We start from the raw sequence: 72089 nt of genomic DNA on the forward strand, positions 1-72089 counted from the left end.
TGCACAGAGGTCACATCTTTACAACCTACTCAAACTGGCTGTTCCTGTCTGAGCTTCCCCCCATCCAGATTTTAGTTCTCTATTTTATCTACATGTCTAGTCAATGGGATGCGGAGCTCCAGGAGCACAGGCAGAGAGACATTAAGGCAGAAAAGCACATGCCTTGCAAGTAGCCAACCCCAGTTTGATCCTTAGCACCATATGTGGTTCCAGAAGTACCCTCAGGCATGACCCCTGAGCACCAGCAATGTGGCTCTAACTGCCCTCACAAAGAAAATTAACAAACAGAAACAGGAGTGCAGGGTCTGGATGGGCTCACCATTGGGTTGAGTTCTTTTGTCCTCAGAGCTCAAAGAGTCTGTGCAGGTATCAGCTGAAGGCATAGCAGTGATGGAGAGGGTGCAGCTGAGCCTGACTGGAGGGGGCAGACCACAGGGAGGGGCAGCAGTGTCAGTCACATTCCTACACAGACTGAAGCAAGCAGAATGTGGAATTCGTGTGCCATAAGGAAAGAGATGACCATGTTTTATAACAAGGAAACAATGATAACATTGTCTGGGGGAAAAATTGACCACCAAAAAAAAAAAAAAAAAAAAGAAAGACAAAATAGGAAAAAATATTTGTGATTCATATCACAAAGAGTTAATTGTCTCAATATACAAAGAACTCTTACACATAAGCAAGAAAAGGTCATTATTCAACTGGTGAAAGTGCAAGAGGACATAAAAAAGGCCTTCACAGAGGGATGACTAACTGGCAGCGAAGATGTTTGACTGGATCATGACTAAAGAAATGCCACAGACACTCCAGACTCACCATTCAAGTTGGCACCAATTTCATGGCCAGTGAGGCCTGGTCCTGAGGCAGAATTTCATGACAAACATGGTGGACATGAAAATGCCCAGTGATCAGATGGAAGGATGTAGTGAGGAGCTTGACACTGAGGACTCTGTCTTTAGCTCACTGACCTGGAGGCATCTAATTGTGGAGTGTCAGGCCTCTGACCCTGAGGTGTCTATCCCTGAAATCTCTAACCCCGAGGATTCAAACTCTTAGGTGTTTGATTTTGAGATGTCTAACGCTAAGGTGTCTAACTCTGAGGTCCTTTGTCTGAGGGGAACTGTTCAGAACCAAAGAACACCTCTACTCTCAGGTTAAAAATGCAATGAGCCACAGCAAGCCAGACCACACTCAGGTGCCTTGCAGTGAAACTTCCGTGTATCAAGGGTACACATTAAAGGCTGGGGCATACCCACAGCCGGGAAACCCAACCATTAGAGAGACACCAAAGGATACCTATCAGGAGACACTGGAACCACACCTTCCTGCATGGCCAGGTGGGGTGATGCCAATTGCTTAGATCCTGTGGCTTGCTGCATCACTCTTTGAAGAGGAGCTACCTAAACAAAATTTCAGACAAAGATCAAGTGGGCCCAGCACCTACCAATTATCACCAAGAGAACTGCTAAGGATGCAGTTCAAGCAGAGGAAAAGAAAACAGGAGGGGAGCAGGAGCAATAGCACAGCGGTAGGGCATTTGCCTTGCATGCAGCAGACCCAGAAGGATCAGGTTCGATCCCCAGCATCTGTGTCATCACTGTGGGAGGGGGAGAGCGCAGGAGCAGGAGGGGGTGGAGGCAGCGCTTGCATCTGGACACCTAGGAGCACCTGCCCATTTCCCTCAACTGTTACTGGTTGCTAATTTGAAAAACAACAGCCCAGAACACAGACTTTGAGCTTGCAGCTCTGGGGTGTGATTCTAATTGTAGCTACAAAGACAGTTCCCGAAGGATGTGAGGCACAGGGTTCTTTGGGGAGCTCATCTGCGCCTGGGATCTGAAAGACACCAGGGGAGAGCCCCCTTCCTGTGCCCCACCTCCCCCTGCGTCTCCCCTGAGTTTAGCTCCATTCCGGACTCCCTCTCCTCTCCTGCCAGCCCTCCCACCTCCAATATTCAGGGTCTGCTCAGAGCCCCACAGCAGTCTCTGCTTCTAGGTCCTTCTGCTCCTCCCTTTCCTCTCCTGCTGACCCCCTAGGGATAAAAGGGATGTCTGCTTCTGCCTCCCCAGAACTTCCCTCTGGGAAATCCTCATCATCAGTGCTCCTGGGACTCTGTTTTGTTTCTCCTCATCAGCAAATGCAATTATCAAATCCCCAGTCTAGAGATACAAGACACAGGACAAAGGTTTGCAGAGGTTCCTAAAATAGGATAGTTGAGCAGACACAGGCAGGGGCTCACACTCTACAGGCTTTACACACCCACACCTACATCCACACCCACAGCCACACTCTCACGGAATCTACACCACACCCACAGCAATACACACCACCGGCTCCTACACACTCAAGTCCACACCTACCTACATTCACACCCCCTCATGCCCACATCGACACCCACACCCACAGCAACAGCCACATACACAAAGTCACAGCCACATACCCTTCCCTATAGCTGCATGCACCCACACTTGCAGCCACACCCTTCAAACTACATCTATACCCACACCGACAGCCACACCCTCACACCACATCTACACCCACACCCACACCTACAGAAGCACACACACACACACACACACACACACACACACCACATACCCACATCCACACCCACACCCTTCACGTTCCCAGTACCCACATTTTACACTCTTGCACACACCTGCACACCTCCTTCCCACTCTCACTCCCACCCCTTCATGCTCTGTGCTTGGCTTTGACCCTTCTCCCCACTTTCCCACAGAGGGTGGGAAATCCTCTGTGAAGTGCTGGAGGGAGAGGCCAGGTTCTCAGACTAGCAGAAGGCTAGCTGTGGTGAGGGGACAGAGGCAGCGTGGACCTTCTTGTCCCACATAGGTACAGTAGCCCCAGGACGCCTGAGGAAGAACCCACTTTGCTCAGAGCTGACTGGAGTCAAGGCCTGTACTCACCATTCTCCGAGTCCCAGCACTTTGCTGACTCCAGCGGGACACATCTCCTGGAATCTTCACCATGTCCTGCCATGATTCCTACTGGGCCTTTGCTGTGGTTTTCTGTGTCCTTTCAGAGAGACACTCCATGCTGTCTGTTGGCTTTATTAAAAGTTCGCCTGTTCAAGAGGTTTTCCCTGCTCCACTTAGGATTTCTTGCTCCTTTGTCAAAAATTAGGTGATTGTATGTCTGGGGAACATTGTCTGAGAACTCAAGCCTATTCCACTGATCTGAGGGTCTGTCTTTATTCCAATATCATGCTGTTTTGATAACTATTGCTTTGTAGTACAGTTTAAAGTTGGGAAAGTAATGCCTCCCATTTTCCTTTCCCTAGGAGTGCTTTAGCTATTCGAGGGTGTTTATTGTTCCAGATGAACTTCATAAGTGTTTGATCCACTTCTTTGAAGAATGTCATGGGTATCTTTGGAGGGATAATATTAAATTTGTACAATGCTTTGGGGAATATTGCCATTTTAATGATGTTAATCCTGCCAATCCATGAACGGGGTATGTGTTTCCATTTCCGTGTGTCCTCTCTTATTTCTTGGAGTAGGGCTTTATAGTTTTCTTTGTATAGGTCCTTCAAGTCTTTGGTCAAGTTGACTCCAAGATATTTGAGTTTGTGTGGCACTAATGTGAATGGGATTGCCTTCTTGCCATCCATCTCTTCCCTATCATTATTGGTTCAACAAGTGGTGCTGGCAGAACTGGTTAGCCACTCGCAAAAAAGTGAACATAGACCCCCAGTTAACATCATGTATGAAGGTAAAATCCAAATGGATTAAAGACCTTGATATCAGACCTGAGACCATAAGGTATATAGAACAACACATCAGTAAAACACTCCATGACATTGAGACTAAAAGCATCTTCAAGGAGGAAACTGCACTCTCCAAACAAGTGGAAGCAGAGACAAACAAATGGGAATACATTAAGCTGAGAAGCTTCTGCACCTCAAAAGAAATAGTGCCCAGGATACAAGAGCCACCCACCATGTGGGAGAAACTATTCTCCCAATACCCATCAAATAAGGGGCTAATATCCAAAATATACAGGGCACTGACAGAACTTTACAAGAAAAAACATCTAATCCCATCAAAAAATGGGGAGAAGAAATGAACAGACACTGTGATGAAAAAGAAATACAAATGGCCAAAAGGCACATGAAAAAAAGTTCCTCATCACTGATCATCAGGGAGATGCAAATCAAAACAACGATGAGATACCATCTCACACCACAGAGATTGGCACACATCACAAAGAATGAGAACAATCAGTGCTGGCGGGGATGTGGAGAGAAAGAAACTCTTATCCACTGCTGGTGGGAATGCCATCTAGTCCAACCTCTATGGAAAGCGATATGGAGATTCCTCCAAAAACTGGAAATTAAGCTCCCATTTGTCCTAGATATTTCACTCCTAGGAATATACCCTAGGAACACAAGAATACAATACAAAAACCCCTTCCTCACACCTATATTTATTGCAGCATTATCCACAATAGCCAGGCTCTGGAAACAACCAAGATGCCCTCAACAGACGAATGGCTAAAAAAAAAACTGTGGTACATATACACACTGGAATATTATGCAGCCGTCAGGAGAGATGAAGTCATGAAATTTTTCTATACATGGATGTACATGAAGTCTTTCATGCTGAGTGAAATAAGTCAGAGGGAGAGAGAGACACACAAAATAGTCTCACTCATCTATAGGTTTTAAGAAAAATAAAAGTTATTTTTGCAACAATCCTCAGAGACAATTAGAGGAGGGCTGAAACTTCCAGCTCACTTTATGAAGCTCACCACAAGAGTGGTGAGTGCAGTTATAGATATAACTACACAGAGAACTACCATAATCATGTGAATGAATGAGGGAACTGGAAAGCCTGTCTAGAGTACAGGTGGGGGTGGGGTGTGATGGAGGGAGATTTGGGACATTGGTGGTGGGAATGTTGCACTGGTGAAGGGGGTGTTCTTTACATGACTGAAACCTAATCATAATCATATTTGTAATCAAGATGTTTAAATAAAGAAAAAAAGAATAAAAGTTTGCCTGGGGCCGGAGTGGTGGTGCAAGCAGTACAGCATTTGCCTTGTAAACATTTCATATGGTCCCCCAAGCCAGGAGCAATTTCTGAGCACATAGCCAGGAACCCCCGAGTGTCACCAGGTGTGGCCCAAAACTAATAAATAAATACATAAATAAATAAATACATAAATACATAAATAAAAATAAAGTTCGCCTGGTATGCTCAGTCCTGCTTTCCTTGCAGGCCCATTTTTCACACTAGGAGACTATAGCAAACCTGCATGATGGTTTGAAAACCCACATCAAGGATGTGCCATGAAAGAGCAGGCAAGTCAGACGGCCGGGCCCGTGGTTCCTTCCCCAGAGTTACCAGTTTGCGCTGCATCACCTGCGATTTCTGCATCACCTGTGCCCACTAGCTAACGGGGAAAACTGCTCTGTGCTGGCTCCTCTGTACCTACCCCTATCCCCCTCCCAGCTCTTCCTTTTCCACGACTGTTCATCTGACCCATCCATGTCCATTTACGTCCTTTAACTACATAAGTGGACACACCTCCCTGTGCTCTCGCCTCCTGTTCGGCCATCTGTGTTTGGTCACCTCTGGAGGTAAATGGGTCCTAGGACAAGAGCCTGTGTCCTTCCTGCTGACTCCTGGCTTCTTTTGGGTGCTGCTTGGAGACTGGGGATGGAACCTGGTTGACCGCATGCAAGGCAACCTCCCTCCCCTTCTCTATTACTCCAGCTCTGAGCCTTGGTTTTTAAGAAGGTCCAGCCCTATTGTATATGTTATTGCAAAGGAAGGGGATGCAGGTTACCCTGTGACAGGGGTCAGCATGTCAGCCAATCCCCTAATGGAGCAGGGCAGGAACTGCCATAGCTTCAGTCTCTGGACAAGAATGCCCTGCAGCTCCCTGGGCCAGGGATAGCCCAGCCCCTCACAGCTTAGCTGCAAGGCCATTGGTAGTCTGTCCCCCTCATAGGTCCAGCCACAGGGCCAGGAATAGCTCAGCCTGTCACCCTCACAGGCTCAGCTGCAGGTCCCTAGCATGACACTGTTCCTCAGGCTGGGATCACCTGTGGAACAGCCTGTCCTCCGACTGCCTGAACCAGGCTGGGTACAGGAAAACTCTAATCTGGCCCAGATTGTCTCACCATGTCCCTCAGTTTTAGGATTCTAGAACTGGTTGAGCCTCAGACCAACAATCTCTCTCAAGCTCTCTCTCCTTGATCTCTCAAAGCATGTCTGCCATGTTGTGGCAGGTGAAAATGGAAGTCAACAACTAGTTACACCAGCCCCCACTGCTGTAGCTCATGGAACTTAAAGGTCAGGTTTTGTAACCAGAATTCTGTAATTTTCTATGCTTATACCTGCTTTTTGTATCTAACCCTTTTTGTCCTAAAAAGGAAGTTTATACCAACCCTAAGCTCATGTGATACCTTGTACCACCTCAGAATGTCTTAGCGGATGTTATGCCCTTATAAGGAAATCATCCCTACCCCATCTCCCCTTCTTATGGTATATAAGGATAAACAAAGAAAGCCACGCGGTCTTTTGCTTCTGTTCGGTTCTGGATGGGCACTGGATCCTGGCCGGCCAGAATAAAGAACTCACTTGAGCTTTTGCCTGAGTGACTGTCTCTTCATTTTTCTGCTTCGGAGCAGCATCTGGACTAACGAGCCTTACATTTGGTGAGCCAGCCAGGAGTCCTTGATCTGCCCAGAGCAGAGTGGTGATCCGACGACTCGATGGTTTTTTTTTCTGTTTTTGTTTTTTTTCCTTTTTTTTTTTTTTTTGTCTTTTTTTAACCACACTCGGCTATGCTCAGGGGCTATTCCTAGCTTTGCTCAGGACGCCTTCCTGGCATGCACAGGGGGCCATGTGGGATGCCGGTGACCGAACTCAGGTCAAGCTCGTGCAAGGCAAGCGCCCTACCCGCTGTTCTATCGCTCCGGCCCCAACTCGGTGGGTTCTAAGCAGTGTGTCTTGTGTTGTTGGTCATGATTTGATGTGTGTTGGAAATAGCAGTGTGTCTTGTATTGTTGGTTGTAATTTGATGTGTGTTGAAAATAGAAATAGGGAAATGGTAGTGTGACTGAGGACTTGAGAGTCCCCACTCGACATGGATTCCAGGTGGTAGTGAACTGACGGGTTCAAAAACTATAGGTCACGACCCTGGAGGCGCCCCAAAAGTTCGATTTTGCCGCAGCGGGAAGACATTCCTGGGCTGTCTTGGTGAACCCTATTTCTTTTAATTGGAGATCTTTGTTTTGAGGTTTTTGTTTTTCCTTTTGTGTAAGTGTGTAGGTGTGTGTTGGCTTTATTTCCTTGAACTCTTCTTTCTTCACTTCCTTTGTCCCCTCCCGTCTTTCCCTCATCTATTCCTTTGATTTTCTATTTCTCCCATTATGGATCAGCAGTAAACCACCCCTTTGTCTCTTACTCTGGGCCACTGGTCAGAAGTAAGGACTCGTGCACGAAATCGTTCCCTGGTCATCAAAAAGGGCAAGTGGCAGACCTGTTGTGCTGCTGAGTGGCCTACCTTTCAGGTTGGATGGCTGCAGGGAGGGTCTTTCCATGTTTCCCTAGTTCGCAGAGTGAAGGACATCGTGTATTGACCAGGGCTGCACAAACATCCTGATCAAGAACCCTATATTCTCATGTGTGAAGACCTTTGTACCAGCCCCCCTGACTGAGTGTGGCCATTCCTGCCCCCTCCTAAACCTTCTTCCTTATAGCCACCCTTGGAGCCTACGATCCTACCCATAAAGGCGAAGGGGGTGTCAGAATTAAAATCTTATGAAGAGCAAGCTGTGCCCCGCATTTACCCTGACACCACAGACCTGCTTTTCTTTGACCCCCCTCCTTACTGCCCATCTGCTCGCGCCCCCTCCACTCCTGTAGATGAGGTGGTGGCAGAACCCCGTTCCCCATCAGAATCCTCCTCCTCCTCCTTGCCTTCCCCCAAGCCGCAGGGAGAGGGAGATGGAGTAACCCTCCTGCCCCCATCATCCCCTGAGTCCATGCCGGATGAGAGCCGAACAGGGCTAGCCATGGGGACCCACAGCAAACAAAGAGATCCGGCATCTGGAGCTTTGCCAATCATGCTGCTGTGGCTAGTAGGGTCTATTGTGGACTATGGGGGGGGGGGGAAATGCCTACCCTCCTGTATTGGCCCTTCTCCTCTTCTGACCTATATAATTGGAAGCTTAACCATCCCTCTTTTTCTGAAGACCCCACTAGGTTAATTAATCTTTTAAATTCTTTGATGAACACCCACCAACCTACTTGGGACGACTGCCAGCAGTTGCTTCGTACCCTGTTCACTACTGAAGAACAGGACCGCATATTGGCAGCAGCCCGGAGAAATGTGATAGGATTAGAAGGCTTGGTGACAACCAGACCTGATGTTATTGATGACACTTTCCCCTTGCGGAGACTGGATTGGGATTCTAACACGTACGAAGGTAGGGGGAGCCTGTCCACCTATCACCAGACTCTCATGAAAGGTCTCTGGAAGTGGCTAGGAAGCCCACCAATCTGGCCAAGGTAAAAGAGGTGATACAGGGACCCGATGAGCCTCCTGCAGTTTTCCTAGAAAGGCTGATGGAAGCCTATAGGAGGTATACCCCTTTCTTTTTTCTTTTTTCTTTTTTTTTCTTTTTTTGGTTTTTGGCCCACACCTGGTGGTGCTCAGGGGTTATTCCTGGCTATCTGCTCAGAAATAGCTCCTGGCAGGCACGGGGGACCATATGGGACACCAGGATTCGAACCAACCACCTTTGGTCCTGGATCGGCTGCTTGCAAGGCACACGCTGCTGTGCTATCGCTCCGGGCCCGGTATACCCCTTTCGATTCAACCTCCGAAACTCATCAGGCTTTGGTCATTATGGCTTTTGTAGGGTAGTTAGCAGCAGATATTAGAGAGAAACTTCAGAGGCTGGAGAATATCCAGGGAAAGACATTACAGGACCTAGTAAAGGAGGCTGAGAAAGTGTTCAGTAAGAGAGAAACAAAGAAGGAAAGAGGAGCAACTAGAAAAGGAGAGAAGGGAGTGGCAGGAGAAGCGAGACAGGGAAAGAAAGGAAGTAGAGGAAAAAGAGAGGAAAGATAGAGAGGAGGGAAGAACAAAAGGACAGAAGAAGGAATAAGGAGCTGGCAAGGGTCTTGGCAGTAGTGGTAGACAGATCTAGCGCAGGTCAGAAAGGTAGGGACCTGGGCCCACAAAGACGCCGACCCCTAGACAAGGATCAGTGTGCTTGCTGCCGCCAGAGAGGACACTGGGCTCGGGAATGCACCCAACCCCCACGACCCCCCCGACCTTCAAGGACCTTGGCCCTTGAATCTGAATAGGGGGATCGGGGCTCCAACCCCCTCTGGGAGCTCAGGGCTAAATTTAAGGTGGAGGGGACTCCCATAGACTTTGAACTTGACACAGGGGCAGTATACTCAGTCCCAAAGAAGCCCTTGGGACCCCTCTCTAGTAAACAATCCTTAGTACAAGGGGCTAATGGAAGTAGCTACTGTTCTTGGACTACTTCCCGGACTATGGACTTGAGGAAAGGAGAAATCAAGTATTCTTTCCTGGTCATACCGAACTGCCCCTCACCTCTAATGGGACAAGACTTGCTGACCAAACTCAGAGCCCAAATAACTTTTGAAGAAACTGGTCCAGAGATTGCTTTTCTAAATCCCAATGTCCAACCACTTACCACCTCTGTCCTGACCATTAGGGCCGAGGATGAATACAGACTGTTCACAAATGATCCCTTGCCATATGAAAACCAAGACACTAATTTTTGGTTGAGACTAGTTCTGGGAGCTTGGGCCGAAACTGTGGGACTGGGGTTGTCTACCTTGCTCCAGTAGTGGTAGAGCTGAAAGGTACTGCTGTCCCTGTGCGAGTCAGACAGTACCCCATGATTCAGGAAGTGAAGAAAGGTATAACTTCTCATATTCGGAAACTTCTCCAACTAGGGGGTCCTAGTACAGTGTCAGTCGGCCTGGAATACTCCACTACTCCCGGTCAAAAAGCCTGGGACCAGGGACTATTGGCCAGTGCAGGACCCAAGGGTGGTTAACAGCCGAGTGGAAGATATCCATCTCAGTGTGCCTAACCCATACAATCTCCCCAGCACCTTAAGCCCTGAAAGAATATGGTGCACTGTACTGTACTTAAAGGATGCTTTCTTCTGCCTGTCCCTACATCCGGCCAGTCAAACTTTATTTGCTTTTGAGTGGAGTGATCCTGAGGCAGGGATTTCAGGCCAACTAACCTGGACCAGACTGCCCCAGGGGTTTAAAAACTCCCCTACCGTCTTTGATGAGGCCCTGCACCAAGACTTAAGTCTCTTCCGCAGCCAGCATCCCCAGGTTACCTTGATGCAGTATGTGGACGATCTTTTAATTGCAGGAAAACCTGAAGAGGACTGTAAGCAGGCCACCCATAACCTGCTAAAGGAACTTGCCCGGCTAGGGTATAGAGCATCAGCAAAGAAGGTGCAGCTGTATAGTATTGGAATAAGGACAGGCCCTCAGGTCAGTGGAATAGGCTTGAATACTCAGAAAATGTTCCCCAGACATACAATCACCTAATGTTTGATAAAGGAGCAAGAAATCCTAAATGGAGCAAAGTAAGCCTCTTCAACAAGTAGTGTTGGCAGAACTGGCTGGCCACCTGCAAAAAATTGAACTTAGACCCCCAGCTAACATCATGTACGAAGGTAAAATCCAAGTGGATTAAAGATCTCGATATCAGACCCCAAACCATAAGATATATAGAACAACACATAGGCAAAACACTCCAGGACATTGAGACTACAGGCATCTTCAAGGAGGAAACTGCACTCTCCAAGCAAGTGAAAGCAGAGATTAACAGATGGGAATATATTAAGCTGAGAAGCTTCTGCACCTTACAGGAAATAGCACCCAGGATACAAGAGCCCCCCACTGAGTGGGAGAAACTATTCACCCAATACCCATCAGATAAGGGGCTAATCTCCAAAATATACAAGGCACTGACAGAAATTTACAAGAAAAAAACATCTAATCCCATAAAAAATGGGGAGAATAAATGGACAGACACTTTGACAAAGAAGAAATACAAATGGCCAAAAGACACATGAAGAAATGCTCCACATCACTAATCATCAGGGAGATGCAAATCAAAATAACTATGAGGTACCACCTCATACCACAGAGAATGGCACACATCACAAAGAATGAGAATAAACAGTGTTGGCGAGGATGTGGAGAGAAAGGAACTCTTATCCACTGCTGGTGGGAATGCCGTTTTGTTCAACCTTTATGGAAAATGATATGGAGATTCCTCCAAAAACTGGAAATCGAGCTCCCATACGATCCAGCTTTACCACTCTTAGGAATATACCCTAGGAACACAAAAATACAATACAAAAACCCCTTCCTTACACCTATATTAATTGCAGCACTATTTACCATAGCAAGACTCTGGAAACAACCAAGATGCCCTTCAACAGACGAATGGCTAAAGAAACTGTGGTACATATACACAATGGAATATTATGCAGCTGTCAGGAGAGATAAAGTCATCAAATTTTCCTATACATGGATGAACATGGAATCTATTATGCTGAGTAAAATAAGTCAGAGAGAGAGAGAAAAACACAGAATGGTCTCACTCATCTATGGGTTGTAAGAAAAATGAAAGACATTCTTGCAATAATAATTTTCAGACACAAAAGAGAAAAGAGCTGAAAGTTACAGCTCACCTCAGGAAGCTCACCACAAAGATTAATGAGTTTAGTTAGAGAAATAACTACATTTTGAACTGTCCTAATAATGAGAATGTATGAGGGAAATGGAAAGCCTGTCTAGAGTACAGGCGGGGGTTGCGTGGGGAGGAGGGAGATTTGGGACATTGGTGATGGGAACGTTGCACTGGTGATGGGTGGTGTTCTTTACATGACTGAAACCCAAACACAATCATGTATGTAATCAAGGTGTTTAAATAAAATATATAAAAAAGAAAAAATAGAAAAAGAGAGAGTGAGAGAAAGGAAGGAAAGAGGGAGGGGAAAGAAAGAAAGAAAGAAAGAAAGAAAGAAAGAAAGAAAGAAAGAAAGAAAGAAAGAAAGAAAGAAAGAAAGAGAGAGAGAGAGAGAGAGAAAGAAAGAAAGAAAGAAAGAAGGAAGGAAGGAAGGAAGGAAGGAAGGAAGGAAGGAAGGAAGAAAGGAAGGAAGGAAGGAAGAAAAGGAGGAAGGAAGAAGAAGAAAAGAAAGAAGAAAGAAAGAAAGAAAGAAAGAAAGAAAGAAGAAAGAAAGAAAGAAAGAAAGAAGAAAGAAAAAGAAAGAGAAAGAGAAAGGAAGGAAAGAGGTAGGAAAGGAAGGAAGAAAGAAAGAAAGAAAGAAAAGAAAGAAAGAAAGAGAAAAAGAGAAATGAAGAGAGAAAGGAAGGAAGGATGAAAAGAAGGAAGGAATCTAAGTACCATATACCCTTTTAAAATACAGATGTATGTATTTAAACTGTTACTTTATTCTATACTCAAATGTAAATTAAAAAGATTAAAGAACCAAATGGAATTTAAAAAAAAGAAGGTGCAGCTGTGCCAGAGAGAGGTGACGTTTCTGGGGTACACCCTATGAGAGGGAAAGCGATGGCTGACAGAAGCCCGGAAGAAGGTCGTGGCACAAATCCCAATACCTACCACTCACCGGCAGTTACGTGAGTTTCTGGGGACGGCAGGTTTTTGCCGCCTCTGGATCCCTGGTTTTGCCAGTCTGGCAGCCCCACTATACCCCCTCACAAAAGGGGATGCCAAGTTTGAGTGGACCCATGAATCCCAGAAGGCGTTTGACTCTATCAAAACAGCTCTGTTCACAGCCCTGGCCCTGGCCCTCCCTGATGCTAGCAAACCCTTTACCTTATATCTAGAAGAGAAAGGGGGGATGGCACAGGGAGTGCTGACGCAGACGCTGGGTCTGTGGAAAAGGCCGGTTGCCTACCTATGAAAGAAACTAGACTCAGTGGCCAGCGGGTGGCCTAAATGTTTGAGGGCAATAGCTGCGGCTGCACTGCTGGTAAAGGATGCGGATAAAATTTCCTTGGGACAGAAGTTAACTATAATAGCCCCTCATGCTCTGGAAAGTATAATTTGGCAGCCCCCCGACCATTGGCTCTCAAATGCCTGTATCATCTACTATCAGAATATCCTTCTAGACAAAGGCAGAATAACTATCAGACTACCTCTGACTCTCAATCCGGCCACCCTGCTCCCTGAAGAGTCTGAGGCATCAGTGTTGCATAACTGCCAGGATTTACTGGCTGAAGAGAGTGGGCTTCGGAAGGACCTACAGGATCAACCATTAAAGAACTCTGATGTCATATGGGGCACAGATGGAAGTAGCTTCCTCCAGGATGGGGAGAGGCGAGCCAGAGTTGTGGTGGTGAGTGACTATGATGTTATCTGGTCCCAGCGCCTAAAAGAGGGAACCTCTGCTCAGTGAGCTGAGTTGATAGCCTTTACCAGGGCATTGGAAATGGCAGCGGAAAAAGAGCAACCGTCTACACTGATAGCAAGTATGCTTTCGGGACTGCCCATGTCCATGGCGTTATCTACCAAAGGAGGGGACTCCTGACCTCCGAGGGCAAAGAAATTAAAAACAAAGAAGAGATAGTGCATCTTTTATCGGCTCTACTCCTACCCAAAGAACTGACCATAGTCCACTGTCCTGGTCATCAAACGGGCAAAGGGACAGTTGTGTCTGGGAACCAAAGAGCTGATGAAGCGGCAAAGGCAGCGGCATCCTGCATGAAGGAGACCCCTGTGCTTGCTGTTACTGAAACCGACAACCTCCCTCCAGTGTCAACTGTAGACTTCCTTCTTTCTGACAAAGTACAAGAAGTCAATCAGTATCTGCAAACTCTTCACCAACTCACCCACCCAGGGGCCAGAAAAATGATGGAGCTAATTAGAGAATGGCCCTGGGTACCCAAACCAGAGAGGCTAAAGGAAATGGCTGAAAAAATTGTAAAATCCTGCCGACCTGTCAACTGGTAAATGCCTATCCTACCAAGATGGGGACCAGGAAGAGACTGAGAGGGGAGAGACAGGGCCAACATTGGGAGATTGATTTCACTGAAATCAAGCCTGCCAAATATGGACTAAAGTATTTGCTAGTCTTTGTAGATACATTTTCAGGATGGGTGGAAGCTTACCCATGCAAGAAGGAAACAGCCCAGCTGGTGACTAAGAAGATATTAGATAACATCTTCCCCTGGTTTGGACTTCCTCAGGTAATTGGGTCAGACAACGGACCTGCTTTTGTGGCCCAGGTAAGTCAGGGATTAGCCAGGACCTTGGGGATCAATTGGAAACTGCATTGTGCATATCCCCCAAAGTTCAGGCAGGTAGAAAGGATGAATAGAACAATTAAGGAGACTCTAACCAAATTATCTCTAGAGACTGGCATTGGGGACTGGACCACCCTCCTACCTTCAGTCCTCTTCAGGGCAAGAAATACCCCCTTGCCTTCTTTGTGTGAATTAACCCCCTTTGAAGTGTTGTATGGCACCCCCCCCACAGTGCGAATGCTTTCTGAGCCTTATGTTTTTTTCTCCCCTTCCACTTCCCTAGCAACTCGGCTGCCTGCCATCGCTGCCCTACAAAGCCAAGTCTGGAAGGGACTCAGACAGGCATATGAACCCGGAGAACTGATGGTGCCTCACCCCTTCAAGCCGGGAGACCAGGTCCTGGTGTGATGGCACCGCTCGCAGACACTAGAGCCTAGGTGGAAAGGGCCTTATGTCGTCCTTCTGATCACCCCTACTGCTGTTAAGGTGAACCGCATTGCTTCCTGGGTTCATGCCTCCCATCTAAAATCTGCCCCTGCTGATCTCAACCATGATGAGTGGAAAGTGGAGTGCACTGAGAATCCCCTCAAGATTCAGGTCCGGCAGGCACACCCCAGCCCTGCTGTGCTCACTGACTCTGACAATGCTCCTCCTGGCACTTGCTGAGGGAGGACTCGATCAGGCCGTACACCTGGATGAACTGGTTAAAAGACTATATGGAAACGTCTGTGACAGCAGGGTTGGGGGTGGGGCTATCAACTCAACAGTAGGCTTCTGTACACTCGGCAAGTAGACTGTAGAACTAGAACTGCTTACCTCCAGTCCCCTACTTCTTCCCATGTGGTGGGGGGAAGCTGGAATGGGTGTGTAAAGCAAAACCTCAGTCTTTGCCTCCCTCTTGGGGGGGGGGAATGCCCTGCTGGATGTGTGGAGCTTGATCAAGTTCACTCCCAGTGCTATAGGGAGTATCAAGAGTGTACCAAAACAAACAAACAAACAAACAAACAAACAAACAAAAAAACCCCAAGGCATATCTGGTGGCCAAGCTCATTGAGACTTACAAGGGGAGTGTGGGAGGGGAATGGACAGTTGATAGCCATAAGTCCCCCTATGGAGCCTCGAGTTGCATGGCCCAAGTGGGAGACTTGGTCTGCTGGCCCCTAAAGGCGCCCATTCACATCTCGAATGGGGGAGGGCGACAAACCAGGAAAGAAAGAGGGAGGCCATAGACTGGGCTACAAAGGAGGTGGAGACCCTAATGCCTAAGTGGCCCTGGCATCCCTCCCTCTGACCCCGGATGCCTGCTGAGAAGTTAGATCTGAATACTCAGAACATCCTAGAAGAAATTCACAAACTTCTTAATTTTTCTAACCCTTCTTTAGCTGCTGATTGTTGGTTTTGTATGAGGATGGGGAAAAATTGGCCTCTGGCTGTTCCTGTCCGACTAGGTAATCTAACCTTTGCTTCTTTTAGTTGTACTTATGTCAAACCCTTTAAGGTAGTCCCTTTTAACTTTGAATCTTCTGTTTGCTATTTGCATAATGGCACGGAATCTGTAGACCTGGGTCAGGTAGGAGCCGCTCAGTGCTTGGAAATCCTACCTGCTCCCCCCCCCCCCCCGAGCCCAGGGTGCTTACCTCCAGGATGGGTATGAATATGTGGGGGAAATTTGGCTTACTCTCTTTTACTCCAAAACTGGACTGGAATTTGTGCCCCAGCATTAGTACTACCCAACATTGACACCATCCGAGAAACAGAACCCATCCCTCTGCCTAGCATAGATCTCTTAGGCGGCACTCATCAGTCTCGTAGGGGTGTTCCTACCCCTACTGGTAGGGCTCGGAGTAGCAGGTGGATTGGCGACTGGGGGAGCAGGGCTAGCAATATCAATAGAAAAGTATAACAGGCTCTCGCAACAGTTAATTTCAGATGTGGAGATGGTATATAAATCTATTAGTGATCTGCAGGATCAGCTCAACTCCTTGGCTGAAGTGGTATTACAAAACAGGCGAGGGTTAAATTTAATCTTGGCAAAGAAAGGAGGGCTTTGCATGGCCTTGGAAGAAGAGTGTTTTTCTATACTAACAAATTGGGAGTAGTGTGAGACAGAATCAGACATCATCAAGAGGAGCTGGCCAAAAGAAAAACGGAGCTATTAGACAGTCCCTTATGGTCTTTATGGGGTGGGATTCTCCCCTATCTGATACCCCTTCTGGGGCCCCTTTTGGGCCTCCTACTCCTGGTAGCTATTGGGCCATGCATAATCAATCGCCTCACTACATTTATTCGGGCTCAGGTTGGGGAAGTCAAGCTCATGGTATTATGCCAACAGTACCAAGAATTAGCTTACGCAGGCAATTCTGACCAGGAATATCAGGAGATGGAGGCCTCCTATCACAATGGCTTCTAGGATTAGAAGCCTTACTACAAGAAGTGGGGATTGAAAAGGGAAGTCAACAACTCATTACACCAGCCACCACTGCTGTAGCTCATGGAACTTAAAGGTCAGGTTTTGTAACCAGAATTCCGTAATTTTCTATGCTTATACCTGTTTTTTGTACCTAACACTTTTTGTCCTAAAAAGGAAGTTTATACCAACCCTAAGCTCATGTGATACCTTGTACTACCTCAGAATGTCTTAGCGGATGTTATGTCCTTATAAGGAAATCATCCCTACCCCACCCCTTCTTATGATATATATAAAGATGAACAAAGAAAGCCACGTGGTCCTTTGCCTCTGTTTGGTTCTGGACGGGCACTGGACCCTGGCCGGCCAGAATAAAGAACTCACTTGAGCTTTTGCCTGAGCGACTGTCTCTTCATTTCTCTGCGTTGGAGCAGCATCTGGACTAATGAGCCTTACACAGGTAAAGGCCTCAGTCTCCAGGAAGCCCAGTACCATGAGCGGGAACAAGTTGCAGTGATGGAGAAGCTGCTGTCTCCTGGATTTTGCCTCTGCTCTGAGCACTCTTTATGGAAACCTCCAGTCTGCTAGATGTGTGTCATTGTTACAGCGGACGATGAGCCCTTGATGGTATTAGGTCTCCCGTCGACTCTGCTCACCTCTAGCCTGCTGCCCCTCGCTCCTGCCTGAGCAGTGGAGCACTGTCCAGCGCCCATCCTATCTTTGGCATCCTATCTCCAGCTCCCTCAGAGCTGGAGTCCCCAGAACTGAGGCACATGCTAAGAACCAGATTCTGCAGCAATGGCTACTCTGTTCATCTCAAGCTTGGCCCATGTCTCCCCAGAGGGTCCCTGGCCCCTGGCTGTATGCAGAGCCCTATACCTGCTACAACTCAGGAGCTGAGGACAGCTGGTTTCCTTCTTTACATGTGTTTATTTAGTTGTTAGGGAAGTTGTTGTGTATGTAAATATTTTAGGGGATTATTATGTTACTGACCTTACCCTGATTGGTGATTGTGCCCTACCCTAGGGTGTGACCTGGCATTCTGCCCCCACCCTAGAGTGGTACCTGATTCTGCTTCCACCATGGGTGGTATCTGATCCCATCATTGGGAGGTACCTGATTCTGGGGAATAAAAACAAGGGTCTGTGGAAAGCGAGAGGCGTTTGGCTGGAACTTATGCTGAGTGTTTGGACTTCAGTCTTGTCCACCGAATAAAGCTAATATTTCCACAAGCCTGACTGTCTGTGAGCTGTTTTCCCACTGTTTCACCTCAGAACTGTCGGCTAGACAGGGTGGCAGACGTGTGCTCTGAGCTGGAGAGATGAGGTCTGCCACCCTGTCTAGCCTACGGTTCTGAGGTAAAACAGTGGGTAAACAGCTCACAGTCAGGCTTGTGGAAATATTAGTTTTATTCGGTGGACAAGACTGAAGTCCAAACACTCAGCATAAGTTCCAGCCAAAAGCCTCTCGCCTTCCACAGACCCTTGTTTTTATCCCCCAGAATCAGGTACCATCCAATGGTGGAAGCAGAATCAGGTACCGCCCTAGGGTGGGGGCAGAATGCCAGGTCACACCCTAGGGTAGGGCAAATCACCGATCAGGGTAGGGTCAGTAACATAATAATCCCCTAAAATATTTACATACACAACAGGAAGTGACACATATTTCTTATGATTTGTGTTCTCTACTCCATCTTGTGTTAAATTCACTCTGTAGTTAAGTCTTTTTAGAGGACCAAATGCAGTTTGCCATTCGCTCAGCCGTCTTTCCTCAAACGTATGGAGACTATGGTACTTAAACATACTGGCTCTGGGAGTAAGACTCAGAGTATTAATTACATGTACTGGCTCTGGGTATTAATACCTAGACATCTTCGCTCTGAGTATTTCTGCTAATGCTTTAGTTCCCACCATGAGCACCAAATCTGGGAATATTGGTGGAGCCACCTTCTGGTACTTGTGGATGAATTTATTTCTTCCCGTTTCAAGCTTCAGTGCTTGTTTCTCCCTTTGGTTCTCTGCCTGGAAAGCTATGCCTCTGAGAAGCTCAGAGTGTGGGACCAGCTGGGAGGTGAACGGGAAATGTCACAGAGACCTCCTGATGCCCACAGATGCCAATTCTTCATTGTGTCTGGGTCTTCCAAGAACATGCCACTCTGCAGTTGGACTGCTGGTGCAGAGCTGGCATCTCTGTGTTGTGGCTCATCCTCAAATGCAGGCTCAGATCAGCTCTGCTGTTTTTCCTGCAGCAGTAATAGCCAGCAGAGATCTGGTCCTGTGCATGCCCTGAACCATGCTCTAAACACACAGGAGCAGACAGGGCTCTGAGGACCAGATCTAGGGCCTCACCATGCAGCCTGAGTCAGAGGAACAGGAAACGGCCACGAGGGCCTCAGCCTCCACAGGGGCAGCCACTCCTTCTAGACCTCCTTACTAAAAGCTGTGTTAATGGGTGAGGAAGGGGGCTCAGTGCTTGAGTCCGAGACCCTGGGAAGTGCTTTCCCATAGCTGCTTTTGGTTAGCTGGAAGCTCCGCTGTCCTTGAAGAGGGGCCTTCAGGTCCAGATCAGGGTTCGGAGCTGCATGGATCATGCCTGAAGGAAAGGAGTTCCCATGGGCTTGGGCGGGGTTTCCTATGGCAGAAACTCTGGAAACACCCGGATATGGCATTTTTCCTGCATGGAACATGAACCGTGTCTGTGGCCTGTGGGCAATGGTCGAACCCTGGGCCATGACTCACCATGCTCCCCTATGTCCTCACTGGCCTCACGCTCAGCTCAAGGAGACCTCAGTGGTTATATGGTGCTCAGAGTCCCTTGATAGTGTGTATTTTCCTGTCCAGACTGAGACATGGCTGGGGCAAAGGCAGCAGGAAGAGAAAGGGGCTGACAGTGACTGTTCTGAGTGTCCCAACTCTTCCAACACTTCCAAGATGTGGGTGAACCTGTCCCCCAGTCTGTCTTTGGCAAAATCCAGGATTGTCTGGGGTTTAATGTGCCAGCCAAGGGGAAATGTTCAGAAGCACCCACAAACTATATCTTCACCAGAAGCTCCCAGCCTGCTGCCCAGCAGGCTAGGGCAGGACCCTGCTGATGGCCCCCACCCCTTGCTGCCTGTACCCCAGCCCACATGATCCCCATGTACTCTTTGATGACCTCAGCACCCTCACTGCTGGTCCAGTCTCCTGTGTCATGTCCATGAGCTCTGTGGTGCCTGAGCATCCATAGGCACTACCTCATCTTAGCTGCTGGCTGCCCCCTCACACTCACCTCCTCTAGACCCTAGCTTAGCTGCTCCCATCACTAGGATTCTCAATTTCCAAAGCTCTAAGTGAAGGACCCAGGGTGAGCCATAACCAGGGCTTCAGGGTAGCGAGACACAACCATGACCAGGTCAGAGTTAGTGCCTCGAACACTCAAACTTCACTCGAACACACACAGAAATTCTGAGTACTTCCTGCTTGGCCCTGAGTGTTTCTATGGACAGCTTGAATTTTTTTGGTGTGTGTGGTTTTTGGGTCACACCCGGCAGTGCTCAGGGGTTATTTCTGGCTCCAGGCTCAGAAATTGCTCCTGGCAGGCACAGGGGACCATATGGGGCGCCGGGATTCGAACCGATGACCTCCTGCATGAAAGGCAAACGCCTTACCTCCATGCTATCTCTCCGGCCCCAAGGACAGTTTGAATTTTGTTGTTGTTGTTGTTGTTGTTTTTGGGTTACACCCAGCAGCACTCAGGGATTACTACTGGCTCTATGCTCAGAAATCGCCCCTGGAAGGCATGGGGGACCACCTGGGATGCCGGGATTCAAACCACTGTCCTTCTGCATGCTTACCTCCATTGCTATCTCTTCGGCCCTGACAGCTTGAATTTTTTATCCCAAGTTTAAATAAGTTTATTTCTCTTAAACGTGATCAGAAAGGCTAAACGCTTTCCTGCTGAAGACTGATGTGACAGGGCCTGATTTGAATGAAAATTTAATAGTTCTGTTGCATAAAACACATCTGTGGCTCTCTTGAATCAAGCTTACCATTTCAGAGAGAACAGTGAAGTCTCTGCGTGTATGAGCTCTGGTGCTGGAAAATCCATGGTTCCATTTTTACAGGATCCAGTGGGTTTAAAGGGCCAGTGTCCCAAGCCAAGGCACCCAATGTTCTGTGTTGACCCCAAGAGCTGACAAACGAGTCTCTGTGAATGTTGGACCTTGACAGATTCCTACTAGGTTTATCCTGGTGTTAGGATGATAAAGTCACCCCAGTCTCCCCTGTGAATGGGGTCCTGAGATCCTGCTGGCATAGCCAAGGGAGAAGAGCCTACTAGGAGGCACTGGACAGCACTTTCATGGACACCAAGAGAGCAGGTCACTCTCTGTGCTGAACGGGCCCCTGCTGTGTCAAGTTGGTGCCATGGAGGATTTCGTCAGGTGTGTCTGTCCTTCACTTAGCATGGCCATCTGCATCACATGCCTCAGGAGCTGAGGGTTAGGGCTTCCCTGTCTGCTGTTCCATGACCTTCACAGGCCATTGGGCCTCACCTGGGCACTGACTCCTGAGTCTCTCCTCAACAATGACTTAGGGCCGAAGAGATAGCATAGTGGTAGGGCATTTGCCTTGCGTGCGGCAGACCCAGGAGGGGCCCAGGTTTGATTCTTTTCTTTTCTTTTTTTGGTTTTTGGCTCACACCTGGCAGCACTCAGGAATTACTCCTGAGCTCAGAAATTGCTCCTGGCAGGCTCGGGGGACCATATGGGATGCCAGGATTGGAACCAATGACTTTCTGCATGCAAGGCAAATGCCTTACCTTCATGCTATCTCTTCGGCTCTCAGGTTTGATTCTTTTTTTTTTTTTTTTTTTTTTTTTTTTGGGCCACACCCGGCGGTGCTCAGGGGTTACTCCTGGTTGTCTGCTCAGAAATAGCTCCTGGCAGGCACGGGGGGACCATATGGGACACCGGGATTCGAACCAACCTCCTTTGGTCCTGGATCGGCTGCTTGCAAGGCAAACACCGCTGTGCTATCTCTCCGGGCCCCAGGTTTGATTCTTGACATCCCATATGGTTCTCTGAACCTGCCAGGAGTGATTTCTGAGCGCAGAACCAGGAGTATACCCTGAGCATTGCTGTGTATGTAAACATTTCCATGGGATTATTATGTTACTGATCCTACCCTGATCCGTGATTGTGCCCTACCCTAGGGTGTGACATGGCATTCTGCTCCCACCCTAGGGCAGTACCTTATTCTGTTCCCACCCTAGAGTGGTACCTGATTCTGATGTATAAAAGCAAGGGTCTGTGGAAGGCAAGGGTTTTTTTGGGAGGACTGATTCTGGGGCTTTTGGCTTCAGCCTTGTCCACTGAATAAAGCTGATATCTTCTGAAGCCTGACTACCTGTTAGCTTTATGCCCACCACATTCACCTCAGAACTGCCGGCTGAACAGAGTGGCAGACGCATGCTCCAAGCTGAGGAGAAAGACCTCATCCTCCATCCCTCCATCAGTCAGCCTTATAAAGGACTGACTTGCAACAAGCATCACTAGGCATGGCCCCAAACCAAAACAAAACAAACACAAAAAAGCAAAGGCCACAGTGATTGTGCACGTTTAAATGTCCCACTTGAGGGTATTAGGCCAATCTCCCTATTTAAGGTTGGGAGGTCCCAACACTTCTATTGATGAGTGTCTGTGGGTTAACCTCCTCCATGTAATGTGGGGCTATGCTTAGGGCTGACTACTGGCTCCGTGCTTGGGGCTCACTCCTAGCTCTGTGCTCGGGGTTCAATCCTAGTTCTGTGCTCAGAGAACCATATATAGTGCAGGGTAATATATCTGGGTAGGTTGTGTTCTAGCCAAGTACCACCCCCACTGTACAATCTGTCTGGCCTGATGGTTCAATATTAGGTCTGAAATTTTTATCTATTACACTTGGTCAATATAATTGATATAGGGCAGTGTGTCCTATGGTATCACCAAGGACTTTATTCCTAGTTTCTCTACAGTGGAAATTTTTCGCTTGGTTCTGAGCTTTCTTTGTCTTTGTTCTCACTTTGCAACTTGGCACAAACTCAAATTACAGCCACCAGGTGTGGCTGGAATCTGAGGTGGTGGCCTTGGCCAGCTGGGGGATGTGCTGTTCTGAAGTCTGCAGAAGGTGAACTTACAGCTGACAGCCCAGGTCACATCTGTGCTTGGGTCAGGAGCTGTCTGAATCACTGGCACTTGGTACTTCTTCCCAAATGAGCATGGTTCTGGGTCATCTCAGGAATGGAAAACTTAAATCTTTATACTCGGAGGGAAACAGAGACTCCAAATAGTGCAGCAGTGATTTCAAGTTATACCAAATACTACTCTGGTTTATTGTAAGTTCAGTCATACCTGAAAGTATTTATAGAAAATAATGTTCCTAATATTTTACTAGTCCTATGCTAGTCATGTCTATCAGATTCAACAGAGACTCAAATACAAGCTTGTTTTTTTCTTTAATTATCCCCAATGAACTTCAAAGGACTGACCTCTGGGGCCAGAGCGGTAATACAGAAGATAGGGCTTTTACCTGCATGTGATCAATGCAGGTTCGACCCGCAGTTACCCATATGGTCTCCTGAACGTTGCCAAGAGTGATGCCTGAGTAAGCCCTGAGCACTGTCATGTGTGGCCCAGCCTCAAGTAAACAAATGTATTAAGAAGGGCCCTTAGATCTCCCTCTGCCCCTTGCTCTAACACAGCTACTTAATTCTCCTTTCTTTCTCCCTGCTCACTGAGAGCCATGTGAATTTTGACGAATCCACATCTTGTGATGGTCTCCGGTCTGTGACAGAGAGATAATGATCGCAGCATATTTCTCAGGGCTATTAAAAGCATCAAGTTAAATTACACATGCAAGTAAAGTGGAAAGAAGTTTACAAATGTTAATTATTATGAGTCTGTACTGAACATTACATATGCTGCTTGAATTGCATTCACTGCCACTTCTGTATATGTTGACTTGCTGTTTCCTATTTGTTTTTGTGTATATACTTATACTTATATAACCTAAAGCTGGATTCACTTAAAACTAGGGAGGGTGGAAGAGAAACAACATATCTACTTTGTATTGCTTATTTTTTCCATTTCCAAACACAATGTGAGAGGCCGAGTCATTGTGTGAAGAGAAGCACTGTTCATTTTGTTGGAATTCATGTTAACATTGTCTGGTCCCTCCCCCACTCCCTGCCACACCTAAAAAGATGTAGAGTAAATACTTTTGCACAAAGTTAGGGGATGTGTAACATGTGTCCATGGAATCAGTCCCAGGCATAACTATTTGTTCATTTGTCTTACATATTCCAGCAGACACATACTTATTTATATTTTTTTGCATCTGTTCCCAGAATAGTTGTTCAACAGAGAAGCATTATCGATAAGCACTACTGTATCAGTAAGCTTATCAGTCGGCATAAGCTGGTCTATGAGCCACACATGACCAAAATGACATTTTGTTATGCTTTCATTTTGGTGGCCTCATGCAGCAGTGCTCAGGCTTTTACTCCTGGCTTTATGCTCAGGGATCACCCCTGGCAGGCACAGGGGACTATATGAGATGCTGGATATCAAACCCAGGTCTTCCTTGTGCAAGGCAAATGCCCTATCTGCTCTATTATCACTCTAGCTGACCCGACTTTTTGGCATTAAATATACCCCGTCGAAGCTAGTTTATAATCTTTATGAAATTATATTAGGAACTTCAAATTTTTTTTGAAGTTTTCCATAAACTTATGACTTATAGAACAGAATCTTCCAGGGAGCACATCCAATGGTGTTCAGGGCTTACCTGTGTTCAGAGATCACTCCTGGTGATGTTCAAGGAACACCATGTGTTGTGACAGGAATTGAAACTGGGTTGGCCACAGGCAGGGCAATCACACTACCTGCTGTCAAAACTCTGGTCCCCAGAACATAGAATTTTTTTTTAATTTAGTCAGGGTGAATTAAAGAGTTTTTAATGATTGGGTTTCAGGTATACTTCATCACTGCCCTATTTCCCTCCCATACAACAGCTTAGTCCTATGATAAGTACCTATCATTTTTTATTTTTTGGCTTTTGGGCCACACTAGGTGGCACTCAGGGGTTACTCCTGGTTCTGCACTCAGAAATTGCCCCTGGCAGGCTCGGGGGACCGCATTGGATGATGGAGATCAAATCCGGATTCATCTCGGGTTGGCCACTTGCAAGGCAAATGCCCTACCGCTGTGCTGTCTCTCCAGCCCTGACAAGTACTTTGTGTGTGTGTGTGTGTGTGTGTGTGTGTGTGTGTGTGTGTGTGTGTGTGGTTTTCTTGGGTCACATCCGGCAGTGCTCAGGGGTTACTCCTGGCTCCATGCTCAGAAATTACTCCTGGCAGGCACGGGGGGGGGGGGGCAGGAGAGGGGGGACACCATATGGGACGTCGGGATTCGAACCGATGACCTTCTGTATGAAAGGCAAATGCCTTACTTCCATGCTATCTCTCCGGCCCCGACAAGTACTTTTTAAATAACTTTTTGTGCTATGATTTACAGTACTGTTACTGATGGAGTTTTATGCAGAACAAACTCATTTTCACCTTTTAGCATCCCTCTTGCCAGTCAGTCACTTCCCTCCATTCCTCTGGTAGTATTCTTATTCTGCCCCATCCCCTTTGCATTTTAGGAGACCAATTCTTCTGTTGAACCTTTTTTTTTTTTTTTTTTTTTTTGGGTTTTGGGCCACACCCAGCAATGCTCAGGGGTGACTCCTGGCTGTCTGCTCAGAAATAGCTCCTGGCAGGCACGGGGGACCATATGGGACACCGGGATTCGAACCAACCACCTTTGGTCCTGGATCGGCTGCTTACCAGGCAAACGCCACTGTGCTATCTCTGAACCTTTGTTTTTAAGCTGTGCTTGGAGAGTCCCTGAGCCTTTCTGTCCTTACTCCTCCTTTAGCTCAACAGTAGCTGTTGAGTGGCTCTCCTTCAGACTCTTAGAGAAAGAACAATTGATATTCAAAACTTCTGAGAAAGTTTCCCTTTTACAGCCCTTGAAAATGTGTTAACCATCTGTACTGTGAGCCACTTCTATACCTGTTATCCTAGTGTCCTGAGAGGAGGGAAGCAGGGGTGAATTTGTCCTCTGTCCATTCTACTGCCTGAGAACATCAGACACACTCTGGAAGCAAACTGGTCATCACAACCGGGGTGCAATCCATGCCGATGGAGTGTTGAATGGAGCAGGAGGTGTTGCTGAGGGCCTGACTATCAGGGGTATCAGGGCCAAGAAACCCTCAGTTCCTCTGCATGTTCTGTGGACATTTCAGGTTCTGTGAGGCTGGGCCCTCACCGGAATTCTCCTAGCTCTGAGTGGTCCCAATCCTTTGTCACACAGCTAGGACCTTGGCTTTGGCCCTTTTGGCCTAGAGCTGCAGAACCACTGCTACTGGTACTGGTTGTGGGGGCTGTGCTGTGTATTGTGAGGTGGTGTTGACAGGAACACCCCTAACCTCGTCTCCTGACAGCAGGAGCTCCTGCTGGACCCCACCACACTTCCTGGGAGCAGCACTGCCTGGATGAGAACCACAGGCCTGGATCAAGCCCTCTGGGAACATTGCATGACTGGTTGTGATCACCCTACATAGAGTTTAGAAGAAATGGCTTCTCTGTACCCTCAGTGCTTCCTCTAAGGACAGTGTCATTTTAGATTACTTGCTTTTGCTGTGTGTACATCATTGCTTTTCTCTGCTTTCCTTTCTCTTCTCAGCAGTATTTTATTTCTATAAAACCATGGTTAATTTGTTTTAAAATTGACCCCAAGCTGTGCTATCATTTTGACTACTGCTATAAATAGAATATTTTCTTCCACTGGACTTTCTAACTGGCTTCTATTTGGTGTGAAAACTATTGATCTTGCTTCCTAACTGGGTAACTCCATCATACTGATCCTTTTGCTAATTTTTCCTTAATTACTTTAAAATGAACTCTTGTAGGTTTTCTTATTAGAAATCATAAATCTCTTCATGATGGCTTTGCTTGCTGTTTTCCAATTATGAAGCCACTTCTCTCTCGTGGGGCAGCTTTATTGGAGACACTCCTGAGGCTGACCAGGTGGAAGTCCATGTCACTCTGTCAAGAAATGACCAGTAGGTGTCAGATCTAGAGTCTTACCTGGCCCAGCTTGAATGGCACCTCACGTCTGTACTGGGTGGTCAGTGCAGAGCTGTGCAGACTTTCTCAGTGAGTGGCACTTGACTGTGTAGACCTGCCCAGGAGTCAGGAGCATAGTTCCCTGAGCACTTTCGTAGAGTTCCTTGTTTCACTTTGATTCTGAACTTTGCAGGTTGACCCTGTTTATACAGCAGGGGGTACCATCATATAGTGAAACTTTCTGAGGACTCAGTGTGGCCATGACATCAGTCCCCCTTACTGGACCTTTCAAGGAAGAACTTAGGTCAATCAGACCCCCCAAGTCCTGCAGCTGTTTGAAAGCTGTTGTAGTTAGTCATGGGTATCTTATTCTCAGAGCATCACCTGGGGGTGAGACTCCTGTGTGTTTCTGTTAGTCAAGAGAAGCAAAGTGAGCCATGATGCCAGGGACTGTGAGCTTCCAAGGGCTAGGCCACTAAACTTTGTGTTCTCTATTCCCTTTCCCATGAGAGCTCCCATACTCTGCACTGAGAAGTCCAGTGCCAAAGAGGAGTGCTTTGGGGTACTTGTCCCCAACAATGGACACCTCATCCTCCCTCTGGGAGCTAGCCCAACTCCTGCTGCAGGCCAGGCCAAGACTTGGCTTCTCACTGCATGTGTAGGAACCAGTCGATTCATAAAGGCGCAATTCTATCCACTGTGTTGGAAGCACATCTTTTTTTTTTTTTTTTTTTTTTGGTTTTTGGGTCACACCTGGCAGTACTCAGGGCTTACTCCTGGCTCTATGCGCAGAAATCCTCCTGGCAAGCTCAGGGGACCATATGGGATGCCAAGATTCGAACCAGCGACCTTCTACATGCAAGGCAAACTCCTTACCTCCATGCTATCTCTCCAGCCCCGGAAGCACATCTTAACATTAATGGTTGAGCCACTCCTCTGTGGCCAGTGCTAATCCAGTTTCTAACCCCCACCCCCACCCCACATTGCCCTCTCCTTTCTTCCTGTGCCTGTCTTGCTCTGTGCTTCCTGCCTCCTCTTTGCTCACTCCAGATGTGTCTTTACAGCTTCATTCTTTGCAGCATCTCGGTTCTACAGGGGCCAATGCACTCCAAACTCCGCAGAGTGTCTGACTTGCCCTTTGACAGAGGTCAGTGTACTCTCCCTAGTATGGTTCCTACTGGGTTCTATTGTGGGCCTGTGCTCAGCTGGACACTGGCATGGAGAAAACTGTGACCCACAGCCTGAGGACCCAAAGGACTCTCTCATCTGCCAGCAGCATCCTTCTTTCTGCTTGCTTTGCTGGCCTGTGCACTAGCATCTCCCAGGCCAGGCTCCCACTCATCTTTCTGCCTGAATCTCCCTACTCAGAGTCCACAGCTGCCTCATTCTTCCAGCCACCCTTCAGTACCTGGCCATACGATGCCAAGAAGGCAAGGTGGACATCACACATCAGTTCAGAGATGGCAACAGAGTACTGGGGAACGTTCTGGAAGGTGTGGCTGTCTATCATGGCCCTGACTTGTGCCGGGCCTGTGCTTCAGGGTATGAGTCCATTCGTGCCTTACACGCTTTTCATATGGCTGCTTGAAAGGGTGCTTCCCTCTTTTTTTCTCAGGCTGCATCTGCTAAGTTTTATGATTTTCCTGTGAGCCTTATCTTCTGCCCAGGAAAAGCCTTGTTTTTGTTGATTTCTCTGACAAGAGGCTGTTGGGCACTTGGTCAATGGGCCTCCCTCTCCTCAGACCTCTGCAGAACCCTCACAGAACAAGTCCTCTGAGATGCTCATTGGTGCTTCCCGAAGTTGTGCGGTGTGTCCTGCATAGCCCTCCCTGTGGCCTCCTTTCTCCTGTTCTTGGGCTCAGCTGCCCCTCAAATGACCTTAGTTCCTCTGAACTCCCAACTTGACCCTCATGACAATGTGACAATGTCTGCAGCAGTACAGACATTCCCAGGGCTGTTGCACCCTTAGCCACTGCCCACCAGTGTCCTGGTCCTTCAGACATGTGTGCAGAGTCTAGCGACACTCCACAATCAGCAATAGGAGCTTGACAGACAGGGCCCCAGAGCCACCTGGCACAGGGAGGAAGCTGCCTGGGGCGTGGGCCTCACCAGCTCCTGTCCTAGGGAGTATCTGTCCCAGCCTCCTCAGCAAGGGCAAAGCCCAGCTCCAAATCCTTCTCTTTCCTGCAGTCTTCGGCCATGTACACCTTTGTGGGTCTCACGTTTCCTAATACTGGGATGGGAACTAGGCCTCACCCAGGATTCTGAGAATTAATGCCCCTCCCCAAAGTTTTCCCTGAGCCCACCCTGCAGTTCTGGCTCACTAACAAACAGTTCTGGGTTGTGAACTGTTGGATTTGGGGTGAAAGCAACTGTAGGCAACCCACTAGACGTGGGGATATCAGTGCCAGCAGAAGTCTGGCCAAGATAGTTACCCTAAAGATGGGTTCTTGACCAAGTGTGTACAGTCGGTTAATTCTCTCTGTGACTGGGCCAGAGTGGGACCAGACCCCCATCAGAACTGGGGTTCAGAAAGTGTTTTGTGGAGATGGGCAGGGGTCCCTGAGGGAGCTGGTTGGGACCACTGGCCTTCCCTGTTACACTTTGACCTTGTCAGCTGACTCACATGGCATTTCTCATTATATCTTGCAGCTCTGGCTATGTGGTGTCTGCAGGGAGCAAAGAGGCCCATTCACTGCCATGCTTGAAGGACCCCATGCCCACATGTGTGTGTGCAGCAGCTTGGTCGCTTCCCCTTGTCATGCCCAGTCAGTGTCGATGCTGCTCCAACTCGTGGTGGCGAGTACAAGAACTGGCTGCTCTGTCCTCACTACAGGCTCCCACACGGACTCCCTGCAGACATCCTGTCCCTCCTGGAATCTTGGTCTGGGGGCTCAGGGGGTTCTTGCAGTGAGGTTACAGGGTGATGCTACAGCGCTCACTGCTCAATGTCCTTTTCTGGGGCTGAGAGGGGCATCAGGTGGGGTTTGCCCTTTGTGCCTTCTTTAAGCACCTGAGCAGCCCTAACATTTCCAGATTCCAGCTCAGTCAGGATTTTGTTTGTTCTTTTATTTTGAGGCCATCTTTTGTTTCAGGGGTTACTCCTGGCTCTGCACTCAAGCCTCACTCCTTGGGGGACCATATGGAATATCAGATATTAAACCCAGCTGGTCGTGTGCAAGGCAAGCACCTTCCCCACTGTACTATTACTCTAGCCCCTGACAAAGACAGCCAGAAAGAACTAAGATGTGATTTTTCATTCAAACCGGAGCCTATTAATTCTTCCAAAACATTTTGTCCTCTGTCCCAGCAATGTCTTGTCACATATCATTAGTCGTGGCCTACAGGAATCACATGCCAAGTCTCAATTGACCATTACTGTCAACTAACAGACCTTTAATAGACTTCGATTAATTGGCCATGTGCTGGTTGGCCACACTGCCACTGAAGATGGAAAAATCATTGTCTTGGTTGGGAGCCAGACCTCTGATGAATCACTGGGCTGGCCAGTCAACTCATCTTTGGAGCAAATGTCCCTGTATTACTTATTCATTCACTCAATAGCAGTATTGGGGGTGGGAGGGCTCATCCCTCAGTGCTCAGGGGTTCTTCTTGGCTCTGTACTCAGGGATCACTCCTGAACAGGCTTGAGGTACTGAGACAAACACCCTGCCTGCTGGCCTATTGCTCTGGCCCTAATAGCAGTATCTAAGGAGAAAAAAAGCCTCTCCTGTATTCAAAGTTTTAATACTGGTATATTCACATATTTGGGCTACTTGACTAAGTCAAAATAAGATTTATTTTCTTTTTTTTTTTTTTTTTTTTTTTTTTTTTGTGGTTTTTGGGTCACACCCGGCAGTGCTCAGGGGTTATTCCTGGCTCCAGGCTCAGAAGTTGCTCCTGGCAGGCACGGGAGGACCATATATGGGACGCCGGGATTCGAACCGATGACCTCCTGCATGAGAGGCAAACGCCTTACCTCCATGCTATCTCTCCGGCCCCAAAATAAGATTTATTTTCAAGGAGCAAGAATGAAAGGTGTGCGCACAGGTGGACTATGGTTATTGGTCAAAGGGAATGTGCTTGATGTGCTAGCACGTAGGAGAGTAGGTGCCACTGCTCACAGTGCTGCTCTCGCAGTAAAACCGGCAGTGGCAGCCACCCCAGACATGCATGGTAGAAAGTTCTGATCTGTCTGGGACAAAAGTCACCCTGGTGCTCCGTGTCTGAGCCCCAACTACTGGTGCTCCCTTTCTGGGCAGTCCCAAATACTGGTGCTCCCTTTCTGAACCTCCTTACTAGTGGTAATCCTTATCTGAGCTCCCAACTACTAGTGCTCCTTTTTGGGGCACTCCCAACTATCAGTGCTCCTTTTCTGAGTCCTCCTAAGTACTGGTGCTCCTTTTATGAGCCTCCCAGCACTTGGCTTTTGGTCCACACATCCATGTGAGGTGAGTGAAGTCTGGGAGCACCATGGGTCCCACACACGCTCACTTCTGCCAGTTTGACCCATAAGCTCAGTTCAAGAAATGCCTGATCTCACTTCAACAACCCTCTGGCACATACTCTTGATTCATGCACAAGCCCCTCTCAGCTCTGCCGTGACTCTGGAGAGATGCTTCTTGACAAACTGCGCTATTGGCTATAAGGAATTAAGAGAAGAGTATGACCATCGAACCATGTGAGCTAATAGGTGAGCTGGGGAGGAAAAGAGTCTATGTAAGCAGACACCCTCCCTTTGGTTTTCAATCCATTCTGTCAGCCACATCTGAATCTGGATTAAACACTTTAGCGACCCTGGCCCTAAAGGAAAGTGTTGGGTTAACTAGGTACCACCCCACACAGTCTGCGCCTTGTTACTCATTGGTTGGAAACATCTTTGAATGTAGTAACTTGGATCGGTGTTTAGACTACTTGTTCTCCACTCCAGAGTGTGTCTGGTTCTTCCTAATAAAAATCCTGGGACTCAAAAAAAAAAAAAAAATCCTGGGACTCAGGAAAACACTCTCTTGTGTTTCTGACTTTCCTCCACTGAGCTATCTGCTTCTAAGCCTTAGAAGGAGTAAAAATCTTGTGTATTGGAATTCCTGAATCTGTTTAACCCCCTTCAGTGTGTGTGGATTATTTCCTGCATTGATGTTTGCTTCCAGAGCCATGTCTCTCCACTGTTCTGTCTTGGAGCATGAGGCTACCAACACAGAAAGTCCCCTTGGGTTGCCTCCTACAGGAGGTGATGACAACAGTCGTCCTGCTACAGATTCTTTCTAAGAAGCCCCAGAGTGAGCTCCCTTGGCTCACAGGAGCCAGCCTAGGTGGAAATTATAAGGCTTTGAGCATGGAGAGGATCAGATTTCAGGACAGGTTCAGCCCCCCCACCCCCCCTTTGGGAGTGAACCCTCAGTGTCCCAGGGCAATTCCAGCAGGCTGGATGCACATGTGATTGATTGCTTGTGGGAATTACCTTCCCCCCAGTATCACGCCATGCTGGAGAACAAACCAGAACAGTGATGGAGCCTGCCAGGTCCACCCCACACTCCCCCAAGCTCTGCCCTTTGGTTTGCTGGAGCACCCAAGGCCTAGTTGCATTCTTCACCATCAGTCCCATATACAGAGTTGCTCTTCCTCAGAAAGCTCTGTCACGTCTCCCTACGAGAAAGGCACCTGACCTTAGAAGCTGCCACTTTCTGTAAATTTTTAATTTCTTGCTTAATCAGAAAAATTCTGAACTCAGAAAATAAGAATGGATTTTATTCTCCTAATTATGGGGGTGTCTCATATAGTACTGCTAGATGCAGTACTAGTGTATTGAGCCCAGACAAGACAAATCCCTGATACAAAGCTCAAAGTCAGCCAGGAAATTTCTTTTCAATGAAATGTGAGTGAAGTAATTTTCCATTGTTCTGGAATCTCTGCCACCATCAGAATTAGCATCTCACCTGAAATGGCGATTGATTGCACCTGAAAGGGTGATTTATTATAAACTTGCTGTTAGATGGACTTGGCCCAGGCACAGGCCATACCTAGGTTCCCTGCCACCTTCTCCTGTGCTAGCAGCTGAGGGCTAGGTCCCTCCTTTGGGTTGGGGTGTGAGGTAGATGCTGCTGCCATAGGATATCAAAACAGTCTCATACAGACTAGGGGCATTTGGCTTGGACTCTGGGCACCATGTCTTACTCTTTTATTTTTTGGGGGCAAAGGGGACTACGCTAGTGATTCTCAGGGGTTACTCCTGACTCTTCACTCAGAAATCACTCCTGGCTGACTCAGGGGTCATATGGGGACTTAATGTGGGTCAGCTGTGTGTAAGGCAAATATCCTCTCCATTGATGGATTGCTCTGTCTCCAATCACACACTCTTTTCTGGTCATCCACAAAGCCCCATGGAAGGAAGTTCCTTTTACAGATGTGAAAACTGAGGCCATGGTTGGCAAATGAGGCTCAAAGGGCATAGGGTCACAGCCTCCACCCCTCTGGGCATCCCCAACTGCTCTGCTGGAAACAAGGGCTTTGGAACTTCAGATTATCCCTTTGCCTACCTCATGTCATTCTGTCTTCTTACTCCACTGGATTTTTCTAGACTCTATCAGGGGCACTCTGACTTTGCATCCAAACAATTCTAGGTCATTAAGAAGCATCAGCAATGGACTCCCTCCCTGCTTTGGGGGAGATGGATTCTTTCCAGAAGATCTCATGTCTGAGGATTTCAGGCCACGTTGAAGAGAAGTTTAAAGTTCCCTTTCCCTCAGGGCTGTTTTGAGGTTTTCCCCAGCAGTCAGAGTGGCAGGAATTCTGGGTAGAAGTGGGTAGGTACCCAGAGCCAGGAGGTAGGTTAGGGGTAAGGCAAAGGCAGCTAATTCTGAGCCAATCTCCAGGAACATAGGGTCCCCCAGCATGTCTGGGCATGGCCCTGGATGTACTATGTATCAGCAAAGTGACTGACCCAAGTCAGCCCCATCACTGCAGCTCACACACGACAACAAAAGAGCACTTCAGACCCTCAAACTGAGCCACCAGCTCAATATCCTGATTGTCTCTGATGAGGTTCCTGATGAAGTTATTAGTTTAAAAATAAATGTTCCTTCAGTAGAAAATATTGTGGTGTGCATGAGCTGTATCATTATGTTCTGGGACATAGCAGCGACATGGGACCCTCTGGATTCTCTCAGCAGAGACTCTCTCAGGACTTTCACTGAGCTGGTTCTCCAAGTTACATGAATCTGTTCTCTACTCACTTGGGGCCATGCTGCATTCAGAGCACTGTACGCTCTCCTGCTCATAGGTGAATATTGCTGCTCCAACAGCTGTGAGGTAAATAGAGGCCTTTGAAACAGTTCCTCTCTGTATCTGTGTTCCCACTGCCTTTCTTCTGGCTTCCCACCCCCTCCCATAGAAGAGGGGTTTTGGGTTTGGAGGCAGAAAAGCTGAGGAACTGAGCTGCCATCTAGGCTTGTGGTTCCATGTGGTAGAAAGATTGGCTTGTGGGTGAACAGCTTGTGGTATGCGTTTTCTTGCATGCTATAACCTTTATAAGCCCTACTGCTTACACCATCACACTGGCCCCAACTTTTTTTTTTAAATAAAGTTAAACATAGGCCTAATATATGATCCAGCCATCCAGCTCCCAGATAATTTTTTTGGGGGGGGTCACACCAGGCAGTTCTCAGGGGTTGTTACTCCTGGCTCTATGCTCAGAAATCACTCCTGGCACGCTCTGGGGACCATATGGGATGCTGGGATTCAAACCACCATCCTTATGCATGCAAGGCAAATGCCCTACCTCCATGCTATCTCTCCGGCCCAACTCCCAGATATTTTGCCACCTCCAAGGAATAAAAACTCCCATTCACACAGTTTATAGCATATCACTTCAGGATGGTCCAACCTGGAAAGAGGACAAATACCCTTCAGTAAACAATAAATAGGCCAACCATCCAGACACTGGAATGTTCCCAGAAAGAAAAAGGAATGAGTCTCTATGTCATGACATGCAATGCTTGGCCACATCTCACAAGCCTTATGGCAAGTGAAGCTGAAATATGCTCTGACTATTGTACAACACTCAAAGGACAAGATTATGGAACAGAGCTCAGGACCATAGTTGCCAGCAGGTGAGACCAGTAGAATCAGTGACTACAAAATTTTTTTCAGTCTTTACAATATTAAAAAAGATGTTTTGGAGTCACGGATTTAATTCTGTACTCCTATTAAAGGGATGGCTACTGAACTTAAATCTTCTTTTTTTTCTTACCACTCAGACTGCATCCTCTCCCTCTAATCCAGGAGTCTCAAACTCGTGGCGCAAGGGCCCTTTGCGGCCCTCTCTACAACATTTTGTGGCCCGTGGCTGGCCTTCAAATATCGCAGTATTCGCGATTATTCGCTTACCAAACAATCGCAATAAAAATCGCATTAGTAAGAAAAAAAATCGCATTAAGCATTCGCATACCCCGAACGGTCGCTTAATGCGATTTTTTTCTTACTAATGCGATTTTTATTGCGAATATTTGGTAAACGAATAGTCGCAAATACTTTGCGCCTAGCACAGACGTCATTTCCGCTGCTCCTGCCTGCTGTCCCTTGCATTATCGGAGGCCTAAGGGAGAGAAGGAGAAGTTTATTACAGAATTAGATTTTGTCATACCTTCATCATGACTTCATCAAAGCCTGCAGTGAAGAGAAAGATTGATGACGAGCACAGACAATTTCAGGAAAAGTGGGAGACGCAGTATTTCTTTGTTGAGCACAGGGGCATCCCCACATGTCTTATTTGCTCAGAGAAAGTTGCAGTGCACAAGGAATACAACTTGAAATGCCATTATTCAACTAAACATGCTAAGAAATGTGCAAAATATCAAGGAAATGAGAGAGCCAAGCAGGTTGCCAGTCTTAAAGCATGTCTAATGAGGCACCAGAAATATAATGTAGCACCATTTCCCTCTGCAAAGACACAGTAAAAAAAGGGGAAATCATACGTATAAAAATGAGCTCTTATTTACTCATACTTGCTTACAATACAGGGACATCTCCCACCTTGAAAGTATGTCACATGGACCCAACTTAGACCCCAGCTGATTAGACACCATCTGTCCAGCCTTGAACCCTGGATCCCAGACATAGGAATGACACAGTTCTTCAGACAGCTACAGGAAACAAATCCCATCCGGGACATCCTTAATACTGCTCGGACACCAACAAGTGCCAGCTCTAATATGATATCCTGACAACGAGGAAAATGGGAACATCTTGACCTAAGAGTAGGTTATCCTACCTCTTCAGCTGACAATAAGACAAAATCAGAAGACTTGTCACCCTTTGGTCTGTCCAAAAGCCAAGATCGCATTTTACAGATGACTGGCTGATAGAAACACGACTGGACTGTATGTATCCTGTGACCAATAAAAAAGCTCTAGTCTAGGGTTTGAGCTACGACCTGCACAACAACCATGATCTCCAGTTCCAAAGGTCCATCTGAGACCATTGCAACGAATTGAATCTTCTGGAAACATAACGAAAGACGCTAGCCTAGGCTCCATCCTAGGATCAGCGCAAAGACCAAGACCACCAAACACAGAAGACACATTAAAATGACACTGAGGGAACAGAACTTCTAGAAACACAAAGAAAGGCTTCATCATAAGTTCCACCCCTTGACCTGGGCAGATACCGAGATCTCTAGATACAGAGGTCTGATTTTATCACCTAGGACAGAGCAGAAGTCTTCCAAACATCACAAAAGCACAGAGGGGAGAGTAAATGAACCTGAACGGAGTCTATAGTTAATCACATGACAATATACTCCAATGGTGGAGAAACTCTGTATCTCTTAGGCCAAGGGAATTCCTTTTCAAATGTCCCTAATATTTACTGTGCCTGTGAAGGAGGGAAAAAAAAGAGATAAAAAGCACAAAACAGGTTTTTTAAATTTATCTATCTACTTTTGTCAATTTCTTTGTTTTGGTGTGGTTATTGAAGTGATTGACTCCATTTATGTTTATGTATTTATTTTTCTTCTTTTTCTTTCTTTATGTGCTCTGCCATGTTTTTTATCTCAAGATCATGGCTTTTATGTGGTGCTTATCTTTATTGTTGGAGTGCTCACTGGATATTTTATTTGACACTTCTTTTTGTATTGTTGGGGTGTTTCACTTCTTTTTCCCCTTTGTCTCTCAAACTGATGATGAGAACCTCTAGAAGGATTCCGACCATTTTTGGTGTATTTGATTTTTACCCCAGTTTATTACTTTTCTTCAAACAAAACCACATAACTTGAACTATCTAGTCCCGCTTCCCAGTTAGAGAGGGAAATAAGAGAGGTACCAAGACCAAAAAGGTGTAAGACCACTAAGTAGTAAGCTAGGCACAGAGGGAATCACCTATTCTAGCAGCCCCGGGGGTGAGGGAGGAGGATATGGGAGGTAGGATGGGAACGGAGGTGTAGGGATTGGGTGATGGGACTCCCCCTGATTTTATGTTAATATGTACCTAAAATATTATTGTCAACAATATGTAAGCCACTATGATCAAAAATAAAGATTATATTAATAAAAAAAGAAAGCAACCAAAGAGAATGTTGCATCAGTCGAAGCTAGTTACATGGTTAGTGAGATGATTGCTAAGGCAGGGAAACCATTCACAGGAGAGTTTGTTAAAAAAAAAATGCATGTTACGGCTGCAAGTATTATCTGTCTGAAAAAGGAAGGTTAGTTTAGCAAAATCAGCCTTTCTGCCAACACTGTGGCAGAGCACATTTCTGACATGTCAAGTGACATTTATCATCAACTGTGTGAGAAAGCCAAATGTTTTGATGCATACTCAGTTGCTCTTGACGAGAGCACAGATATAACAGACACTGTGCAGCTCACAATTTATGTCTGTGGTGTTGATTGCAATTTTGAATTGACAGAGGAGTTGCTCACAATAATTCCAATGTATGGCCAGACCATCGCTAATGAGATATTTCGGCATCTGTGTGATGCCATTGAGAATGCAGGTTTGCCATGGAAGAGGTTTGTTGGAATAATGACCAATGGAGCACCATCGATGACAGGGAGGAAAAATGGACTGGTGGCACTTGTTCAAAAAAAACTTGAAGAGGAGGGTGTAGAGAAGGCCATTGCTCTTCACTGCATTATCCATCAGCAGGCCCTTTGCAGTAAATGCCTGCCGTGTGACAATGTGATGTCTGTTGTTGTGAAATGCATCAACCAAATCAGATCCAGGGGCTTAAAGCACAGGAGGTTCTGTGCTTTTTTAGAGGAAATGGAGTCAGAATATGGAGATGTGCTCTATTTCACCGAGGTACGTTGGCTCAGCAGGGGAAATGTCCTGAAAAGATTTTTTGAGCAGAGAGAAGAAGTGAAAGCCTTCTTAGAGTAGGATGGGAATGCTGTTTCTGAGTTGAGTGATCACAAATGGCTCACGGACTTAGCTTTTCTTGTTGACATCACACATAAGCTGAATGTACTAAACAAGATGTTACAAGGCCCCGGGGCAGTTTATCAGTGCTGCCTATGACAACGTGAGAGCATTCTCCACAAAACTTATGTTATGGAAATCCCAGCTCTCTCAGACAAACCTTTGCATTTCCGAGCATGCAAGGAACTTGTGGATGCAGGCATCCCATTCAGTGGTGAGAAATATGTTGATGCTATTTTTAAGCTAGAGAAGGAATTTGATCACAGATTTGCAGACTTCAAAAAGCACAGAGTCACTGTCCAAATTTTTGTGGACCCCCTTTCCTTTGATGTGCAAGATGCCCCTCCTGTGCTTCAAATGAATCTCATTGACCTGCAATGCAACTCTGATCTCAAAGTCAAGTTCAGGGAGATTAGTGGAAAAGCAAACATGCATGGGCAATTTTTGAGAGAATTGCCCCCCAGCTTCCCTGAACTTTCCCGAATGTTCAAGTGTACCATGTGCCTTTTTGGGAGCATGTATTTGTGTAAAAAGTTATTCTCTACATTGAACTTCAATAAGTCAAAGTACAGGTTTAGACTTAATGATGATCATCTTCAAGCCATCCTGAGAGTCTCAACTGCTTCCTCTCTAAAACCAAATGTGGTTCATATTTGTGAGAAGAAGCGCTGTCAAGTTTCTGGCAGCAAGGAATAGGCAAAAGATGTCATGTTCAGAAGAACTGTTCATGATCTTCACTCAATGTTCTATTCATGTTCAGAATAAATAATTAAAACTGTTAATAATGACGTTTGAGGACTTTTTTTTGTGAAATCCTTTATGCGGCTCTGTCTCACCCCAACTTTTACTCCTGCGGCCCCCAGGTAAATTGAGTTTGAGACCCCTGCTCTAACCCTTCCAAAGGAAGAGAAGAACGATCATCAATGGCAAAAGGCAGCCGCAGAAGCAACACCTAGAGCCGGCTTCAAGCTCAGGAGAGGAAACTCTGGCTCCTCCTCGTTGCTTCGGGTGCTCTACACAATCAGAGAAACTTCTCTATAGAAGTACTATAGAAATGATCCCTGAAAGTATAGTTTTAACTTAACGCTTAACTTTTGCATAGAACAATTATTAACCAAATAAAAAAGACAATTTTATTATATGATTAAAATTTTTTTATTTTATTGAAAACATTGTAATGTACAAAATACTTTATAGTTATATTTTAGACATACAACAAATCAGGGCCAATCCCACCACCAGTGTCAACTTCCCTCCACCAATGTTCCCGGAGTGCATCATATACCACCACCCTTTGCTCTCTGGCCTGCCAAAATAACAGATCCATTTTAAGTTTAGATTGTTATACTTTGGGTCTCTTGATTCTATTGTTGTTGATTTTGACTTGGATATTTAGTTTTGTCCTTTTTTTTTTCTCCACCAATGGACCTAAGATCACTTGACTCCTGGTCCATTTTCCCCCTTCTTAATTTTATAGAAAAATGCAGAAATATAAGGTAAAACAAAGTAATTCATGTCCCAAGTGTCTGTGAAAAAGGTTAGGGCCCCTATCTAAAAGATAAAAAAGGGGTGCCAGGTTTAATTTTGTATAGGTGCAGCAAAAGTTGGGTAAAATAGAAAGGAAAAATCTTTGGCCTAAAAACAGGGTGTCCTTATCCATGAAGCATTCTGACATAGACCAACTACAGACTCTGGGCATACTAAGCTATCTAACCCCAAAGTCTTTCTTCATGGTCCCAGGAAAAGTTCTATTTAATCCCTAGTGTCACAGTCAGGTTTCTGTAATTAAAGATCTTGGTTTTTGCACCTATCCAATGTTGAAATCAGGTATCACAGAGCTTCTTCTGATTTCATCTCACTGTTAGGTAGTGAGGCAGGGAAACTAATCCTGAAAGCCAGTTGTTCTGTTTCCAAGTTGTCAGAGTGTCATATGAACTAACCTGGAGCCAGTCGGCGCAGGTCAGCATTAGGGCCTTCCCACTAGAACTTTGATTCCTGGTACTGGTGCAGAAAACCCTGCTGGTTCCAAGATTCAGGGTTGAATGGCTGATATCCGATCAACTGAAGTCTAAGTCAAGACACTATGACAAATGTTCAGGGTGAAAGGCTCCCTTGCAATATAAAAGTTAGGAGTTCCTAACCTTATTAGATAAGTTCTTTCTATATGTAAGATTTTTCCATTTTAATTTGCTTATATATAATGATTTTAAAATCAGTTTTATTATATATATTTTAATTTTTTAAACTTATTTATTGATTAATTGATTGTTGGACCACACCTAGCAGTGCTCAGGGACTACTCCTGGCTCTGCACTCAGAAATCACTCCTGGCAGGCTCAGGGGACAATAGGGATGCTCAGAATCAAACCAGGCCCCACCTGGGCCAGCTGCATGCAAGGCAAATGCCCCACCACTATACTCTCTCCAGTTCCTTATTTTAAGTTTTTAAATAATTTTTTTTACTTAGGCATGGTCAGAACACATACATATGCTTAGCAAAAATTGAAAACTAGAAACCTAGAAGTTTCTGCACTCATATGGCTATTTCTCTAAGTTCCTCTCTCTGCATAGAAAGTGAACAATCACAAAACACATCCTGTACAAGACTTATCCAAGGAAGACAACCAGAAACTCCCAGCTAGCATACCAGTAAGAAATAAATGTCAAGAAATTATTTGATGCACTTTTACATACTTGAAAATAGAACACTCTCATTTTCTGATTTTCTCTGCACTGATTAACCACCTAGTTATAGTCTTATGGGATAAGAAACTTAGCAGAGACTTTTAGTGGTAGTGCTTTACTATCTCAAGACATCTCATAGTCTATTTGTGTAAAATATCTGTTGGAATAACTATTCGTAAGAGAATTTTGCTCTTCCTAAGTGAAGAAAATTTGTTTCTCAGGGTTACAACATCTTTTTTTGATGGCCCATGGATTAGACAGAATATCAAAGAATCTGTGATCCTGGGAGACAGACATGCTTGTCCCCAGTTTCACATGTCTGTTGCTAGGTAACTATGTCAGGATAATGACAATACTATTACTTACTGAGTAATGGTCCCAACAGTTAATCTTTGAAAGCAGACTTATTATCAACTATTCCATTACATCATTATTTGGTGTTTAATTAAATTTGAATAAAAATTATTGCTGCAGTTGTGCACTCTTGATAGAATCGTTTGGTTGAACTGAAAGAAAAGAAGATGCTCAGATGTGTCCATGAAAGAAAATCATATCATTTGTAATCTTCCTCAAGCCCTGTGTGGTGCACACATTTGCCCCAGGAAGATGTTCTTTGGTGTCACCATTACTACAGCAAAGCCTAGAGACTGTGTGTGGCACTGCCAGGCATGCCTTAGAAAGCTTTTAGAGAATTCCAGTAAAAGCCATGAAGTTGTCAAGACTGGAAGATGCACTGCTGTAGCTAAGTACCTGTTAAACACCCTGTTTTAACATCTAGAACACACACCCTGCTTTCCTTTATCCTGTTACCCTATCTTCATAAACACAGAAGCACACATTCTGTTTCGATTTCCTCTTACGTCCTACCTGATTGGCTGACAGTCCACACCTGCCTCTCCTCTAATATAAATATCCACTCACAACCTACAATAAGCTGAGATACTCTCCCTAAATGGCTGGTGGAGGCCTCTTTTAGTGCTCTACTTGCCTGAAATCGGACTCACCAGGATGTCTACATCCTTCGAATCTGGCCTCACCTGTGACTTCTATATCTTGAAATATGAGCTTACCAGCCTCATTTACACATTGAAATTCCCCTGAGATTATTAGGGCTTCACAATGGATGCAGAGATGCGGCTTATCAGAGGAAGGCATAGGGTTGCCAAGAGCTGGTGAGCTGAGGTGAAGGCAGAGGCTGATGAAGGTTTGATGAGTTTGGACACAGAGTCAGTATGTGTGTGTGTGGTGGGGGGCATTCATTCTTCCTGTGGCCACTGGTTACAATCCTGCCAAGGAAGTAAATATCGACATGTTGGTTCCCCGTTCACAGTTTACAGAGGCAGTGAGTGGTGTTCCAAGAAATAGCATGTTCTGAATCCTCAGAGACAATGAGAGGAGGGCTGGAACTTCCAGCTCACTTCATGTAGCTCACCACAAAGAGTGGTGAGTGCAGCTATAGAAATAACTACACAGAGAACTACCATAATCATGTGAATGAATGAGGGAACTGGAAAGCCTGTCTGGAGTACAGGTGGGGGTGGGGTGGGATGGAGGGAGATTTGGGACATTGGTGGTGGGAATGCTGCACTGGTGAAGGGGGTGTTCTTTACATGACTGAAACCTAATCACAATCATTTATGTAATCAAGATGTTTAAATAAAGAAAAAAATTCCAAAAATAAGATCTAAAGAAACTATTTGGACAGGGGGGAAAAAAGAAATAGCACGTTCTGGAAATAAAACTAGCAAACATTTAGCTGGCAATTCAGAATTTGCTTTTCAACTGGCAGCTTCAAAAGAAATTCTTTGGAGTGTTGTTAACATGCTAGGAGACAGACTTGGTCCACAGTGTTGAAGAGAAACACAGGCAGCGCCGGGGTTTACGTGCTCTCTGCAGCTATGCTTCTCAAAGAGCAGCCTCTGGCTATGCAGCTCCACTGAACACTCAAAATATGCCTTTTCCACATACTCGATGAAACATGAGACTTTTAGCGATGGGGTGGTACAGAGTCTACACACAGCAGCAAGTAAAGGATCTAACTACAAGTTTTAGGGTGGACAGACAGCATAGACCAGAGCTCTGCCAAGGACCAGACAAGCCCAAACAAAGTTCAGCTACAGCTCAGACTCAGCTCTGGAGAATGAGGGACTGCACTGAGAATTGAGGGTATATTGATTAAACAAGACGACAGTCCCAACAGGGATAGTTCCAATGAGATGTGCTCGTGTTTGTAGGATGTACACAAGTAAGATCCAAGTGTAGTCTTTCTACTGATCATGTCTTTCTATCTGGTCGAAGTTGGGACCTGCCACCTTACATCAGCAGTCATTGTTTTCACCTGTATCTGCTTACTTTTAAAATGTGACTTCAAGGACACTTAAAGTTTTGGATACCTCATCTTATACCTGTGATTGGCAGATGCTGGTCATTGTAATCAGGGGGAGATATTGGTTGCAAACTAAAATTTTAGATATTTATAATAATGAAGAGAGAGTATGAAGAAAATTGGAATTATCGTAGGTATAACATGATCTCAGAACTTTCAAATTTCAAATAGTACCCTCTCTCAAGTGCTTGGAAACAATAGTTGAGGGACAAGTTCATGTGTAGAGCAGACAAATAGATGTTTACGGCCAAGTACTCAAGACCTTAAGAAAGAGGTAGACAAAGGGTAGGGGTGATGAAAGGGGAAGCGATTAGAGAGGGCTCTCTATTCCATTTTTGTTGCTTGTTTGCTTTTGGGTCATACCCGATGGTGCTCAGGAGCTATTCCTGGCTCTCTTCCCAGAAATCGCTTCTGGCAGGTACAGGGGACCATATGGAATGCCAGGATTTGAATCACCATCTGTTCTGAATGGACTGCATGCAAGGCAAATGCCTTACCACTGTGCATCTCTCTGGCCCCTCTCTATTCCATTTTTGTGGAGAGAACCTTGGGCAAAGACTTGGAGGCAGGAAGCTCCAGGGAGGTGCAGAAGGGAACCTGGAGAAGAGAGTAGTGGTGACAAAAATGGGAACTTAATATCTAACAAGAAGTGGAATCCAGGCCAGCAATGCCAGTGAGCTGGAGTGGAAGTAGAAGATGGCAGCCTTGGTCCAAATGTAAGGAAATTCTGAATAAGGATGGTGATGCAGAAACTGGGGGATAGCTTTCAGAAATAGGACCCTGAAACCTTGCCAGAAAGACACTGAAGTTCTAAATTTTAAGTGGGCTGGGATTTGTCTCAGAATCTCCAGGCTACCGGTTCATTTAGTGGCTACATTCTGGTGGGAATGCCATCTAATCCAGCCTTTATTGAAACCAATATGAAGCTTCCTCAAGAAAATGGAAATTGAGCTCCCATATGATCCAGCTATACCACTCCTAGGGAGATTACCCTAGGCACACAAAAATGCAATTCAAAAATCTACTCCTCACACCTATATTCATTAAAGTGCTATTTACAATAGTCAGACTCTGGAAACAACTGAGATGTCTTTCAATAGACGATTGACTGTGGTACATATATGCAATGAAGAATGAAGATACTGTGGTACATATACAAAATTAAATATTATGCAGTTGTCAAGAGAGATGAAGTCATGAAATTTTTCTATACATGATTGTACATGGAATCTATTATGCTGAGTGAAATAAGTCAGAGGGAAATAGATAGACACAGAATAGTCTCACTCATCTATGAGTTGAAAGAAAAATAAAAGACATTATTGTAATAATGCCCAGAGACAAAAAAACTGAGGCCTGGAAGGACTGGTCCATGAAATAAAGCTCACCACAAAGACTGGTGAGTGCAGTTAGAGAAATAACTACACTGACAACTATGGTGACAATGTCAATGAGTAAGAGAAGTAGAATGCTTGTCTCTAATACGGGGGAGGAGGGAATAGGGAGATTGGGGACATTGGTGATGGGAATGTTGCAAAATTGGTGAAGGGGGTGTTCTTTATATCAGTATTTTTTCAACCTTTTTGGTGCAAAGGCACACTTTTTTCATGGAAAAAAATCAAGAGGCACACCACCATTGGAAAATGTTAAAAAAATTAACCTGTGCATATCTTGACTATATATAAAGTAATTCTCTTGAATAGAAATCAAATAAACACAAATAAATTATTTTATAATTACTTTATTATGAAATAATAAAGCATTTTATAATTGTTCATATTTCTCTTCACTTATTCAGTGCAAAACCTGGGCCTGTATGGCTGAACACAAAGCTGATATTCTGCAGGAATCGAAGAAAGACACACACGAGGTCCTTTCTGCTGGCATTGTGGACAAGAGACTTGCTGGTTTCCTTAGCTTGGCAGACATTTGGGGGCTTCCCTGGGCATCCCCTGACGGCTTGCCTCAGCTGAGGTGAGTGTTTGGGGGCCGAAGTTGCGGATAAGGCTGACTGCTGGGCCCCCCTAGGCTCGGCAGACATTTTGGGACCTCCCCCAGCCTGCATCAACCTGGGAACTTTGATCTCCTTCAGCATTAATCCCTTCAAGGCGTGCCTCGGCTGAGGCGTGTCCTTTCTGCTGGCGTTGTGGACAAGAGACTTGCTGGTTTTCTTAGCTTGGCAGACATTTAGGGGCTTCCCTGGGCATCCCCTGACGGCTTGCCTCGGCTGAGGTGAGTGTTTGGGGGCCAATGAGTACCACCACAACACGTAGAAAAACCCACAGTGTAATTGTGACAATGGGGAGACTACGCAGACCAACTTCAACCATAGAGAATGAAGACGGAAACTCTGATGACCCAACAATGGCCAACCACCTAAGCAGTCTTTCAGAAATGGAGTTTAGAGAAGAAATATGGAGGTTGCTAACAGAAATCAAAGAAAGTATAAATCAGAACACTAATAAAAATCAAGAGAATATGAAGATAGAAATCAGAAAACTCCAAACTGAAATATCAGATCAGATAACAGGTCTGAAAAACTCAGTAGACGAATTGAAGAACATAATGGATGAGCTTTCCAACAGGTTAAAAGCAGCTGAGGATAGAATTAGTGCTTTAGAAGACGAGATGCATAACAACTTTACACAGCAGAAGAGATTGGAAAAAAGCCTTAAATCAAAGGATCAGACAATGGAAAATTTACTCAAAGAATATGAGCAGATGAAAATAGAAGTCTTTGATAAGCTCAACAGAAACAACTTTAGAATCATTGGAGTCCCAGAGACCCAAGAAGAAAATCTTCAGGAAGAATCAATGGTCAAGAACATCATCACAGAGAAACTACCAGAGCTAAAGAAAACATGTGACCAAATCCTGCATGCCCGAAGAGTACCAGCTAAAAAAGACCCCAGGAGAAACACCCCAAGACACATCCTAGTCACCATGATGAAACCCACAGATAGAGATAGAATACTGCAAGCAGCAAGATTGAAAAGGGAAATTACATTCCAGGGAGCATCCTTGAAATTTACAGCAGACCTGTCACCAGAAACACTCAAGGCCAGAAGGCAGTGGTGGGATATAGTGGCAAAACTCAATGAAATAAATGCTTCGCCAAGAGTACTGCACCCAGCAAAACTCACTTTCAGGTTTGAAGGATGTATACACGGCTTCACAGATAAACAACAGCTCAAAAACTTTGCAGACTCAAAACCAGCCTTAAAAGAAAAGCTGAAAGATCTACTCTAAAAACAAGACAGAACAAAAACACCCCAAACTTCTACACAAAGATGGCAATAAATCCCATGACAATTATTTCTCTCAATGTCAATGGACTAAATGCAACAGTTAAGAGGCACAGAGTGGCTAAATGGATCAAAAAACTGAAGCCAACCTTCTGCTGTCTACAAGAAACACACCTGAATAGTCAGAATAAACATAGACTCAAAATCAAAGGCTGGAGGAAAATCATTCAAGCAAACAACACCCTTAAAAAAGCGGGGGTGGCCATGCTAATATCAGATGACACAAACTTTATACTCAGAAAAGTTGTAAGGGACAAAGATGGATATTATGTACTAATCAAGGGATTTGTACAGCAAGAAGAAATCACTCTGCTAAACATATACGCACCGAATGAGGGTCCAGCAAAGTATTTAATACAATTGTTGACAAATCTGAAGAAGGATATCAATAATAACACAATAATTGTGGGAGACCTCAACACAGGCTTGTCAACACTTGATAGGTCAACCAAATGGAAACCCAACAAAAATATACTAGACCTGAAAAGAGAAATAGAAGAAAGAGGCCTAGTAGATATATATAGGGCACTCTATCCTCAGAAACCTGGATACACATTCTTTTCCAATGTACATGGATCATTCTCCAGGATAGATCACGTGCTGGCACATAAAACATACCTCCATAAAATAAAAAAGATAGACATTTTTCATGCTGCCTTTGCTGACCACAATGCTCTGAAGTTAGATGTGAACTGCAAAAAAAAAAAAAAAAAAAAAAAAAAAAAGAAAAAATTTAAAACATGGAAGTTAAACAGCCTCATACTCAATGACCAGTGGGTCCGAGATGAAATCAAGGAGGAAATCAAAAGGTTCCTGGAAACAAATGACAATAAAGACACAACTATCAGAACTTATGGGACACAGCAAAAGCAGTACTGAGAGGAAAATTTATAGCTTTGCAAGCACACATCAGGAAGGAAGAAGGAGCTTACCTGCGTAGCTTAATGACACAGCTAATAGAACTAGAAAGTGCTCAACAAAAGGATCCAAAAATAGGGAGACAGAAGGAAATAACAAAGCTGAGAGCAGAAATCAACGAAGTGGAAACCCAAAAAACAATCCGAAAGATCAACGAAAGCAGAAGTTGGTTCTTTGAAAAAATAAACAAGATTGATAGACCATTGGCAAAACTCACAAAGCAAAAGAGAGAGAGAAACTTGATAACACATATTAGAAATGAAAAGGGGGAGATCACTACAGATACTGCAGAGATTCAGAGGGTATTCAGAGAATACTTTGAGAAACTCTATGCCACTAAATATGAGAACCTGGAAGAAATGGATAAATTTCTGAACTCATATAACCTTCCACGGTTGAATAAAGAAGAGGTAGCATATCTAAACACCCCCATCACTATTGAGGAAATTAAATCTGTAATCAAAAATTTACCCAAAAACAAAAGCCCAGGCCCTGATGGATTCACGAATGAATTCTTTCAAACCTTTCAAGAGGAACTACTACCAATCCTGGCCAGGCTCTTTTATGAAATCGAAAAAACAGGAACACTTCCAAATAGCTTTTATGAAGCCAACATCACCTTAACACCAAAACCTGATAGAGATGCTGCCAAAAAAGAAAATTACAGACCAATATCTCTGATGAACACAGATGCAAAGGTCCTCAACAAAATCCTGGCGAACAGGATCCAGTGCCTCATCAAGAAGATCATTCACTTTGATCAAGTAGGTTTCGTCCCAGGAATGCAAGGCTGGTTTAACATCCGTAAATCTATCAATATAATACACAACATAAACAACAACAAAAAAAACTCACATGGTCATATCAATAGACGCAGAAAAAGCATTTGATACGGTTCAACACCCATTCTTGATGAAAACTCTCAGCAAGATAGGAATAAAAGGAACCTTTCTCAATATAGTCAAAGCCATCTACCAGAAGCCAGTGGCAAATATTATCCTCAATAGAGAAAAACTAAAATCCTTTCCTCTAAATTCTGGTACAAGACAAGGCTGTCCTCTCTCACCACTCCTATTCAACATAGTACTGGAAGTACTTGCTATAGCGATTAGACCAGAAAAAGATATCAAGGGAATCCAGATATAAAAGGAAGAAGTCAAGCTATCACTGTTTGCAGATGACATGATACTCTACTTAGAAAACCCTAAAGACTCTACCAAAAAGCTTCTAGAAATAATAGATTCATATAGCAAAGTGGCAGGCTACAAAATTAACACACAAAAATCAATGGCCTTTGTATACACTAATAATGATAGGGAAGAAATGAAAACACATACCATGCTCATGGATTGGCAGGATCAACATCATTAAAATGGCAATACTTCCAAAAGCATTGTACAGATTTAACGCGATTCCTCTGAAGATACCCATGACATTCTTCAAAGAAGGGGATCAAATACTTCTGAAATTCATCTGGAACAACAAACAACCTCGAATAGCTAAAGCACTCCTTGGGAAAAGGAATATGGGAGGCATTACTTTCCCCAATTTTAAGTTGTATTACAAAACAACAGTTATAAAAACAGCATGGTATTGGAATAAAGACAGACCCTCAGATCAGTGGAATAGGCTTGAGTACTCAGAGAAGGTTCCTCAGACATATAACCGCCTTGTTTTTGATAAAGAAGCATAAAATCCTAAATGGAGCAGGGAAAGCCTATTCAACAAGTGGTGTTGGCACAACTGGTTAGCCACTTGCAAAAAAGCGAACTCAGACCCACAGCTAACACCATGTACAAAGGTAAAATCCAAATGGATAAAAGACCTTGATATCAGAACTGAAACTATAAGGTATATAGAACAACATGTAGGTGAAACACTCCAGGACATTGAGACTAAAGGCATCTTTAAGGAGGAGACAGCACTTTCCAAGCAAGTGGAAGCAGAGATAAACAGATGGGACTATATTAAGCTGAGAAGCTTCTGCATCTCAAAGGAAATAGTGCCCAGAATACAAAGGCCACCCACTGAGTGGGTGAAATTATTCACCCAATACTCATCAGATAAAGGACTAATATCCAAAATTTACAAGGTACTGACAGAACTATACAAGAAAAAAACAACTAACCCCATCAAAAATGGGGAGAAGAAATGAACAGACACTTTGAAAAAAGAAGAAAGGCAAATGGCCAAAAGGCACATGAAAAGATGTTCAACATCACTAATCGTCAGGGAGATGCAAATCAAAACTACTATGAGGTACCACCTCACGCCACTGAGATTGGCACACATCACAAAAAAGGAAAACAAGCAGTGCTGGCGGGGATGTGGAGAGAAAGGAACTCTTTTTCACTGCTGGTGGGAATGCCGTCTAGTACAACCTTTATGGAAAGCGATATGGAGATTCCTTCACAAACTGGAAATTGAGCTTCCATACGATCCAGCTATACCACTCCTAGGAATATACCCTAGGAACACAAAAATACAATACAAAAAATCCCTTCCTTACTCCTATATTCATTGCAGCGCTATTTACAATAGCCAGACTCTGGAAACAACCAAGATGCCCTTCAACAGATGAGTGGCTGAAGAAACTGTGGTACATATACACAATGAAATACTATGCAGCCATCAGGAGAGATGAAGTCATGAAATTTTCCTATACATGGATGTACATGGAATCTATTATGCTGAGTGAAGTAAGTCAGAGGGAGAGAGAAAGACGCAGAATGGTTTCACTCATCTATGGGCTTTAAGAAAAATGAAGGACATTTTTAACAGTATCTCAGAGACAAGAGAGATTAGGGCTGGTAGGTGCAGCTCAGGACATGCAGCTCATCACATAGAGTGATGAGTGCAGTTGGAGAGATGACTACACTGAAAACTATCATAACAATGTGAATGAATGAGGGAAGTAGAAAGCCTGTCTTGAGTACAGGTGTAGGGGGTGGGGAGGAGGGAGATCTGGGAAATTGGTTGTGGGAATGTTGCAACGGTGAAAGGGGGTGTTCTTTACATGACTGTAATCATACAACTATAATCATGTTTGTAATCACGGTGTTTAAATAAAGATAAAAAAAAAAGAAAAAAAAAAGAAAGACACACACGTAGCTCTTCGTCAACAGCGCTCAGTCTCTCTGTCTTTATTTTTTATAGCAATCAGTCTTGAAAAGCTCATCTCACACAGATATATAGTGGAAAATGGGAGCAATGTCAAAACAGCTATTTACCAGAACGGGAACTCCTTGGCAGTATCCAACCAAAAAGTATCCAAAGGTAGATCAGCAAATCTTAGCTTGAAGCCACGATTTTGTCTCAGTTCAGTTAGTTCCTCCTGCGCCTGTAAAGTCCTTTCCACCAACTGATGCTGAGCTATCAGGGCCCCCAACCCAGTCAAGGCATTCAGTGGAGACGGAAGAGAAATAAAATGACAACTCCTCGAGAGATTTTAAGTGTTTAACTATAATCTCACACAGTGCAGCAGTGTGAACACCTTGCCATTGCTTGGTGAGTGTGAACATTTCAAGATTGCCGCTTTCCACGTGTTGATGCCAGAGTTGCACCTTTGAATGGACTCCATTTATTTTATCTGTACTTGTAAGCAGGTTTTCATTTCTGCCTTGCATTCGTGTGTTTAGTTCATTCAGATGATGAAAAATATCTGCCAGGTATGCCAGCCTTGCACACCACTCATCACTTGCAAGCAGCTTTGCGTAATCTGACCTCTCATTTGTCAGAAATACTTTCAGTTCCTCCCACAGCTCATGCACACGAACCAAGACCTTGCCACACGACAACCATCGGAGCTCTGTATGAAACAGCAAGGTTTTAAACTTTGCTCCCATCTCCTCACACAAAGCTACAAACAAGCAACTTTTCACGGATAGTGACTTTACAAAGTTTACCATGCACAGGACATCATCCAACACAGGAACTAGTTTGCTGGTAAAGTCCTGGCTACGAGGGCCTCACGGTGTGAAAAAACAATGTGTGACAATCACAGCTGCATTTCTTTCCTTCGCTCTGCTTACAAAGCGTTTGGTGCATCCGACAATGGTTGCAGCTCCATTTATGCAGACACTTGTGCAGTTTTCCCAATTAAGTCCTCCTTGTTCAAGGTATTGCGATGTGTTCTGAAAAATTTCTTCTCCTGTTGTTTTTTTCTGGCAATGCTTTGCAAAAAAAGTTTTCTCTAATTGCATCACCATCCACAAAACGCACATTGATCAAGAGTTGAGCATGTCCACTGATATCAGTAGACTCATCAATTAGATATGAGTAGACGCGTCATTAGAATCTAATGATTTATTTATTTGTGAGCTGAAGTCGCATGTTACGGATGAAATTGGAATTTTTCCCATGGTACACCAGACAATATCTCATGGCACACTAGTGTGCCGAGGCACAGTGGTTGAAAAACGCTGCTTTATATGACTGAACCCCAACTACAATCACATCTATAATCAAAGTGCTTAAATAAAGATCTTATTTTTTGATTTGGCTCAGGCCTCAGAAGTATGGGCATCGCCCACACACACCTGAACTATGGAAACAACCACAATTGTCTTTAACATTTCCAGGATCCAAGCCTCTACCAGAGAAGACCTACCACTGCTTTGGCATTGACTGACTCCAAAGAGTACTCCCAACACCCAGGTGACTCAGCAACAGTCTGCATGCAGAGCAGATCGCTCTGCATTTAATGATATGCTGAAACTAGAGGATGCTCCACATCAGCCTGACATCAACGAAAGAAACGCACAGAATCCAGAGTCTTTAAATATAAAAGTCTGATACCAACTATAGCTAAAGTGTGAAAAAGTTTCACCGGGACCTTGAGAATGACTGGAGTTGGATAGACTGGTATGCCTGGAACCCAGAGTCTGTCTTATGCCAATAAACTTCTGGGGTGAGGCCTTTTTGTAATCAGGTCAAGGATTTTTTTTTCCCATTTTCTCCATTTTTCTGGACCTATGCAAACATTGGCGATTGCCACTATCACACCTTTACTATATTTTTTTTACTCTTATCCTTTAAGAAAAAAAATACAACTTACTGAACTTAAAAACAAATTACTGTAGTAGAATGCCTGTCTCGAAAACAGCAGGGATGGGAAGGGGAGAGGGGGTAATGTTGCGCTGGTGAAGGGGGGTGTCCTAGTTATGACTGTAACCCAAATATGATCATGTTACTTAAATAAAAAATATATTTAATTAAAAAATGCTGAAAAAAAAGATCTTATTTTTTAAAAAAAGAACTTTGATTTTTGAATATAATATATTAAGAAATTTTAAAACTAAGATTACTATGAACTAGTGAGAATTTTACAATTGTAAATAAAGCTTTCTTTATCTAAATTTGATATTTTAATACCTGATGACAAAAGTGATATGAAATAAAATTACCTTAATAATAGCATGCATTCCTTTAGAATGGGCAGACAAATTATGATATAGTCAGAAAGGTAAAAAAATTTATCACAATAATTCGCAACTTTTTTTCCATTCACTGCTTGCAAATTAAAGTGAATCCCTCTTTTTTTCCAATCTGTTATCAGTAGCTGCCTCCTTAGCAATAGTCAATAAACTCCCTAGATTGAAGGATTTCCCTGAGCATCCTCTTTCTCAAGATGTCTTTTGCCTCCTCTTCTGAGGGTTTTAACTCATGCAGGTCTGAGTTTCCAAACTTTCCCAATGTCTAATGTCTTAATAGTTCTTTCGATCAGCCCTTTAAACTGGTCTCGTTAACATTTTACTTCTCTCCTGGTGGTCGGTCTCCAGCCAACTTCCACTGTTGGAAGGGGAGCAGAGATAGGTGAAGAATGACAATTACAAGCTCACAAATGAAGCAAGACAGACACATTCTCTAGTGCTAATGTAACTTGCATATGTCTATAGGTTTCCACTTCTTATTTCAACCTATTTCTAACATTTCAGCAATTTCCACACAGACAGATGAACTGACAACAAAGGGTTGGACATCACACACATATACATATGTACATATGCTTGATTGATCAAGTTGATGTTCTCCGCCCCTCTAAAAAAATGGCAGGAGGACAGCTGAGGATGGTTAAGAAAGACAGAACATATCCAGGAAAAATTGAACCATGTCTTCTGATTGAGACTTCCCAGTGTTTCCTGATCTCTAACTCTGCACCTGGGCTGTTTCTGAGGGGAGTAGATAAAGAGCTTTTCTGGTACTAAGCAGTAAAATTAAATTATGGTTGAGTGACAGTAAACTTAAGACATTGAAATATCACACTTTCCTGATATATAACCTCCATCTACAAAGCATTTAAGACTTCCAATCAGTCTGAGTTTCCCAACTTCAAAACTGCAGCTAACTTAGATGGTGATTTTCAGCATTCTCACTTACCTTGAGGAGGGAAGCCGTTGACTCTTCAGCGGCAGGGAAAGTGAGAGAATTGTAAAATCAGTGTCAGTAGCTGCCAAGGTGGCAGTGGGGGTGACTAAAGCGCAAGGCATCAACATTATTTTCAGAATCGTCATCTTCAGATTGTGTCCTGGAGAGAGGAGTTATGCCTTTCCCCCTTTGTTGTTGAACCAAACTCCTATTGCAAGGAGTTCTTTTTTTTTTTTTTTTTTTTGGGCCACACCCTGCAGTGCTCAGGGGTTACTCCTGGCTGTCTGCTCAGAAATAGCTCCTGGCAGGCACGGGGACCATATGGGACACCGGGATTCGAACCAACCACCTTTGGTCCTGGATCGGCTGCTTGCAAGGCAAACGCCGCTGTGCTATCTCTCCGGGCCCTATTGCAAGGAGTTCTAATGGTGCAATATCCTGAAAGCCAGGGCATAAATTCTTTCATCCCAGTAGATGTTCTAAAAAGTCAAGGGAGGGAGTGCCAGGGATTTTATATATGTCAAGCCCCAATGAACAGTGTCACAAGGGATGGGGATGAAATCATTTACTCACACAAACATTCATCTAACATCCAGAGTTGAATGTATTCCCTATTTTAAATTTCTAAACTTCTGCACATCAGCGTAATGGTTAAGAGGTAGAGGATCATGAGTAATCCCCTTAGATACACTTTAAAAACTGTCCTTAATTTTTATCTAAATTTTGGTCTCCAAGGTGCCCTCATCAAGGAAATGGATTAATTTCACAGACAATTTTAAGGCAGGACTGGAACTGGTCCTGGGAAATATGGTCTCCAGTTCTGTGTGAAAAAATGCTGAATGAAATCAACAAAGGGCTTAGTACATTCAGTTCAACACGAGAAATGTTGAGAGGGCTAAGCATGGCCCTGTTTCTGTCCCATCTTAAAGCTCGGATTCTATCTCCCCATTACCCAGAAAAATCTATGATTTCACTCACCTCTTTATGTCGGACTCCACCAAATGCAGCCCTTTTACTTTTGGGAGTCCCATCTTGGGCTCCAGATGTGTTGACTGAGTCAGCCAGTGAGGGTCAACTTCCATCCTCTTGGTGTGTTCAGAGTTGAGTATATTCTCCCTCAGCTGATGACTGGGAAGGAACTAGCCCCAGGCTGATGACCAGAAACACCGTATTTCATTCCTACAATGCTTATATAGGACAAGAGGAACTGTGATCCATGCAGGGTGGCAAAGCCAGGAACATAGCAGAAAGTTAGTCAAGGAGAAGTGAGGCACCAGGGAGAATATAAACATAAACACTGGGGTTTTAGTATTGGGGTTTAGGAATGTCTCAGGCCAATGTAGTGACTTGGAAGGCTGTTAGGTAATCTCCCTGAACCAGAGCTCTCTGTGAGGGAGGAGGGTTGGCCAGGAGTGAAGCCTGAGAGTAATCATTAACCAAGCCTTTCTGTGCTTCCTTCTTCATTCTGGAACTGCATCTCCAAAGATTTTGCCTCAAGAAGAATCCCAGGAGCAGTTGCTCTAAGTGGTGCTGTCTGCCAGGTGGTTTGGTAACATCGTTACAAGGAGATCCCACACCTTGCATTCTTTATAGCATTCTTATCAACTGATAGTGAATGCAAAGCATTTTTTTTTTGAATTTTGAGCCACATCTGGCTGCATTCAGGGATTACTCCTGGCTATCTGCTCAGAAATCTCTCCTGGCAGGCACAGGGGACCATATGGGATGCCAGGATTCATTCTGCATGCAAAGCAAATGCCCTACCTCCATGTTATCTCTCTGGCCCCTGCAAAGCACCTTTTAAGGCCTACAGAAAGATTCAGTTTCCCGTTAAGATCCCCCACAAAACAAGTCATACTTAGGTTAAGTTCCTACCCTCATGGGGGAGTTCCTTCTCCTTTCTCTACTTTCCAATAAACTTTCTACCTTCTAACTCTGAGCATCTTTACTTTTCAATATTTTTATTCTGGAAACTATTAAAGAACCTGGGAGTTATAGGGCAACGAGACCTGCTGTCACCACATCTGCATCATTCTCATCACTGAGCACGCTACTGAACAGAAAATGGCTGGTGCCCCTGCAAGAGTCACGTTCCTATTTATCATGAAGAGAATGGAGAGAGCCAGTTCTCAGTCCAAGCCTGGACATGCTGCCTTTCCCAGAGGGGGTAAATAAGAAAGTTCACACCTCAAGAGGGTAGATGTGGGTGGCATGTTGCCCTCTTCTGCCAAGTGAGTTCATAGAAGGTTTTCCAAACTTTTCCCACCCCCAGTGCTTCACTAGGGTTTATGTGAAGGGGCAGATCTTAGAGTTTTGATATTGACCACCACAGTCAGGGTTCCAAGGTTGAGGACCTGCCTCCCAGAAGATCCAGTCATCTCTTCTCTCAGGGATCCATTGGCTCTGATGCTCTGAATTCTGCATTTCAATGGTTTTCCCAGCACCTGTAAAGGCACTTTTGTGTAGAAAGCCTCCAAACCTTCAAGCTGGTTCAAGTTCCAACAGTTTTCCCAAAAATGCATTACCAGAGACCACTATCTTGTAAATGAAGACGGTAAGGTCAGATCCCAAGTCACTGGTGAGGCCAGAGTCGCTGGATCTAGAAGTCAGTAGTGAGGTCGGATCTCAGGTGAGTAGAAGACTCACAAAGAGGCATCCACCAGCCACTTCCGGGCAGTAACTGAGTTGATTGTAGGTAGGAAAGGGATATTTATATTAGAGGAAAGTAATGTGTAGACTTTGTGCCAGCCAATCAGGTAGGGTGTGAGAGGGAATTATAACAGGGCGTGTGCCCTGGATGTTAAAACAGGGTGTGTGCTTAAGGGGACTAGCTACATTATCTTTCTGCCTGCAACATTACTAAATGAATTTTTAAGCTTTAAGGGCTTTTGTGTGTTTGGGGCTTGCCGTGTCACACTGCTCTGCATTCCTTGTGGTGTTGGCGGGGACCGTATGTGGTGACCGGGTTTGATCCAGCAACGTACAAAGCAAGCACCTACCTGCTATACTACCACGGTGTCCCCTAAAATTCTAAGTTTTATTCCTAGCGTGGTAAGTGGTGAAAGGTAAAACCCAGGAACCTGAAGGCATCCCTGGTGTCCTCACCAAGGCCGGAGAAAGAGTCTAGAGAGGTCTCAAGTGAAGCATTAGGAATTCACCGAGGAGAGAATGGGCATCGTCTCAGGTTGGGGGTCTCAGTCGGGGGTGGGGGTGGGAGGTGCAGCTTGGATGCTCGCTTTGCAGATGAGCATCCTCACCCTTTTACCTCTGAGCTCTTCACAGCCTCAAGTCCTTCTGCCTAGTTCCTGGCGACGAGGCCCCAGCTCTCACTCCCATTGGCTGAAGCCACTCATCCTGTCCTTTATCTCTTCAACCAAGGCCAACTTGGTACTTCTACGCTTCAATATGACACTCTGGCCTCTCCTGTTGCTGTTTCCGGGGGTCCTGACCGAGGCCTTGACAGATGAGTGAGCAGTCGGGGGGGGGGGTTGCAGGGAGGGCAGGGGAGCGGACCGCCCATCGGTTGAGCTGGACCCCAGGTGGGTTGGGTCTGGTCGGAGCTTCTGCAAGGCTGTCAGTCCAGTCGCTCCCCGAGGTGGTGGCTCTTAAGTCCCTTTACGTCCTTTAGTTCCCCGACCCAGGGCCCACACCAGCAGGCTCGCACTCGCTGAGTTACACGTCCACCGCCGTGTCCCGGCCCGGCCACCAGCACCCCTCCTTCGTCCTCGTGGGCTACCTGGACGACCAGGAGTTCGTGCGCTTTGACAGCGACGCGGCGAGTGCGCGGGTAGAGCCGCGGGCGCGCTGGGTGGAGCAGGAGGGACCCGAATACTGGGCCAGAGAGACGCGGATCGCCAGGAACAATGCCCGGGTCTACGCCGAGCGCCTGGACATCCTGCTGGGCTACTACAACCAGAGCAGGAACGGTGGGTGAGCTCCCAAGGTCCAGTCCCAGCTGCCTGGAAGGGAGGGCCGGGCCGGACGCGCTGGGAGTCTGGGCGGGCAGGAGGCCCTGGCGCAGGGCTGCGGGCTCCTGTCTCAGTCCAGGGTCCATGGGGCGGGCTAGGGTCTCACACCCTCCAGAGCACCTTTGGCTGCGAGGTGGGCTCCGAAGGGCGCTTCCAGCACGGCTACCGGCGCTATGCCTACGATGGCAGAGACTACCTTGCTCTGAATGAGGGCCTGCGCTCCTGGACCGCCAAGGACACCATGGCTCAGATCACCTGGCAGAAGAGAGAGGAGTCCGGGGAGGCAGAGCTCTACAGGACCTACTTGCAGGGGGAATGCGTGGAGTGGCTGCACCGGTACCTGAACGAAAGGAAGGAGGCTCCACACACAGGTACCGGTGACTTGCCAGGTCAGCTCTGGTGGTGCACTCCCGCAGTCCCGCAGAGAGAGTGCCCCAGGGTTCCTGGTTCTCTGCTAGACGCAGGCTGTCCGGCAGGGCCCTTCTGCGTCTGTGGGCAGTAAAGGGCCCAGTTCCAGGCCTGAGGTGGCCAGTATAACCCATGATTTTCTAAGTACTCTTGGGAAGCCTGGCTCCTGCTTTCTGTCCTTCACCCCACAACAGTGGGGACCAAGTCAGTGGTCTCACCCTAGAGACCCAAAGCCTCTCACATGCCACATTCTAGAACTTTCCAAGGATTGAGGTTTCATTACGTTTTCAACCTTGTGCTGAGTTTGGTATTTTGCACCCCCCCCCCAACCACACCAACTGTCCTGTCCCTTCTCAGGATGTCAAACGGAAGCTACTTCAACAAGTGGAAAGTGACAGCTCTGTGGCTTTTCTATTTCCTCCTCAGAGTCTCCCAAAACACACATAACCCACCACCACTTCTCGGACCATGAGGCAACTCTGAGGTGCTGGGCCCTGGGCTTCTACCCTGTGGACATCACCCTGATCTGGCAGCGGGATGGAGAGGACCTGATCCACGAAACGGAACTATTGGAGACCAGACCTTCTGGGGATGGAACCTTCCAGAAGTGGGCAGCTGTAGTGGTGCCTTCTGGAGAGGAGCAGAGATACACGTGCCATGTACAGCACCAGGGGCTTCCAGAGCCTGTCACCCTGGGATGGGGTAACGTGGGGGGTAGAGACTCTTCTCAGAGAGGTTAGAAGCCCACTCCCCAGAAAACTCAGAGGGTAGCACTGAACCCCGGGGGTCAGCTCTTGTCTTTCCTTTGTATTCCCAGAACCCCCACCTCAGCCTCGCATTCTTGTCAATATTCTTGTCCCAGTAGCTGTGATCATTGCCATACTTCCGGTTGGAGTTGTACTCTGTGCGAAGAAGCACCCAGGTAGGAGCAGCTGAAGGACTGTGAGCTGTCCAAGGGCTCTTGTCCAGCAGAAGGAGGTCTCATCCCCACAGGGAGATGATCTGCCTCGATAGTGGCAGATAGTGGTGAAACCCTATCCACACAGATTTCAGTCCAACTGAGTGCACTCATGACTGCCACATGAGCTGAGTGTGTAGGATTTTGGACCTTATTGTTGGTGCAAAACCAGACCCAAACCCACATGAGTGTACACCAAGTGTCAAGGGAGGCTTATTAATGGAGGGACACCTGCTGTGTAAGCCTCATGTATGACAGTGTCTGGGGGAACATATCTGGGCCTAAGCCTAGCCATCCTGGGTTCAGAAACCTCTGAGGTTATTCCTCAAAGATACTGCATGCATACAGGAGCTTAACACAACACAAGATACTGTTTATCCTGGAAGAAGGCCAGGGATACCAAGAGGGAAGTCACATTATATTCCTTTATCATGGGGCACATCCACATGGAATTTAGGAAGTTTTTAGGGCCTCAACATAGCATAAGCTCTGAAAGTATTTTCTAGCATAATTTCTTAGTTTTTTTGGAAGAGACATAACAGGTGTTGTTCCAGGCTAACTCCTGATGGGGCTTGGGAGACCATATGGAGATTGACCTCTGGCAGGTCACATGCAAGGCAAATACTCTATCACTGTATTGTCATTATCGCCCTAGGGTTTTGTATTTCTTGATGCTAAAATCTATCCAGTTTTGATCCAATTTGCTGAAGAGTTAGGATTAGGGCCTGCCAAGAAGTGTCATTTTCATTTATCACTCACGGCTGAAAAGATGTTTAAAGAGTCAGGGTTCTTTTGAACTGGATTTCAGTCCACACACGTCTTCCCTCTTTCCCTCCCACAACTGGGGAGAGTCCTGGGGGTCTTGAGAACCACTGGAGATGCCTATGCTGAGAAAAATGAACGTGACCAGAGAGAGCACAGTTGGTGGGCCACTGTGGTCTATGTGGCCTCCCTGGGTTTAATCCTCCACGTTACATGTATGGTCAAGGCCTGCCAGGATGATCCCTAAGCATAGACCCTGGAGCATAGATGGGTGTGGCCCCAAACAGATAAGCCAAAAAGAAACCAAAGTCAATCTAATAAAATGATCTTGCTCAAAAGTACAAAATTTCCTCCACAGCTATTTAGTATGTGTGCTGGTAGTAAGTCTAAGAGGCTCCTTAAAGAAGCCTCCTGCTTGAAATCTGAAGGTTAGTGTGAAGGGGGCATAACTCCCCTTTATCCAACTGTCTCTGCTGCCCCATGACACTGAGCATCTGTAACATCTCTACATCCTGCTCAGCAATAGTGTGTTGCAATATGTGTGCTGCAATGTGTAGTTTGACCCCCCAGCGCTACGTTGAGCCACAGGAGTTTAGATGACAGTAGTGGGTGCACCAGGATCCCATCGCTGGCCACCATGCTCTGAGCACTTACTGGTGGGAGAATTATATCTGGATGAAGCAACTGGGGGTCACATGTGGAGCAGGGTTGACACCATGTCCCTGCTGGGAGGTCCCACCAGCATGAGGTCTGCACAGACTCTGGTGCCTGTTCCCTGGGAAACAGACTCGAAGCCTCTGGGATACAGGTGCTGAGGCCCATGTCTTTGTGGCCTAGTGCTTCTGAGTGTGTCTGTCCTTCAACACTGGACTGGACTGTCCTTCCCCCGTCAGTGCAGGCAAGTGCTGTGGTCTTCAGTCCTGTCGTGGGTTCTGTGTGTCACTGCTGCTGCAGGGCTGGACCCTGAAGTTTTGTTCTTTATTTCTCATCTGGGACTTCACTTGTTTCTGATTGGGCTCACTTCCTGTTCAGTATTCAGGGGTCACTCCTAGCTCAGTGCTTGGGGATCACACCTGGATCAGTGATTGGGGATCACTCCTAGTTCTATTCTCTGGCTCACTCTGCTTAAGATTCTCTGGCTTCCTGCTTAAGATAACTCCTGATCCAAAAAAAAAAAAAAAGTTAACTCCTGACCATGTGGGGGATAGTTAGGTGCTGGATGATCTCTTGACACTGTTCACTAACCAACCTGGCAGACAGAACCCCTGTACAGCTATTTCTTCCAAGGGGATTCTTGAGGCTGAAAGCTTCAGAGGCACCACCACACCAGAGATGGGGAAGGACAGCATAAAGAGGAGCACCATCCCCACTTGATTCTTAACTGGGATTAACCTTGACCATCCCTCCTTCCTCACCAAATTCTGCTCATAATATCTATCAATAGTGTCTTGTTCCAGATTGCTCCAGGTCACTCCTAAGCTCCACTGTTCATGCTGAGCTTTTCCCCAGACCTCCTCCTCCCCCATATTGTGTTACCTTTCAGATATCCAGTTCCTATTTGGGTCCTATATAAACAATGTTGTAAGGGAATAAACTGTTTCTGGTCATCAGCCTGGGATCTGTTCTTTTCCTATTATGTCCTGGGGGAATGTCCTCAGTTCCCTAATACACCAGTAGGATGAAGTTGACCTTTGCTGGCCACAGAAGCAGCACAACCTCGTGTGGCTCAAGGCCATACGTTGTGTCAGCAATCAATCTTGGGCAAGCAAAGTGCCCTCCCTGCTATATTATTTTGTCTTACTTATACATTATTGAGTCCTAGTATGGAGGAATGGATGGTGGGGAGCCTTTCTAGGCTCAGCCCGGCACTTGTAGCCCCTTTGACCCTCCGTGTGTAGGTAATGGGGAAAAATGATCCACAGCAGTCAGATGAAGTTTCAGGAGACATCCAGTTTTATTACAGGGCTCTAATCGCCATGTGCTTTTCTCCACATGGCTTCTATTTTAAGCTTTCTAAGCAGCCTTCTTCAGCTGCCCTCCATCCATCCTGTTTCTCCTCTCTCCCCTTGCTCCATATCCCTCTCTCCTCCTCCCAGGCAATTCCTTAATTACCAACCACAAACCCCTCCCAGCTGTGGGAGGGTCTCATCATCCAGGTAAGGTTAGCTTTTGGCTTTGGGGGAGGGTAACAATATTATCTCTATTTCGAGGTTTGAGTTTCAGTATTTTTTTGATACTGAAACTCCAACTTATTGAAATTAGAATTTTATTTTTAATCTTCAGGCATTTAATGTAGGGTCTTATCTTTTACACTGTTTTTGTACATTGTTAAGCAATTTGATCACAGGTTGTGTGTTGTAGTTCTTTTGCTTGTAGCAACTTGTATGGCTCTCTTGCCAGTGATGCTGGCCTCAAACTTCTTTCCTGTTCGTGCTTTAAGAGTGTCTGAAAAGAACGGATGCAATTTTTCTACAATTTTTTTCCTTATAATGTTTTGCTGAAATTAGTTGGTGGTCCAGGACTTTGTTAGGATTTTTCTTAACTTTTATTTATGTTTGAAAGTCTTGTGAAAGTTCTGTGTTGGGCCTCTCCAGCAGCACCTCGGACTTCTCTGTTAAGGTGGTCTGGGTTGAATGCAATTGCCCTAGAGTGCTGGGGGCACCTCAAGGCCACCCTGGTGATGTGGTGAGCACACAGGACTACTGTTGGCTGTGGTACCAGGAATTGAAACAGTGCCGGTGGAATTCTCAGCCTTCTCTCTGAGCACAGTACTCTCCCCGACCTCCTCTGTGATCATTAATTTATTACAGCATCTGCATACAATCTATTTTTTACATAATTTATTCATTTTCTAGGCATTCATTATACTTCAACTGGTAATAATTTGTTCTAGTTTATGACAATTAAAAATGTCAATGTGTAAATATTCTCATGTTGTGTTTCACACACAAGCATTCTTTTTTTGGTGGGGGGTCACACCTGGCAGCGCTCAGGGGTTACTCCTGGCTGGCTTGGGGGACCATATGGGATGCCGGGATTTGAACTACCGTCCTTCTGCATGCAAGGCAAACGCCTTACCTCCATGCTATCTTTCTGGCTCCCTTATTTTTGTATGTGCTTACCATGTCTGACCCTGCTAGTACTTTTCCTGGCTGTGAGTAAACTTACTTTCAAAGGTGCTTTGGAAACAGTGGTTGTAGGGATGGGACCCAGATGCCTATTTGCGCTGTTTTCCTGACCCATAACCTTCACTTTCAAGTGCCTTCTTCATGAGTTTCATTTCTCTCTTAAATCACATATTCCTATCCAGGAGGTAGGTTTGTTTGTGTGTGTATATGCCTTTGAAAATTTATATAAATACTGTTATTATGTTACACTACTAGTAATTAGGCATAAATAATAAGCAGGTCACAAAAACAAAGGTAACTGAGGCCATTGCACCCAGCTAAATCACTGAGTGAGCAAGTAAGTATCTTCCCTTTGACTCCATCAGGGCTGACAGGCGATGGTTGCAATGTCCAGGGATAGCCACACGAGGGCATCCAGACTTACATCCTGAGCATAACTTTCCTTCCCCATTTGACTCTATTTTTGTAATTACAGAGCATCCTTAGTGTGCTGAGTTTGTTATCCTTAGTGAAGGTCAACTTCTGTCCTCTAGTGAATTTGGGACCGAGGACACATTCACCAGATGATGACCGGTAAAGAACAGGTCTCAATCTAGTCACCTTTATTCCTAGGCCCTTTATTCCATTTTAACAATACTTATGTAAGAAAAGAGGATCTAGGGGTTGGAGCTATAGCACGGCAGGTAGGTGCTTGCCTTGCACATGTCCAACCTAGGTTCAATCCCTGGCATCCCATATGACCCCCAGAGCCTGCCAAGACTAACCTCTGAGTCACCAGGTGTGACCCCAAACCAAAACCAACCAACCAACCAACCAACCAACCAAAAAAGGAACTGGCTTATGTGCAGGGGTTTCAGGGGCAAGGATTGAAGCAGGGGGAAGATAAGCATAAACATTGGGATTAGGAATGCCTCAGAAGGAACAGAGTGTTTATAGTTATCTCCTTTAACCAGAACTCTCTCTGAGGGAGAGGGGATAGCCCAAGTTCAAGCTCAATTAGGAATCACTAATCATGGAGGGATGGTGCCCTTTCTGTGCTATCTAACCCCATCTCTGATGTGGTGATGTCCCAAGTGCTTTCAACCTCAAGGAGAATCCCGGAACAATCATTCTACAAGGCCCCCTGTAAACAATAGCTTTACAGGGGTTCCTTCTGCTAGGCAGTTTAGAAACAGCATCATGGAGGGCATCCAATATTATTGGGTTACACCCAACCTCTTCTTCGGGGGTTACTTCTGGCTCTGCACTCAGAAGTCGCTCCTGGCAGGCACAGGGGAACTTATGGGAAGGCGGGATTCAAACCACCGTGTGCAAGGCAAATGTCCTACAGCTGTGCTATCTATCCTGCCCCCGACTCAAGTTTTAAGGAACAAAGACTAGGCGAGAACAACCACCTGGGGCCTTCAGGCAGACTTAGTCACCAGAGCCCAGTGGGTACCTAAACTCCTCCTCTACTTCAACTAGATAAACTAGCAACACCTGAGAGCCTAAGGGAAGACAAGGTCTTGGTTATTCAGTAGGCACCCAAGCCCCTCCTCTACTACTTCATGGGAGGAAGACCTCAAGGCTCCATTAAGCCACAACATACCACTCTAAATAGCTAGCCATAAAAGGAAACAACCTAGACAACATCTAATCAACTTAAAGGTTAATTGTGATGGTTTGAAGCCTCTGTAACCCTATAAAAGGAGCATGAAAGTTCAGTTACAGGTTTTTGCCTGACAAGGGGCAACCCCAGCATGCTGGTAAATAAACTCCTATGCTTTATTGCAGTGCTGTTCGTCTCCTTGGTGGTCTTTGTGAGATGGATCTTGAATTCAGACCTATAGGCTTTCTGCCTAGGTAAACCGTGGTTGTTCTTAAGGAGGTTGCCAAGGGCATGTGTTGAAATCCATTCATCATTTTCTTTGATCTTACTTTCATGTTTTTTTTTTTTTTGTTACTACTGGAGCTTCTCTCATCAGACCTAGTCTCTTCATTCACCATGTGTGTCCTGGTCACCTTAGGGCTGGTGGCAATAATCATTTATTTTATCCAATCACATGTATTTTTTTGGGGGGGTCACACCTGGCAGCGCTCAGGGGTTACTCTTGGCTCTATGCTCAGAAATCGACTCTGGCAGGCTCAAGGGACCATATGAGAGCCAGGATTCTAACCACTGTCCTTGTGCATGCAAGGCAAACGCTCTACCTCCATACTATCTCTCCGGCCCCCCAATCCTATCTCTTATTTTATTATATCTCAAGAACTTTTTATAACATCCCAAGAACACATTGCCATGTGTTTCCTCTCTTCCCACCTGCTTCAGGATAAAAACATGCTATAAGAACCATTTTATAAAGGTGTAGTGTGCTGACTTTGTCAGCCATAAGGTTCAACTTTCTCCTCCCAATGTGTTCAGGGACCAAGGACATACCCCAACTCATGATCAGGAAAGAACAGGTCCCCGACTGATGACCAGAGACAGTTTATTCCCATACAACAGTGCTTATATAGGACCCAAAGAGGAACTGGGATATGTGACTGATAACAGGACATACCTAGAGGTTAGGTGGCACGCTGGGGAGAAGCCCAGCATGAACAATGGGGTTCAAGAGTGCCCTGGAGCAAGGCAATATTGCTAGACATGGCTAGAACTCTGTGAGGAAGGAGGGATTGCCGAGATCAAACCCAATTAGGAATTAGGAGAGACATGGTGCCCCTCTTTGTGCTGTCCTTCCCTATCTTTGGTACAGTAGGAGCAATCGCTCTATAGGGCCCCCTGGAAGACATAGCACTGACAGAGAGAGATTCCATCTGCCAGGTGGTTTGGGAAAAGCGTCACAGAAGACATCCAACAGGTAGTTTGTGTTTGTAATCCTCTAATTTGCTCTTTTTTGGGGGTCCATAGTCCAATGGTATGTGCATAGCGTATTTCCAGAGATGCTACAGGGAAGGTTTGGACTCGATGCCTTCATATTTAGTTCCCTCGGGCATCCCTGGGGCCACGCCTGGCCCAGTTGAACTCTGGACTTAATCGCCCGCCCAGAGCTCGAGCACCACTATTCCTCCTTGCACGTCCCTCCTCGCCCACAAAATACACACCACCACCACCCCTCCCCCGCACTTCCAAGACTTCTTGGCTCGCCACCCTTTCCCTCAGTCCTCACTTGTCCCCTTCGCTACACAAACCTCCCACAGGCACCCTCGTTTGCTAGCAGGCCTCTTGGCCTCCGCTGGCCCTGGTTCCCTCCTTGCGGCACAGTATGCTACCTCCCTTCCGGCCCAGTGCCATTTCAGGCCCAGGAAGCTTTCATGGACAGGAAAAGGCCTCTCACCACACCCAGCCCACATTCAGCCAGTTTTCATGCTTTTGAATGGAGATGAACCCGGGTGGGTACATGGTTGGCAGTGTGCAAGCCAAAAGCCCTAATGGCACCTGCTGTGCCATCGTTCAGGCCCCTGAGAGCTATTTTTACTTGTCATCGTGGACACTACCTTCAATATCTTTCCCAGACTGCATGAAACATGCCACCACTTATAAACAAACCCCTTTGCCCTTTCTAGAAAGATTTCATCAGATGCCTTTCTTTGCGGGGGACATCCCTCATGGGGCTCTGTGGCCAGGGAGATTTTCCAGTCCCCTAGGGGCATCACACTTTTATTTTTTTATCTGTTTCAGTCTTTGTCCACGGACTGGCCACTTCGCCCTCAGCATCACTTTCAAGGTTTCACAGGGTTCTAGTCTCTTGGTTTTCATGTCCACCTACCGACTCATTTATGCTCTGGTGGTTTGCTTGTAGCCCTATCAGCCAGCCTGGCCTTTAGCTCCTCAAACCATCAAGCCTTGTGTCTCCTGCTGGGCCACAACACCTCTTCCTTCCTGGGAGCTCACACTGCATGACGTTGACATTCTCTGCGGGGGAGTCATCTTCACTCACACTCATATACACACAGCATGCTCCTTCCACTGACATCACACAAGTTTCAAACACATCGTGTTTGCATTATTCTCTACATTCTTGTCCTACTTGGAAATCCGCGTCTTAGAAGTTTCATTATTGATGCTTTTCATTTTCTATGCACCTGCATACAGCGTCTGAGAGCGAACTGCATAGGATGGCTATGGTGAGCCATATGTGGGCTCTTTACATATATTTGTTTACATTTTATCCATATCCATATAGCCACAAAGCAGGACAGTTGTCTTATATTTGATGATTCACTATTTGCCTGATTCTCATTCAATGGAATTCTTATTGATTATTTTGATGCATTGGTGTACTTTAAAGTTGGATTGTTGTTGATATATATATATATGTATATATATATAGTTTGCCACTTATGATTTAGGTACATTTTATGATGCGCTGAACAAATTAAGGATTTGTTCTAGTACAGTGAATTTTCACTGTCCACTAGTCATCTCTCACAGTCATGTTTTCTAGATTGACCTATTTGTTGCTGTGATTTCTAGACAGTCCTCCTGTGTTCAAGGCATTCTTTTGTGGGCAGAGTAGTGTTGTTATGTAGGTCACTTTCCTGCCTCAAGGTATAAGGGGGACAAAGTGGAGTGTATTGGTTGGGGAGCCATTTGTCTTTCTCAATCAGCCCCCATCCTTCATTTCAGCCCCAATATTAAGGGGGTGCTATAAGCACTGCTGTGGTTTTTGAGAAAATTATACATGGAACTAGCCACTGAGTATCTAATGTTGCCTAGAACTCGAAAGAGATATTAGTTCAGGTGGTGTCTCTACTGCTGCCCATGTATCTTGTATCTACCCTGTGTATATATGCTTCATATCTGAAGTTTTGCTGCTAGTTGAGCCCATGCACAGTACAGCTCTTGCGCTGCTTTGTTTGGAGGTGAAGTGATGGTGGCCCACCTAGCTATTCTGCTGAGGTGAGGTATACTTTGGACATGAACATTGTATCTGATGCTTAAGCTTTGCCTCGTGTAGGTTTTGGCCACCTTCCCACATTGTCTCAAGGGGGTTGGGTTCCTCATTTGAACATGTCGGTTAAATCTAGAGCTTTTAGCCGTAATTGTTGCAGTGCTGTTTTTCATTTTTTCTTCAACATCTTTTCTAAGAAGAGACATTCTTTTACTCTCATTTGTTATTGTGAGGAAATGAAGACATGGTGTTGCATCTGATTTCATTTTCCTTTGTATGTACCAAAGAGTTTAACAGACCTTGGAGTATCAATTAATTGCTGTTTCTGGAGAAAAAAAATCTATTACTTCCCCATTTTCACTTTTCTGTGCTCAGTGAAATTAATGTTCTATACCTAGAATGTGATCATTTGATGCATTGTTCTCAATCCTGGGATATTACATTTTCTAATCTTAACAAGCCACTCATTCTGTGCAACAGGTAGCTTCATGGTGTTCTGTTTTCTCCTTTGATATATTCATGTTGTTCTTAATTTTTGGATATAGAACATTGTTTCTTTGGCTAAATGTTAATCATAGGAGGTGTCTACATTGAAATTAAGAGATGTGTAGCAATTCAGTTGTAGAATTAGTAGAATATACATGTCTCTTGTTCTTTACCTGAATTGACATGCACAGATAACTTTGCATGGCTCACTTCAGCAAGTACCAAGGTCATTTTCTCAGTAATGCTCTCATTAACACTATTCACACTATCCTCACTCAATGATACTTCTCCTCTAGGCACACACTGTTTCTTCTCCTGATGCAAGAAGAAAACTTTCACACATTTCATTGGATTTAGACCTATGTCTCTGGCATCATCTTTTTTTTTGGGGGGGGGTCACACCCGGCAGCACTCAGGGGTTACTCCTGGCTCTATGCTCAGAAATCGCTCCTGGCAGGCTCAGGGAACTATATGGGATGCCTGGATTCGAATCACCATCCTTCTGCATGCAAGGCAAACACCCTACCTCCATGCTATACCTCCATGCTATCTCTTCGACCCCTGGCATTATCTTTTTTTTTTGGTTTTTGGGTCACACCCGGCAGTGCTCAGGGGTTACTCCTGGCTCTATGCTCAGAAATCGCTCCTGGAAGGCTCAGGGGACCATATGGGATGCTGGGATTTGAACCACTGACCTTCTGCATGCTAGACCTTCTGCATGCAAGCCTTACCCCCATGCTATCTCTCCAGTCCCTGGCATCATCTTTTAATGTCACAATGAAGTTCCTTTCTAGCATGCTAAAGCCTGCATTTCTCAATAGGACCAATACAGTTTTCTTCTGAATTTAGTAAGCACCAGTTCTTTCTGTATTTCCTAAGCCTTAAAGGGGCCACTGGCAGCGATTAACTTTGAGTGATTTACTTTGATATTGGTTTGGATTTTTGTTGTAAGATTAAGGTAAAAATCTAATGATTACCTGGTGGTCATTACAATGTCTGTTATGATTTTTAAGCGATTATTAAAGGATTTTTGTTTGCTGTGAAATGTCAGTATTATCCATTTGCTGATGATCCTGAAGATTTCAGTAACATTTTTTTTTTTTTTTTGGCTTTTGGGCCATACCCAGCGTTGCTCAGGGATTACTCCTGGCTGTCTGCTCAGAAATAGCTCCTGGCAGGCACGGGGGACCATATGGGACACCGGGATTCGAACCAACCACCTTTGGTCCTGGATCGGCTGTTGAAAGGCAAACACCGCTGTGCTATCTCTCCAGGCCCTGTCTTTTTTTTTTTTAGATTTCAGTAACATTTTAAAATAAATTTTATTTTAAACATAGTGGCTTACATATCATTGACAATAATATTTTAGAAAAATATGGAACACTTCACAAATTTGCATGTCATCCTTGTGCAGAAACCATGCTAAACTTCTCTGTATCGTTCCAATTTTAGTATACGTGCTGCTGCAGCGAGCACAATTTCAGTAACTTTTTGGTTTTGGGCCACACCTGGGATGCGTAGAGGTTACTCCTGGCTCTGCACTTATAAATCACTTCTGGCAGGCAGGGGACCATATGGGAAACCATGGATTGATCCTGGGTTGGCTACATGCAAGAAAAAACCCTCCTTGCTGTGTTATCTCTCTGGCCCTCTATTTGACGATTTGAGGTTGTTTTTATTCTCTGAACATTTTGGGAATACTGACAGTTTTGGTTTATTCTCTAGTCTGTCATTGTAATCTGTGGTCTGAGAATGTATATTATTTCTATTTATACAATATAACTTTTCTTTGTGTATGGCACACCATAGGTGGGCAAATTGCAGATTTTCTCCTTTGTTCCTCATCTTTGGAGTATCACTCCATATTTTAATTATTGTTATTTTTTTGTGCTGCAAACATAGGTATGATTTGCAGTTATGGATTCAGTGGGGGAACTATCTGGGTTCATGTGTTGTCCAGATAGTTTATCATCATATCACATATGATGCTGTGTGAATTGTTCTCATAGCTAGATGATGTCAAGCATTTCTTACAGCGTTCTTATTATTAGTTCTGGAGAGAACACCCCTAAGTTGCCACTACCCTCTGACCACTGTTGGTTGGTGTCCAAGGAGACCTATAAACACTTTAAAAAAAAGCTCATGTGCTGTTTTTATTTGGTCCTTGTTTTCTATCTTAAGATGGTCATGCAGTTATTAATTGCAATGGTTTTCATGATGTGCCCATTTTTCACTGAGATCAAGTTTTTTAAATTGGTGCAGCTGTGTTATTCCTTTCGTTGATTTCCTTTTATATTAAAATTATATAGATTTTTGTTATTTAAGATGATAATGTTTGGTATGTGTTCGTATTTTATGGCGATGACCTGTGATGATTTTACCTTAGTTCTAATGATTTTTCCTGATGTACAGCCAATTATCAAGGTTGGTTGGTTCACAGGATGCAGGTCTGTACAAAGACAAACAAAGACACTCAACATTTCAACTCACTTGGACATATACACTAATCATCCTTTATCATTTAGTCTACAGAGTAGAGCACTGTACTCATTACTGACCATTGTATATTTCATAGGTTAATTACACATCATGTCTCATGGGCAAATTTTGTGCACACAGTCGCTTGTCTTAGAGAGTGGTGTATTATTTTATTCCACAGTCCATGCATGGAAGTTACTTTTACTCCATTTATCACTTGGTGGCACATGCACCGGTTTGCATACTTTCTTGAAAACACATTTGGCTCTTTTCATATCTTGTAATTGTCGCCATTTGCTTCCTTCCTCACCTAGTCACAGCTGTGCCTGGTACAGGGGGGGAAAATGTACCTGGTAGGTAAAAAATAACCATATAGGAATTGCCACACATTACTTTTTATTAGTCTTCCACTGTCTTTTCTCTGTCATTCTTTTATTCTCACACCCCTTAACATCTATGCAAGTGAATCTTTCATTCTTTAAGTGCGTCTGTATTTACTAACTCACCTAGTTGCATGTAAATCAGTGCATCTTACTTTACTTTATTTATCTTTGAATCACAGACTTAAGTCTATTAGAATATCAAAATTATATTTGCCAGAGTATAAGACGACTTTTGAAACAAAAGAAAGTCAACAGAAAAATCGGGTGGTCGTCTTATACGCCGAATATATCTCGAAAAATGTTTTGAAATGTCGCTAAACGAAAACTGTCTGAATATTGCCACAAAACGAATTTTCCAACTCGATCCTGCACCAATCACTGCAAGGCTGCTCGGACCGCCTCTCTACCTCAGTCAATTCAAGCAGGCTTTTTATGCATGCAAATTAGACAATGTTCTGGACCCGAATCTACACTGTATAAAGCCTGCTCAGATTGGCCAGAGTCAGAGAGGAAGTCTATTACAGTATAACCTTTGAACCTTTGCTTGTTGTGATTGGCTCACTGTGGTACATACAGTTGCAGCACAGGAACGTTCTGTCTGATACAGCGAATATAGGTCTAAACCTATGTTTTAACTGCAAAATTAGGGGGTCGTCTTATACGCCCAGTCGTCTTATATGCTGGCAAATAAGGTACTTTAAAAATGCCAT

General features: G+C 45.2%; 1 protein-coding gene and 2 non-coding genes across 3 annotated transcripts; 1 reads left to right on the forward strand and 2 right to left on the reverse strand.

Moving 5' to 3' along the window:
- The first annotated feature begins 12627 nt into the window (after positions 1-12627).
- On the forward strand, positions 12628-59160 carry LOC125995959 (H-2 class I histocompatibility antigen, Q10 alpha chain-like). The gene is made up of 7 exons (XM_049764901.1): positions 12628-12695; positions 27924-28006; positions 28254-28330; positions 28602-28667; positions 57563-57860; positions 58001-58273; positions 58737-59160. The coding sequence occupies exons 1-7, from the start codon at positions 12628-12630 to the stop codon at positions 59048-59050; spliced, it is 1179 nt and encodes a 392-aa protein (XP_049620858.1). The 3' UTR covers positions 59051-59160.
- On the reverse strand, positions 39142-39351 carry LOC125996624 (small nucleolar RNA U3). Its single transcript, XR_007491309.1, has one exon. It is a non-coding gene; the product is annotated as a small nucleolar RNA U3 (small nucleolar RNA).
- A 10727-nt stretch (positions 59161-69887) lies between the features above and the next one.
- On the reverse strand, positions 69888-69994 carry LOC125996726 (U6 spliceosomal RNA). The gene has a single exon (XR_007491408.1). It is a non-coding gene; the product is annotated as a U6 spliceosomal RNA (small nuclear RNA).
- Between the last annotated feature and the right edge of the window lie 2095 nt (positions 69995-72089).

The sequence above is a fragment of the Suncus etruscus genome, chromosome 18 (genome assembly GCF_024139225.1).
Source record: "Suncus etruscus isolate mSunEtr1 chromosome 18, mSunEtr1.pri.cur, whole genome shotgun sequence".
Classification (NCBI taxonomy): domain Eukaryota; kingdom Metazoa; phylum Chordata; class Mammalia; order Eulipotyphla; family Soricidae; genus Suncus; species Suncus etruscus.

Excerpts from the sequence above, each read along its gene's own strand:
- LOC125995959 (XM_049764901.1), top strand. The coding sequence starts at position 12,628 with ATGGCTGACAGAAGCCCGGAAGAAGGTCGTGGCACAAATCCCAATACC. Across the intron at positions 28,007-28,253 it reads TGACTTGCCCTTTGACAGAG|CCACCCTTCAGTACCTGGCC; the intron begins GTCAGTGTACTC and ends TCATTCTTCCAG. Across the intron at positions 28,331-28,601 it reads AGTTCAGAGATGGCAACAGA|ACCTCTGCAGAACCCTCACA; the intron begins GTACTGGGGAAC and ends CCCTCTCCTCAG.